This window comes from Quercus lobata, chromosome 5 (assembly GCF_001633185.2).
Source record: "Quercus lobata isolate SW786 chromosome 5, ValleyOak3.0 Primary Assembly, whole genome shotgun sequence".
Lineage (NCBI taxonomy): Eukaryota > Viridiplantae > Streptophyta > Magnoliopsida > Fagales > Fagaceae > Quercus > Quercus lobata.
In genome coordinates, this window is record NC_044908.1 from 47,338,385 (window position 1) to 47,406,830 (window position 68,446).

A 68,446-nucleotide genomic window follows, 5' to 3' on the forward strand; every position below is an offset into this window, starting at 1 on the left:
TTTGTTAAAAAGAATCAGATATGTTTTGAAAAGTTTAAAAAAATGAGATTTGATTTGTAAAAGTCATATCTGTTTTTGAAAGTAAATAAAAAAGACTTTTAAAAGAGGATTCACATTCATGAGACAAACTTACTATGCATGCATCACATATTAAAAAGAAAGACTTTAACTTAACTCTTAATTCCTTCTTTGAAATATCAAAATTTGCAATTTTATAAAAAAGAAAATTTTTTCAGAAAAATTTTTAGATCTGTTTTTAATAAAAATACAGACCAGTTTTGTGACAAAAAAAAAAAAAAAAAAAACAGATCTGTATTTAATGAGAATATAGATCAGTTTTTAGGCCAAAAAAATTCAGATATGTATTTAATGAGAATACAGATCAGTTTTGAGACCAGAAAAAAATTCAAATCTGTATTTAATGAAAATACAGAATAATTTTGAGATCAAAAAAATTCAGATCTGTATTTAATGAAAATACAAATCAGTCTTGAGTTTAAAAAAAGTTTTGATGATCATTAGAAAATTTTGAAATCAAAGAAAAAAAAATTAAAACAAACAATCAACTAAAGAACATGTCAAAGAAAATTTCAACTAAGTATATAAGCATGGCAAATATGAATCAAGAACATGGCACAAAAAATATCAAACATATTAACCGCATTCATGCAACAAACAATCACAACATATTAACTAATGGAAAAGAAAAAAAAAAAGAAGAAGAATATAACTAAATACCTCTTGCATGAGCGTGCTCTTCAGTAGAAGAATATTTTAGAAATTAAAGAAGTTTTCACTTCTTTGAGGTCTAAAATACTTTACTTACAAAAAAGAAGTTCTTCAAGCAAAAGCCTCGAGAACGTCTTTAACATAAGGGAAGCTGAGAAGTCAAAAAAGAAGAGCCCTTAATTCTGATCTTTTTCTTCTATTTATGGAGGTTGGGATGCTTAAAAAATAAGCTAAATGAGATCAGATACGAATTGGAACACGTCCTTATCTCTAAAAAGCCAAAAAAGATAGGCTTTATCTCAATCAAAACCCTCCTGTGTCGGGCCGAGCATTTGGGCCAATTGGCACTTGGGAAGTGCTGATCGGCACTCCAAGAGTGCTAACAAGCCCTCTTGGGTGACAAGCCCGCGTTTGAGTTTTGGTTCGATTTGGACTCCTTTTTTGAGGATTTTTTAGCTGGAAATTGCACCTAGATGCGTTTTTGATTCGTATTCTAAAAATTAATTCCTTTTTCTTGATATTTAGGTCGTTAAAGTGATAATTATCTTATAGATAAATATTCCAAAAAGATTTGATTATCCATAACTTCTTTGTTATCTGATTATCCACTTTATTCTCATGCAAGCAAGCCTATTTTTGACACTAACCAACAACCAATCACGGAATTATTTAATTAATTTTAATTGTTTAACTAGATAGAATTAATTTAAATTAATCATGCGTGATAGGTTTCACCCAAACAAAATGCATGCAGACCATGAAAACTTGATCTTGTGATATCTTTCAATCCGATGGTTCGATTTAGGAATCAGACATACTGTCGCGATCGTTAGAATCTCAATATCATTTTTATGATATGCAATGAATGAATTAATACGTGTAATGCAACCCTAAATTTTGGGTATATGAATGGTCACTCTAGCCATCTTCCAAGATTAAATTATGGATGCAAAATCAAGTGTTTACACATGATGGCCTAATCCTTCTGCCAAGGAGGTACATAGGCAACCATACATTGGTCCAGTCACAACAACCCCAAACCCACCATTTACCCATAAAGCACAAAAAAGAAAAAAATTGTTGCCCAAAATTTAACCATTCAATTAAACCATGCCATTACACAAACTTCAAAACCTAAACCCTAAAATACACTCTAAAAAAAATTTAAAAAAACCCAAACCCTAAACAGAACCATAAACCCGAATGTGCTAAATAATTCCTAAACCTAAGAGTTTCACATCAACTTTTAAAATAAACATATTCAAAGCCAAAAAATAAGAGTCATTTTTTCTTCAATCTTTTCTCCTTTGGTTTTTCGTTGGTTCCATCTATGGTAGGTACTTTGTCATTTTTGTCTCTCCTTTTAAACTCATAGTTGTTGTCCTCATGTTTGTCTTGATTATCTTTAAGAAATTGCTTTCTCATAAAGGACATGTCAGCTTCCTTTTCTGCAATTTTATTCACCAGCTAGTTAGAATATTCCATGGTCATCATGTGAAAGTGAACCTTAACAAAAGTTTGATCCACTCAATCAACCAAGTCCAAGCCCAACAGCATATTCCCAACTTGATGACTTGGCCCAATCCAATTGGGTTTGGTTGGTTTTAAGATTGGGTTGAGTATTTCTAAACTTAAAGGTTAGGTTGGGGAAGGGATTGGGGCAAAACAAATTTTCTGCAAAATGAAAAGGATGGATCATATGAGAGCTTGTAATGGAGAATCAAAAACATCATTAAGACTGGTATATCCTTCCATCTAAAATCATTTGAGAATAAAACAAAAGGTTATCTATCACCTTCACATGGGCTAGTCATTTTGAGAATATTATGAAACGTCCACATCAGTTATGGGCAATCAAATGTGATGCATTTAAAGAAGTAAGGGACCCATTGTAGGGAATTTAATCAAAATCCCAACCTGTGAGAAACAAAACAAATAGAGAAAACACATGCAAAAGAAAACAATCACACGCACAAGACAATATTTACGTGGTTCGGCAATTTTCCTACATCCACGGAGTTGCAGGGATTTCACTATTATCAAAGAAAATACAATAGTGCACAAGAACACTCTCAAGAAACCCAAATCCCAATTACACCCTAGCACTCTCTCACAGAAAAAATAAGAATAGAAGCTGGCTGCCTCTCTTTTCTCTATTTTCTCTCATGCGACTGCTCATTAGGTTAATTGGAATTTTTATTAAATCAATTCTCTTCTTTTTTAGCCACATATAATAAAGCACATATATATATATATATATATTACTTTATAAAGTCGGCTGAGTGGGATTCCTAATACAACTTGTATTAGGTCAATTTTATGGCCGGATTGGGCTTGGTTGGGCCTTATGGGCTTGTGGCAAAATTCAAGCCACACTAACAAATCTCCACCTTGGCTTGAATTGATCAAGCTACACTAGCAAACTCCTCCATCAGCTCCACCTTAGCCCTTAAGGGCTCACAAGCTGCAAACATCAGCCACAATCCTCCATAACACAATCCCTCATCCCTGCAACTCATGCTCCTGTCCTCAAGCTAGAAGACCAATTGAAGTTGCGCACAGCTTCAACTTCTCAATAGTGACACCCTTAGTCAACATGTCTGCTGGGTTCTTAGATCCACAAATCTTCTCAAGCATTACTAGCTTATCTTCAACAAGGTAACGGATAAAGTGGTATTTTGTCTGTATGTGCTTCGATTTTGAATGAAAAGCCGAATTTTTGGCAAGAAAGATTGCACTCTGACTGTCACTGTGTAGAATGCCCATCTCCTGCTTCTTACCCAATTCATCTAAGAAACCATGTAGCCAAATCATCTCCTTTCCAGCTTCAATTGCTGCAACATACTCAGCTTCTATAGTAGACAAAGTGACAATCTTTTGCAGATTTGAAGCCCATGATATAGCTGTACCACCCAGAGTAAAAACAAACCCAGTAGTACTTTTTCTACTATCAATATCACCAGCAAAATCAGCATCTACATAACCCTGCAGTTTCAAACTTGCACCTGTGAAGCAAAGACATGTATTTGATGAACCCTTCAGATATCTCAGAATCCACTTGACTACCTCCCAATGCTGCTTTCCAGGCCTACTCATGAATCTGCTCACAACTCCCACTGCATGTGCAATGTCTGGCCTTGTACACACCATAGCATACATCAAGCTGCCAATAGCTGAGGCATAGGGCACCTTGCTCATATGGTCCCTTTCTACTTCTGTCTTCGGTGACTGTTCTTTGCTTAGTTTGAAATGTACCCAAGGGTGTGCTCACTGGTTTAGCTTCATTCATGTTGAACCTGCTGAGAACTTTCTTCACATACTCTGACTGTGAAAGCTTCAATGTACCATTAGCCTTGTCTCTAATGATTCTCATACCAAGGATTTGCTTTGCAGCTCCCAAATCCTTCATTGCAAACTGTTTGGACAATTGCTTCTTCAGATTATTAATCTCCTCAATGCTAGACCCTACAATAAGCATATCATCCACATACAACGTAATATGATGTAAGAATTGTCAAAAAACTTAACATAGCAACAGTGATCAGCTTCACATCTCTTGAACCCAATTCTATACATAAAACTATCAAATTTCTTGTACCACTATCTAGGAGCTTGTTTTAGGCCATACAAGCTCTTTCTTAATTTGCAAACTAAATTCTCTTGTCCTTGAGCAATGAACCCTTCTGGCTGAATCATGTAAAGGTCTTCCTGCAAGTCATCATGAAGGAATGTTGTCTTCACATCTAACTGCTCAAGATGTAAGTTTTCTGTAGCCACCATTCCCAGTACTAGTCTGATTGTTGACATCTTCACAACTGGAGAAAATATCTCTATGTAGTCAATGTCTTCCTTCTGCTGGAACCCTTTAACAACTAATCTGGTCTTGTAACGTTTGCTACCATCATGCTCAATCTTTATTATGTATACCCTCTTGTTGTGCAAAGCCTTCTTTCCTATTGGCAATTCAGTCAGTTCCCATGTCTGATTCCCCAACAAGGAATCCATCTCATCCTTCATGGCTAACTCCCACTTGCTTGAGTTTTCATCTTGCAAGGCTTCATCATAACACTCTGACTCACCACCATCAGTCAACAGGAGATAATTTAGAGTGGGTGAATAACGCTGTGGAGGTCTAATGTTTCTGGAAGATCTGCGGACTTCAGCTATAGGTGTACTCAGATCTACCTGTGAATTTACATTCTCCTTATCTTCTTCACCCCTTTTCTGGATAGTACCTTCAGTCAATTCATCTAAGTTGACAAACTCAGATTTCTTTTGATCTATCTCTGTAACATCTTACACTACAGTTGACCTGTCCTTGTACATAACCTGTTCATTAAATATCACATTTCTACTTCTGATGATTTTCCTGTTTTGTTCATCCCAAAACCTATAGTCAAATTTCTCATCACCATAGCCAATGAAAAAACATATTTTAGACTTTGCATCAAGTTTACTACTAGCATCAGAATCAATATGAACATAAGAAACACAACCAAAAACTTTTAAGTGTGAAAACTTTACCTCTTTACCGTTCCAAACCTCCTCAGGAAGTCTGAACTCCATAGGAACTGATGGTCCTCGGTTTATCAGGTAAGTTGCAGTGCTAACAGCATCAGCCCAAAAAAATTTTGGTAGTCCAGCATGCAACCTCATACTCCTAGCACGCTCATTGAGAGTTCTGTTCATGCGCTCAGCCACACCATTCTGCTGTGGTGTCCCAGGAATGGTCTTTTCCATCCTAATTCCCTGTGCAGCACAATACTTACTGAACCCTCCATCTATGTACTCTCCTCCATTATTTGACCTCAAACATTTTACTTTCAAACCTGTTTCTATTTCAACCATGGCCTTCTACTTCTTAAAGGTTTCAAATATATCTGATTTATTTTTCAGAAAATAAACCCATACCTTTCTGCTTGAGTCATCAATGAAATTGATGTAGTACCTTGAACCTCCAAGGGATGCAACCGGAGAAGGCCCCCACAAATCAGTGTGTACTAACTCCAATTTTTCAGCCTTCGGTGTCCTGCCAGTTTTCAAGAAGCTCACCTTTTTCTGCTTTCCTAAGATGCAATTTCACACATATCAAAATCAATGGACTTCAATTCTGGTAGTTTTCCTTTTAACAGCAGCATCTTCATCCCTTTCTCACTCATATAACCAAGTCTGCAGTGCCATAGGCTTGTATCAGTACTTGCATCAGCAACTGCAATTGTGTCTCTTGGACTTGAGGTCATGTACAGAGTACCAATCTTCTTTCCACGAGCCAATACCCTAACTCCCTTTATAACCTTCCAAGTACCACCAACAAATAGTATTGCATGTCCTTCATCATCAAGTTCTCCAACAAAAATCAGATTCCTCCTCAAGTCAGGAATATGTCGAATCTTCTCCAGTAACCAAACAGACCCATTGGGCAACAATATTCGAACATCTCCCATACCCACAACATCCAAGGCTGAACCATCAGCCAAATACACCTTACCAAAATCACCTGTAACATAATTCTGTATGATTTCTCGGTGTGGAGTGGTATGAAACGAAACTCCTAAATCCAAAACCCAATCATCAAGTGGACTGTCTACTGCAAGAAGTAATGCATCTTGTACCTCTTCTGTTACAGCATTAGCAGAATCATCTTCATTCTTCTTCTTAGGACTTTTGCATTGATTCCTAAAGTGACCTGTTTTCCCACAATTCCAGCATTGTACTTGTTGACCTGATCCAAATTTACTTCTGTTCCGATTAGAATTTCTGGATTTTGATCTGCCCCGATTTGAATTTCTGTTATTACCTCTGCCTCTTGTCTCAAGGTTTAGGGCAGAACTAGATCCTGAGGTTTCGCCTGCATTTCTTCGGCGAATCTCCTTAACCAGAATTAAATCTTGTATATCATTGTACTTGAGCTTTTCCTTTCCTGTAGAATTGCTTACTGCCATCCTCATTGCCTCTCAATTGTTTGGCAAAGAAGCCAAAACGATCAGTGCACGGATCTCATCATCAAAATCAATTTCTATAGACGATAATTGATTTGTGATAGTGTTAAATTCATTCAGATGTTGTGCTACTGATGCATTCTCTGCCATCTTCAGATTGAACAATTTCTTCATCAAGTGCACTTTAGTATTTGCTGACGGCTTTTTATACATACCAGACAAAGCCTTCATCCGATCTGTTGTGGTCTTCTCCTTTACAACATTGTGTGCAACAGACCTAGACAGAGTTAACCTGATAACTCCTAGTACCTGTCTGTCAAGAAGAGCCCATTCCTCAGCCTTCATAGCCTCAGGTTTTGTCCCTAAAAAAGGCAGATGCAATTTCCTCCCATAGAGATAATCTTCAATCTGCATCCTCCAATACGCGAAGTCTGTGCCATCAAACTTTTCTATTCCAGACGCCTTTCCTGCTTCCTCTGCCATTGCTCCCACTCAAACCTAACCCTAGGCTCTGATACCAGTTGTAGGGAATTTAATCAAAATCCCAACTTGTGAGAAACAAAACAAATAGAGAAAACACACGCCAAAGAAAACAATCACACGCATAAGACAATATTTACGTGGTTCGGCAATTTGCCTACGTCCACAGAGTTGCAGGGATTTCACTATTATCAGGGAAAATACAATAGTGCACAAGAACACTCTCAAGAAACCCAAATCCCAATTACACCTTAGCACTCTCTCACAGAAAAAATAAGAATAGAAGCTGGCTGCCTCTCTTTTCTCTATTTCTCTCATGCGACTGCTCATTAGGTTAATTGGAATTTTTATTAGATCAATTCTCTTCTTTTTTAGCCGCATATAATAAAGCACATTTATATATATATATATATATATATATATATATATATATATTACTTTATAAAGTCGGCTGAGTGGGATTCCTAATACAACTTGTATTAGGTCAATTTTATGGCCGGATTGGGCTTGGTTGGGCCTTATGGGCCTGTGGCAAAATTCAAGCCACACTAACACCCATAAATCCAACCCATATTTTCTGAGTACGAGGGAGAAAAAAAAATTGGCATTATCAAATGTGGCTCATCTCAATCTTCAAATGCAAATGGGCAGAGCTCATTTTGCTGCACTTCTTTTCAAACAGTAGTGGGATTCGGCATTTTTGGATTCTACATCTCCTAGTCAAAACATTAAAAAAAAAAATGTTGCAATAACAAGTTCTTTTATTCTATGTTAGCCACAAAACTACAATGCATAGTTGCATACGCATATAGCATGGTCCAATAAGTTAATAAGAAAACTTGACTTTGCATATATTGGCCATACACACAACACATACTGGAAGGAAGGGAAACAGTATCTGAGATAAAATCAAATATAGTTTTATTACAAACAAGGCAAATGGAAGGGAAACTAATCAGCAAAACACATAATTATAGTTTTAATACAACAAGGCAAATGAAAACAATTTCTGAGATGGGAAATGTTGTATATATGGTGAGGGATAAAATCAAGCTGTTCCCTTGAGTTTCTTTGAAATGCCAGCAAAATACTTTCCCTGGTGGAAAGCCAAGTCCAACTCTAGCTCAGAAGGCTGTCTTGATCCGTCCCCGGCATAAGTTCCTGCACCATATGGGGAGCCACCTCTCACCTTCTCCATCTCAAACATGCCAGCTCCAAATGTGTACCCAATAGGCACAAAAATCATTCCATGGTGAACAAGCTGAGTAATGGCTGTCAAGCTGCATAGTTTTCCAATAAAAAGCAATAGGACAACAATATGTTAACTTCTTAGTTAAGAGGTATTTTTCACAAAGTTTTTACACAATTGTTGATATGGTCAATTGTGATTGGTACATATTAACAATACTTAAAAATTAATATATGTGAAACTTGTGAATTAAAACTCACGGGGTAGTCTCTTGTCCACCTCCTTGTGATCCAGTGCTATAGAAAAGTCCTGCAGGCTTGCCTGCAAGCTCTTGAGTTCTCCATTGCGATCCAGTTGAATCTATAAAGGCTTTAAATTGTGCAGCCATCGTTCCATATCTAGTTGGGAAACCGAAAAGTAAACCATCAGCCTCAGCAAGCTCACCAGGAGTAATGACAGGTACATCACTCTTTGGTGGTGCTCCCAACTTCCCAAGAACTTCTTCAGACAATGTCTCGGGTACCTGCAAGAGGGCCAGACATATTTCATCAAGTTAAGACATTCTAACTTTTGCAGAAGACAATACCGATTTCATATTCTAATTTTTTCTGTTTTTCCCCTAGCCAATGTTTCTTGGTAGGCAAGCTACAGTGCAGAAACGTTGTTGAATAAGACAGTCCAGTTCAATTTTTAGATGCCTTATAGAATTCATGCTAAAGAATTAAAACATATATATATATATAGGAGAGAGAGAGAGAGAGAGAGAGAGAGAATCAAATATATGTGCAGATGCCCTTGCCAAATTAGGTACCGGTCAATAGCTATGTATATTCATTCAAATTGCAACAATTCTATGAACTGTAGTAGCCAATGTTCTCACTAAGAAATACTATTGAATTACACATCTTAACCTTTTAGAGTTCAAAAAAGCTAATGACTAAAGAGACAGTCACACACCTGCCACAGTTTTGCCTCTACTCCTTCCACGGATTGAGCTCCTTTCTTTATCTGTTCAGCCAGCTTCTCAACATGTCCATAAGTAGAATAGTAACTGCACCATTCATGAGGAAAGTTTCAATTACATCACTCAGATTTATACTAGTGCAATACACTTCGAAAATTAATACAGTTATTTCCTAAGTCGTGGTCTTCAAACATTAACAACCAAGCCTTGGTCTCAAAATTTTAGAGTCAGCTACAAAGAAAGCCAAATTTAAATTTACCTAGTTTTCCGATGGTGATGAATTCATCTTGAAGCATAACAAGACACGAAATAAAAACCATTCCTATAATGCATTTGGGAGTTGTTAAAACGGAGGATTAAATTGCTGTTCTCATAAGGGAACAGGTGAAGGAAAGGATTGAGAGCAAAGGACTCATATGTGGCAAGAACTAATCTCAATAATGATGAGTACAATTGAGATATGGGACCTCAAGCTCTAAAAAAGGCATGGTCCTCCAATTTTCTTTCAGACATGATTTCAAAAGGTAGTTCAGGTTTCACAGTCACAATTTTTTTATTCATGTGTGGCTACTTCATAGCATAATGTAGTCATTTCACTTTAGGCAACCATCTCTAGGAAATTATATGCAACATGAAGCACAAAAAATATTTGGGCCGTGTACTATAAATCTGTTTCTTTCGGTATTATTTTTATTCTACCATATTAGTATTTTTTTTTTACAATTTTTTTTTTCATAATCAATAAAGAATCTTATTTAAAAGCACGCTGACCTCATCAAAATTTACAACCAAGGCTAACAAGGTGCAGGTACTTATGGTTGATTTCTTGTTAATTGCATTCTGATTTTCAATATATTTCTTTTGTCACTGGATATGATATGATACAGTTTTTTTTTTGTATTACTTTTTTAGTAAACATTGGATATGATGCATTAAAGCTAAAGAAGAACAGCACGGCATCTGCATGTCTTGGTTACACAAAACAGTATCTTAGCCTGTTGATGTAATTAATAGAATTGAATTTGGCATTGTACATGTTAAATTATGAATTGTGCTAAAAAATTAAGTTGGAAAATTGTGAATTTTTAATCATTTAATCATAATTCTAATATCCTTCTTCACATATGGGTCTAAACTCTTCTCTATATAAATGAGGCCCAGTACGTGAGATTTTTAACATTTTAAATGAGAAGTAAAATTGAAGATAATGATTGAACTTAAGATCTTTCATTCTGATATCATGTTAAATTACCAATTCTTTCAAAATTTTGGTAATTTAACTTTTGAAACAATAAATAATATAACATTGTAAATTTACCATTTTTTAATAGTTTATACTTTTGGAAGAATCGACAATTTAACATAACAAACTTCAAAGAAGTTGTAAATTGATTATTTAATTTGGCTTCTTCGATTCTAAGCGCCCCCCCCCCCCCCCCCCCCCCAACCAAAAAAAATAAAAATAAAAATCAGGAATTCCTTTAACATCTTACAGATTTCTACCAAGCCAAGCAAAGCCTTAAAAGCCCTTTCTCATGAAACCAAACAGACCTTTAGTATATGAAAATAACATTCACAAAACTTGGACAAGATACAACATACAAATTATGCCAATATCAAGAAAACCAGTCCGTTCTAATACAAAAATCCAATCTGTTCGGTTATTTTTTCAAATCCAACTCATCATTTGAGCGTCGAGAGTTTTTATTTTCATTACATGAACTTTATTAGAGGGGTACTAATTAGTGAGGAACTAAAAAAATTATTGGTTTCTTCTAAAAAAACGAAATTATATATATAACCCAAAACGAAATTATATATATAACCCAAATTTAGAAGCAGAACAACCAAAGCAGAGAATGACATATGTACGTGTACAAGACAAACGAAACAAGTGAGAGAGAGAGAGAGAGGTTCTTACACTATATAAACTTTAGTAGCCATTAATCAATCAATGGAGTCTTTTATCTGTCTCTGTGTATGTGTTTCTGTCTGTGTGAAAATTTGTAACGAAAGTTGCGAAGAATGAATGAATAGTTGACAAGGTAGAAGAACGTGTAAGGCTTTTTATATATATAGATGCACTAAAAGTTTTGCCAATTTAATTAGTCGTAGTCAATGACTCTATGACATATAAATATAGGATTGTAAATTGCTGATGACTTGATGTCATGCATGATCCACCCAAATCATCATCATTTGAGTAACGTAATTGTTGATGGCTTGATGTCATGCAGGATCATGTACCCATCATCATTTCCTAGGAGCTACAGTATTCTGGAAGTTGAAATTTTGAGGAGTAACGTAATTGATGATGGCTTGATGTCATGCAGGATCATGTACCCATCAGCATTTCCTAGGAGCTACAGTATTCTGGAAGTTGAAAGTTTCTAGGGCCAAAATTTTCAATAGCTTCCATTTACAGAGAAAATTAATTAATGGTCATTAATATAAAGTTTGTCAGTTTCTACAACCACTCTCCTGAATTTAAAATCAAATAGATTCTCAAAAAAAAAAAAAAAAAAAAATTTTAAATCAAATAAAAACTATAAACTAAATGAAAAAAGTATAGACTTATAAACGGTTGGCAAATTTTTGTTGACCATTCCATCTAGACTAATCCACTTAATGAACGAAATGGATTTCTAAGTAATAAATACTGAACAATTGTTTTAAAGTTTAAATTAATAGGAAATAGTAAATTTAATCGTTCCATTATTAAAAGAGATTTGCAACAAACACCTTCCTAGTATAGATGACAGATTTGCATTTAGTACCCTTCCTTGTAGGTGAGTATTGGATTTGCATGATCCCCTTACTGTAAATATGCTTTTTCCCAATTTCCTCACATAGACATCCATTGGAAAGTTGAATCTGATTTTTTTTTTTTTTTTTTTTTTAAGAAAAGTTGAATCTGATTTTGGCGTTAATTTCCAGATGTATATAATTTTATGCACCATTAATCATTATTTTAATACTCCACTTGCACGTTAGCCCAAACTCTCCTCTAAATTAGTGGGGTCAAATGATTGAGATTCTTAATATTTTAAATTAGTCGCAAATCCATGCACTGCATGGAAAATCTATTAATAACTTCCCTAATATGAAAAAAAAAATATCAATATCATGATATAATTTTTATACCAAACCAATAAAATCTATCACTTACAAAGTAATAAAATCTATCACATGTATTGAGATATTGTGATAACCAAGAGCTTTAGATCATATTTAAAAAAATATATAACTGAAATAAGTTCACTCCAATACAATTATACACAAATATAGTTAACTTCATATTCATTCATTCAAATATCTTTCATATATTATATTAATCATTCTTGATGTCCAAGATGTATCTAAATTCTAACATTGCCAGTAAACAAATATGCTAGACCTTAATGGGATTGAAAAGGTAACATAATACCAATTTACACAATTGCTAAAATCATCACTTTCCACTATTGAGAGAGAGAGAGAGAGAGAGAGAGAGAGAGAGAGAGAGAGAGGTGGCTATTGTGATGCATCTCTTAAGAAGAATCTACCTTTACATTTCTTTTGATGTAAGCGACCCATAACAAAATAGATGTACCACGTTCAGAGCATGCAAAGGAGGCCACCTACCATTATTCGGGTCTCTTTCAAAGACAGAAATCAGTCAAGAGCATTTATGAATATAATAAGTCTAGAGGATAATTCAATGATATAACAATAGGGGAAGTGGCAGCATGAATAATATCTAAATGCATCTTATAGGGAGTAACAATTAGCATAGTTGCTTCTTTTGGAATTTGGATCAAACATATCTTTGCAACTCTCCAAACCATTTTAAATCATAACCATATCATTGAAAAAATTATAACACTATAGTTCATTGCTTTGTTAAATCTCTACCTAAAAAAATATCAACCAAAACCTATAAAGTAATCCACAATTGACAAATTAACAAATCAAAACTCACTCTTTTTTTGAATAGATAATCAAAGATTTATTGCAGAAAAAAGGATATCATGTTCACAACAATGAACACTTTGAACATTAACAAAGCAAAACTCACAGTTTGCCAACGTATCTAAAAAACCACTTCACAATGTTATCAAATATAAATCTAATGTCTATGCCCAAATGGAGTGTATAAAAATTAGGGAGATGTTGTGGCAAAGGTAATCCCAGCCTATAAAGACTGTTAGTATCAGAAAGAAACAAAATGTTGTAAGCCTTCTTTAAACTTGCCAAGGATCTTTGGTCTTAGGAGCTTTTTGTTATAAATTTTTACTTGTAGTTTGGTATTAACATCATCCACTTAAGATCCCTTGATGTGATTGTATGTAATCATGGCAGGCATAAAATTGGCATCATTGTATTGTTAACAATTTCGTGTTGAAACTAATCCACAGCAAGATTGAGCAAATGAAGAATTCAGAGGACAGAATCTTATGTGAGTAGACTTTAGCTAAAAGTTCCTGTTTCATGTTAGTTTGTACATCCATGAGATAAATTTGTTATCATGCACAAAGCAGATGAAGAGAGAAGACATTCTATCAAGGTTTCTGCAAGTGACAGAAACTGATCCAACATACTTATGAGATATAATTCTTAACTTCATCATAGCTGGAAAAGACACAACAACAACCACAATTGCTTGGTTTATTTACATGGTCTGCAATCATCCTGCTGTGCAGTCGAAAATTGCAAAAGAAGTGAAGGAACCTACTGCATGTCTTTTCTTCATTATTTCCTCTTTAAGACCAACATGTGCCATGTGTGTGGTTCCAGAGTAATGGTTCACCAAAATTTTTCAATACCTAGAATCATAATATTCTTCCTTTTACTGCAAAGTAACACTACATATTCATTGGTTGTTAACTAATAAGGACATGTACATTGCCACCATTAGTTTCCCAAATGTCTGAGAGCAGCTTCCTAGTAGGTTCCCCCACTTATTTGACATGATTCCCCCAAATGTAATTCTAAACCTTAAATTTCCTTGCTTACAGGATGCAAAGATATACTTTTCTAATGATACTCTACCAGATGGATACAGTGTGAACAAAGGAGATATGGTGGCTTACCAACCTTATGCAATGGGTAGGATGAAATTCATATGGGGTGATGACACTGAGGAATTCAGACCAGAGAGATGGCTCAATGAAGAGGGAATATTCCAGCCCGAGAGCCCTTTCAAGTTCACAGCCTTCCAGGTTAGTGTTGGGACATATTGCATTTCTACTTTTTCATGCTTTAGGCTTTAATTTTTGTGGCTAACATTGAATTGTCTTTGAAGTAACGTAAACATGTAGCTGTACAAATTTATTGCAAAATTACATATATACAATTTTCCTTTGATGCAAAGTCACCTCTAGTGTAGAAAGTTAAAGTCTGTTGTCTTCTTGTTGGAGAAACCAAATTAAATTTCTACTGGTTTACAGGCGGGGCCACAAATTTGTGTAGGAAAGGAGCTTGCCTATAGGCAAATGAAGATCTTCTTGGCTATCCTGTTAGGCTGTTTCGAGTTCAAAATGCCTAACGAAAATAGAACTGTCAATTACAGGACAATGATTAATCTTCACATAGATGGAGGTCTCGAAATTGGAGCCTTCCACAGGCGTGGAAAGTAGCATGGTATCTTATGAGTGTCGAAATAAATACCATCTGACAGATATATAGATTCTATTTATTCAAAATATTTATTGTTTAATGGCAATTCTCTATTGCCAAAGTCCCTAAAAGGGAAAAGGTGTATTGTAATGTACAAAGAATGATGTAAGACTTTTTATGTGATTATGAGTCTGTTTGGATAGAACTTATTTTGCTAAAATTAAAAACTGAAAACTGAAAACACTGTAGCAAAATAATTTTTAAATATGTAAATAGTACCGTGGGACCCATTTTTAATGAAAAAGTTGCTGAAAAGTGTAATTTGTGAGTCTGTGAACAGTGCATACCTGCATTGTTCACTGCTGAAAGTCAACATTTGCGAACAGTAACCGCAATACTCCAAAACGCATGAAAACAAAACAAAACAAAACAAAACAAAAAAAAAAAAAAAAAAAAAAAAACGCAGGAACAAAACGCAACGCAGCTTATAAGTGAACCCAAACACACACTATATATCCTATGATCAATGAGTCTAAGCTTGCCATTATAAATAAAGAATTGTACAAATTATCAAGGCGCACTATTTCTAGAACAATTAGGTAAACAACCATTTCACTATATTCTAGCCCCAATTAACCGGTTGAGTGAAAATAATAAACATAGAGGTAACATCTCTTTTTGAATTAAATACCTTAGAAACAAAGATCTACCAGGCAGCTATCTAAATTTGAATGCTTGAAATAGCTGAAACTAAAACTCTTTTCAATTCTCAATGCATCTGTTTAGCTGCATTGAACTAAAACAGAATAACACTAAATCATTGGCTTCAAATAATTGTTCAACATCTATAGTTTTGCATGTAACTACAAATAATAATAAAAATCTTTTTATTGAAATCTTGCTTGATTATAATCTTATATTTCTCAATAAGTGGTTACCCATTGAACGGTGTGGATTTGAAAGAGTTAGACTAAGGTATGACATTAGTCTTTATAGGCTGGGATTACCTTTGCCACAACGTCAACAAAAACACACAAAAACCAGAATTTTTGTAGGCTGGGATTCCAAGACTAAGACTTAAAATCCAGAATTCCAACAACAAAAACACACAAAAACCTCTCTATCTAACAGATCAAAAAATAGAAAATCAAAATTTTTGTATATAAAATCAGAATTTTTGTTTTTTTTCAAAGGCTTCGGTTATATATATATATATATATATATAGATAAGAGGTAGAAGAGAGATAAGGTTTGGACTCATGATAATCTACTTAAAGTACCATGATAAACTAGGCAATAACCCACACATTGTAAAGGATACGTTATTTAGACAATATTTGTTTCAAATTTTTGGAAAATGGAAGAAGGAAAATGGAGAGGAAGAGGAAAAATGAGATTTTTCAATTGTTTGGTTGGAGTGAAAAGAGATAGAGGAAAGAAATGAGGGTGGATAGAGTTTTTCCCCTGAGCCAACAATTATTTTTCCTCACAAATTCAAATCGAAAAATGATTTAGATCAAAATGAGAAGGTGAATAAGTTTTTTTTCTAAATTGTATGTATTGTTTGCAAGTTTAACGAGAACATTCCATGAGGAAAAAATAGAAGAAAAAAAAAAAGATTTCATTTGAAATGAGCTGGCATTTAACAGGCAGCTTACTGACAAATATGAATGGAAGGGGTTTTTTTGAATGTTTCATAATGTTAGGAGTACATATCAAAATTTTGATACTTTAGGGGACAGATACTTACCTCAAATTTAATGGTGTAATCTACAAATTTTTCATTTCCTAATTAATATTATTGGCAAAATTAAAAATTTTCTTTTATGAATTAAAACTTGTAAGGACACGATTCGTAACGAACCGTAACAGTGTTGGGTTTGCACGTAAAAAGGCCCAAACAATATCATTTGTAGAGCGTGGGTTTGAAAGGCTAGGCCTTGGTCGCCAAACGGTGGGTTTTACGTGATATCCATACATGGTTAAGTCGTCTTCGCCTTAGGAATCTTTCTCCTAGAGGCGGGCTGGAAGGCTCTGGTTTTTGGCCATTTTTTCCAGCCCTTTTTGGTGCACTAACTTTTACATTATATAGTCCTTCTTGGTTGATCCTAGCCCTCCACTTGTTGGTCAGGCAGGTGCTTACTTCTGTACCTGTCCCATCAGCTGTCCCCTCTTACTTTTCTGTTTAGTCGCGAGGATCGAAGTTACATCGTCCAAACGTCTTTTCTCATTAACATGATCAGGACGTTGGCCGGTGCATTTAATGCGGAGGGGACGTATTTTCCTTGAACTTATTTTGCACCGGCCCTCCATGTGGGCCCTATTCCACTCACATCCCCTTCAGGGGATTATTTGGGGATGGCCTTCACTAAGGCGTTGCTCTTTTCATCAAAGTCTTAGAGTGCCGAGGACAGAGTCGTCCTCCGTTGTTCCCCTTAACCCCTCGGCCTTTGATCACTCGTCCTCGGCATACTACCTCCTCAGCACGGGCCCTGAGCCCGGATAGAGCGTGGGCCGGATCATAAGTTTCCCGGCCCTACAATAGCCCCTCAAAATCCTGCTATCCGACTCCTCGGACGAATAGGAGGCTTTTGATGACATCACATATCTGCCAATGCCTGTCCATCCTTGTCACCTATTGGTTCCCGAGACTTTTTATCTGCCCTAGATACGTTCCTAGAGCCCTTGGAAGGCGAAACGTGGCCTCATTAAATACGGGCGGTTTTGTGTTTCCCACGTTCTACGGTATGATGAAGATCGAACGGTCGTGATCCCTTGGTCTTTATGGGCGGGAAAATTTGTGCAGTTACCCTAGAAAGTATAAGAGATTTTTTGGAACGGATCTGTCTCTTCAGTTTTGCACCTAAGAGTCCTAGCGCGTATATTCTGGGTTCATCTGAATTTTCATCCAAATTTAAGTCTATCTCCAGCACAAAAAGCCTATCTGAAGCGCCTTTCCTCTTTTATGTAAGTTCCCTACCTCCATTAACTCGTGCTTTTTCTTTTCTGGGTTTGTTTTTCGTTGATTCCCTTTCTTCTCTCGTCACGGGTTGGTTTTGTTTAGTAAATTGTAGAGATGGCTAAATTGAGACTGAGGAAATTAGTAGATACTGAAGAGGCGATGAATAAGTTCATCGTCGATTATAGGATTCCTCCCAACGTAAGTTTGAAGCATTGTAAGATGGGGGAGTGACATTATAAGAGGGAAACGCGCACGGTGGTAATTCCCGTCCTCGCCTTTGTAGAGGGGGGTATGAGAATCCCTATGGGGCCGGTAACAAGGGGTTACCTTAGGCACTTCCGATTAGCCCCCACCCAGTGCGCCGGCAACGTTTTTAGGATTCTGGGTTGCGTGGACACTTTAAACGAGAAGATTGGGTCAAGACTGACCCACCATGATGTGAACTGGTGCTATAATCTCCAAAAGTTAAAGGGGAAAATCTTTTACATGAAATCAAGGGACGAAAGGGTTCGATTAATCCAATGCCTCCCTAACTCCAACAAGGGATTAAATAAGGATTTTCTTATCGTCTCTGGTGAATGGCACGATGGCAATCCGTGCCCCATAGTAGAAGGAGAACCAGGTGGGGTATTGGGAACGGAAGGGCGATGAGCCTTAACGCCATTTTAATCTGATGTTGTTTGGTAACTAACCATGCATGCGTGTTTTTCTTTTTGTAGATCAACACGCTCACCAACGGCATTTTCACTTAGTCAACCGGGCGGACTTGGAAACTGTTTTACAAGCGGCAGTTTTTGTAAATGACGGAGATGGTCAAGTCCGAGCAGCTCACAAAATACTAGGGTACCCTCCTGTTCAGAAGTCATTTGCGGACGCAAGGCACGTGATCAGCGCCAGCCGCCCTTGGCTTCCAAAAATTACCGTAGTCGAGACAGAATTTTTTATCTCCTAGGAACCATCTGTCCCCGAGAACCTCCCACTGGTGGGCCCCTCCTCGTCTCATCAAGTAGCAGAGGATGAAGGCGAGCTAGATCGGCCCGAGGAAGGTTTTGGGGTATTTGACCTAGCCCTCCAATCCGAGGATCCTTCTGGTGACCTAGGTGACCCAGCCTTATCCGAGGCGGAATTGTCGTCAGTAGGCACCTCTTCTCAAGCCGATATGGGACTCAAGAGAAAGCCCCTGACCCCCCTTCTCGAACTCCTCGAGGGCCAACCTGGAAAGGATACGCAGGGAACGCCACAACCTAATGCTCCTTCCCCACCACCTCGGCCTCAGATTATCCAAACCAGGTCATCTTCCACCAAGTCACAGCCATAATCCCCCCACCCCGAACTTCCTGCTTCCTCCCAACTAGCTTGGCCTCCTCGACCTGAAGGCACTGATTCAAAGAGAAAGAGGAGCCCCAAGGGCAAGGAAGTCATGGACGGGGGAAAATCCCAACCTTCTAAGGAGAAGGAGGAGGCCCCGCGCACTAAACAACTGAAGATTGGACACCAGAGCAAGGGCAAAGAAACTGAAGCTCAATCCTCTCAAGGCAAGGGAAAGGGGATAAAGGCCCAGTCCTCGCCGAGTGCCTGGCTTCCTGCCCCAATACTTCATGGGGGTCCGCTATTGGAAACTGCATCCATGAGGGACCCTGGAGACGGCGAGGTGGCTACGTGGCAAATACACTAGGGAGAACCATGCTACTCCCTACTGACATGGATGGTCTGAGAAAAATGAGGATGCAGGAGGTCTTCCTCAGTACTAAGAGGTACTTGGGCATGGTAAGGTTTCTTGAAACCTAAAATCTTATTAATTCTCGCTCCTGGTTCGTTATTAACTATGTGTTTATTTCCCTTGTCAGGCTCTCCAGGCCACCTATAGGATGGAGGAAGAGGTGAACAATAAGAGTAAGGCGGCCGAGAATGAATGCACCAAGCGTATAACGGCCTCAAAGACCCTCCAAGCCTCTGAGGATGAACTTACCAAGGCCAAGGCTGACCTAACAGCTGCTATTCGCGAAAGGGATAGCGCCTCGGCGGGCCTGGCTAGCGCTCAAAAATAGGCCGAGGACTAAACAAAGCGTCTACTTGAAGCCGAGGATCAGTTGAAAATAGCCAAAGATCTGATCGAGGGTTTAAATAAGAAGCTGGCCGCGGCCGAGCATGACAAAGGGGTGGCGGAATATGCCCGTGATGAAGCCCTAAGGGCCACGCGGGAGGTCGAATTTGCCAGAAATGAGGCAGAGGTTGCCAAGGAAACGGCCGAGGATGATGGTTATAATGTTGGGGTGGCTGAAACCCAAGCCATCCTTAAAACCCAGATCCCTGGAGTATGTAGATTTTATTGCTCCCAGGTTTGGGAAGAGGCATTGAAGCGAGCTGGGATGGATGTTTCATCTGATTTGTGGAAGGCGGAGAACATATTCTATCCTACAGCCATCCGCGAGGCCACTTCCTCCAGCTCCGTGGCTATGGGTGACCAACCCGAGGAAGGGGTCACTCAGCCGGAAGACTTACAGGTCAGTGGCTCTCCTGGCAAGATGCTCAAAAAAGGGGAACTTCAGGATGTGATAGAAATATCTCAGCATACGGATCCTGGGGCACCTAAGGAGGTTACTGAGCCCGTGGTTGGCACTCAGGCGTCTAGTGCTGAGGAACCAGCCACACTTGCCCAGCCCCCACAGGCAATTCCCCTTGCTGTGGTCCCCAAGAGTACTGATACTGACCCTGTTCAGCCTTCCCCAGAAGGGGCTATCCTCCAGGGCACCAAAGCTGATTCCATTCCACCTTCCCAGGACGTGGCCGATGCAAAACTAAAGAAATAGAAACCCTGGCTAGGTTCCGTATTTGTTTTCGGTTTAACAATTAACTTGTTTCTTATTCATTTTGAAAACTTCGTAATCTACTAGTAGTTTGAACCTGTTGAATATGTATATATGAAATCTTTTTCTTCCTTTTTCCCTTTAGTTACTTGTTAGTTGCCCTTGTCGATACTTACTATTGTTTATGAATTCTGAACTAATTTATCTTAACATGTTTGAATATTTGCGCATGCGATACGTTTTAACATCATGTTTCAAAACCCTAGCTTATCTGCACCCGCAGAGCCTCGGACTCATTTCTAACCCCTATTCAACGAAGATATAGGCACCATTTTAGATGTCATGTGTAGTAGCTAAGTCCTGCTTAGAGCCTAGGTTTCTTTAAAGTAATTGGTTTCCCCATAGGTTTGAGTCCGAGGACCATACAATACCTTGGTTTTGTCCAAAACTCAGTTTTCTCATCCAAGTAGTTGGTTTCCCCCATAGGTTTGAGTCCGAGGACCATACAATACCTTGATTCTGTCCAAAACTCAGTTTTCTCCCATAGGGTTGAGTCCGAGGACCATACAATACGTTGGTTCTATCCAAAACTCAGTTTTCTCATCCAAGTAGTTGGTTTCCCCATAGGTTTGAGTCCGAGGACCATACAATACCTTGGTTCTGTCCAGAACTCAGTTTTCTCATACAAGTAGTTGGTTTCCCCATAGGTTTGAGTCCGAGGACCATACAATACCTTGGTTCTGTCCAAAACTCAGTTTTCTCATCCAAGTAGTTGGTTTCCCCATAGGTTTGAGTCCGAGGACCATACAATACCTTGGTTCTGTCCAAAACTCAGTTTTCTCATCCAAGTAGTTGGTTTCCCCATAGGTTTGAGTCCCAGGACCATACAATACCTTGGTTCTGTCCAAAACTCAGTTTTCTCATCCAAGTAGTTGGTTTCCCCATAGGTTTGAGTCCCAGGACCATACAATACCTTGGTTCTGTCCAAAACTCAGTTTTCTCATCCAAGTAGTTAGTTTCCCCATAGGTTTGAGTTCGAGGACCATACAATACCTTGGTTCTGTCCAAAACTCAGTTTTTGGCGTGGGACCTTGGCTCTAGGGGAATTAGCCCCTCGGCCAAGCCCCTAGAACCATCTATGCGATTAACGCTACCAAGCGTAGCCCCTAGTCAAGAATCATAGCCCCTAGCGGAACTTTACACTAGAACTCTATAACCAGCTGTTAGAAATGACAAGGGAACTCTCTCGACCTACCGCCTAGGCCAACACACAAGCCTTTCCCATAGACGGCGCCAATTGTAAGGACACGATTCGTAACGAATCGTAACAGTGTTGGGTTCGCACGTAAAAAGGCCCAAACAATATCATTTGTAGAGCGTGGGTTTGAAAGGTTAGGCCTTGGTCGCCAAACGGTGGGTTTTACGTGATATCCATACATGGTTAAGTCGTCTTCGCCTTAGGAATCTTTCTCCTAGAGGCGGGTTGGGAGGCTCTGGTTTTTGGCCATTTTTTCCAGCCCTTTTTGGTGCACTAACTTTTACATTATATAGTCCTTCTTGGTTGATCCTAGCCCTCCACTTGTTGGTCAGACAGGTGCTTACTTCTGTACCTATCCCATCAGCTGTCCCCTCTTACTTTTCTGTTTAGTCGCGAGGATCGAAGTTACACCGTCCAAACGTCTTTTCTCATTAACATGATCAGGACGTTGGCCGGTGCATTTAATGCGGAGGGGACGTATTTTCCTTGAACCTATTTTGCACCGGCCCTCCATGTGGGCCCTATTCCATTCACATCCCCTTCAGGGGATTATTTAGGGATGGCCTTCACTAAGGCGTTGCTCTTCTCATCAAAGTCTTGGAGTGCCGAGGACAGAGTCGTCCTCCGTTGTTCCCCTTAACCCCTCGGCCTTTGATCACTCGTCCTCGGCACACTACCTCCTCGGCACGGGCCCTAAGCCCGGATAGAGCGTGGGCTGGATCATAAGTTTCCCGGCCCTACAAAACTCTAACAACCATTGTTTCTTGCACACATGGTGTTTGCACAAATATTAATTTTCTCGAGAAAAAATAATCCATAATTGATTCAAAAATAATAATTAATTAATTTGAACACTTTTAAGATTATAATTTCAGTTTTTTTTTTTTTTTTAAATTAACTATCCATCATAAATTGTATATTAACCAATGAAGAATTTAATAAACTTGGTAATTCTTAAATTAACATGACACTAGATTAAACTTTATAAGAGTTATATAGTAATTAAAATTATGGTGTTTATGACATCATAAAGAGCACATTCTCCCAAAAAAAAAGCGCTCACACACACATATACACATTTTTCTTCTTTTAGCTAACTCCAAATGATAATCCACAAAAGTATTGTTCAAAAAGAGGCATGATAATAGCTTAATTTTGCATATTTTATATTGAAGGGCCCTTGGGCCCAGAAGTTCATTATTTATCCATATATTGGGCCTGTGGCCCAAGCCGAGAACGAGGATCTGCCCGAGGAGGAGAAGTCTTCGTCAAAGGAGATTGCGCTGATAAATAAAAGGTGGGGTTTAGTCATAATAGCTCCGGAGAGTGTGCCGAGGATGAAAACTTCCTCAACTGGACTTGGCCGAGGTCTTGGAAAGATGGTTTGACAGCAAGGATGACAACCCCTGAGATTCAGTTGGGGCAGACAAGCATTGCAAAGATATAAGATAAGGATGAGCCCCAAAATATCTGGGGAGAAAGCTGCTACCTCCGCATTAAATACACTGTAGCTAATCCCTTAGCTGCATTAATGTAGAAGTAATACCTGAACAGTGTATTTCAGCCTTACAGCTACTACATGAGGACTTATGGGAATGGCTAATGGGACAAGTATCAACCCTAACCATCTAGCATATAGGTGGAAGGTGGAGATGAAAAGGAGGAGTATAAAAGAAGAAGGAGAAAACAAGTTGAAGGATCAAAAAATTGAGAGAAGAGATACTGGAGCAATCCATAATCAAACTTGTAACTTTATCTAAGAGCATTATACAAGAACCATTGTCTCTTGGGAATTAATTATTCTGGGGTGGGTTGGCCATTTATTTTGCCCTTTTTTCATTTGGCAATAGGAAATGAAGGAAGAAAACTGGAAAAAGGAGAGTAAAATATGTTTTTGGACGTTGTTGGGGAGTGAGGTGGGGGTCAAATAAGAATTCATGTTTCTTTAGTCTAGGCGTGCAAATGAGTAGGTCATCTTGTTACTTTGTTGTATGTAGCTATTGTACACGATTCAATGATAAACGATATTTTCCCTTTCACATATGACATGATTGTTTTAGTTATGGTCCTGGTAGTGGTGATGTCACTATAACCTGGTAAGAAATTGAGCGACGGTGCTAGGCCATAATACACCATGTGTTCTTAAATCTCATATGCAGTTTTTTCATTGTGAACAATTCGTTAACAATGTCATAGCCTTAGTTGTATTTTTCAGATGAATAACATTTTGTGATTAAGTTTTGTTTGGTTCATGATTTATGCAAGTTACTTGGTAATTGGTATCTGGACTGATTGGTTTTCTTTCATGATATTTCTTTTTATTTTATTTGTAAATGGTTGTCTTTCATGATTTGTTTGTTCATTTGTGTGGTTTGTTATTTTGGAATGACCCAACTGTGGCAAACATATATTTAGGTAATTGGTTATGAGTGTTAGAGATAATGTGCAAATGGTGAAGACAGAGCACAAGGAATCTTTGAAATCTGAGAATAAAGAGGAAGACGAAGTCTAACAGCTACTTCTCCAACGGTAACTTAAATGGACTCAAAACGGTGTCGTGTGGTTTAATGATTGTTAGTAAAATGGTGCGTTCCAGTAAAGAAGGAAACACATGTTAGTGAAACGGTGCGTTTTCATTAAACACAAACATCACCGTTTTGACACTATCTTCCTCACAGATTCAAGCTTCAAGGTTCAAGACTCACTCTGTTCTTCCCATAACTCAAGGTAGAGGGAAGTTACAGACTTGATTATAACTACCTTCCTTGATTATCGGAGATGGTTATTTGGGTTGTTACAATATAGTTAGGATTGATCTTCTAGAAGATTTAGTCTTGTATGTATTCTCAGGCTCTATAAATAAGAGCTTTGTGTTATGTATTGCTCTCTGAGCTTGGATAATCAATTTTACTCATTTCCAGAAACTTTCTTTTACCTTCTCTCTCTCTTTCTCTCACATTTTCTGTTATTGATTCTTCGCCATTGTTAAACACTTCTAAGCTCAAAATCTTTCATGGTATCAGAGCTCTAGATCCATGGCTTCAATTGCACCTACAGAATCTTCTCAATCTACTTCGATTCCATCATCCTCTACTCACACAACTCCATCTCCATCTCCGTTACTGTTACTCTCCAACATGTCAAACCTAATGTCTATCAAGTTGGATTACACCAACTACATACCATGGAAACACCAGCTGATCACGATACTGGAAGCATACTTGTTGATTGAGCACATTGATGGTACAACTCTAAAACCATCTCCTTTTGTACTTGATGCTACAGGAAATCCAACTTCAGTTGTGAATCCTGAATTTCAATCTTGGAATATCAAAGATAAGGCCTTGCTCTCTTTGATCAATTCCACTCTCACTCCTCAAGTTTTCTCACTTGTTGTTGGGATCACAAACTCATGGGAGGTTTGGAATACTCTTGAACAGAGGTTCACCTCCATATCAAGGGCAAACATACTGAATCTTAAACTTGAGCTTCAAAGCCTCAAGAAAGGAAATGATTCAATGAATAGCTTTCTATAGAAGATTAAAGTTGCTCATGACAAGCTTCTTGCAGTTGGAATGGTTGTTGACAATGAAGAATTGATTTGCATTGTTCTCAGAGGACTCCCTAGGGATTTTGCTCACTTCTGTTCTGTAATCCGCACTAGAAGTGATCCTATCTCCTATGAGCAACTAGCTATAATGTTGCAAAGTGAAGAACAAGCAATCATGGAGCACATGGATTCAATTCCTCACTCTTTGGCCATGTTTGCATCTAATAGCAAATCAAATGGCAATTCTCAGAATCCATCTCAGAATCATGGATCTGGAAGAGGAAGGGGTAGAAACTACTCTAATAGAGGAAGAAGTGGAGGTAGATTCAACTCCAATGGAGGTCAACAATTCATATCTCAAACACCTTAAGGTTTTTCCCCTCATAATAATCAAAATTCAATATATCAGAGTCATACACCTACTCAGGTTCTTAAGGCTGATCGACCTACATGTCAAATCTGTTGGAAATTTGGACATTCTGCCTTGGACTGTTACCACAGAATGAATTTTGCTTATCAGGGAAAGAATCCCCCAACTAAACTAGCTGCCATGGCTAGTGCTACTAATGTTGCTATTGCTAATAATCAAGATCCTTGGCTAGCTAACTCTGGCACATCAGATCATCTTACTGCCAATCTTAGCAACCTTGCAACTCAATCTCAATACAAAGGACCTAAACAAGTCACTGTGGGCAATGGTCAGGCTCTACCAATCAACTATATAGGTAATACTTCCCTTCCCACTAAATATCACAATTTCATTCTTAAAGATGTTTTACATGTCCCTAGGATAGCCATGAATCTCCTTTCTGTTCACAAATTTTGCCTTCACAATAATTGCTCTTGTCACTTTGATGCAAATGAACTGAAAATTCAGGATATACCTACGGGGAGACTCCTCTACAAGGGCTTGAGTAAAAATGGAGTCTATTCAATTTACTCAAGGAACTTCCTCAAGCCAATTGCCTTCCACTCTACTTCAGTCTCACCATCTCCTCAGTCTGCTCAATCTTCTTGTTTTCCTACTGCTTTACATGTAAATAAGGTTAATAATTGGCTGTTGTGGCATCATAGGCTAGGGCACCCCAATAATAAAGTGCTTACCACAACACTTTATTCAGTTGATGCATCTTGTATCTTACCAATCACTGATTCTGTTACACATTGTAAACATTGTCTCAATGGCAAAATGCATCAATTATCTTTTGATAAATCTGGTTTTAAAGCTTCTAAAGCTCTTGAATTGATTCACTCTGATGTTTGGGGTCCAGCGCTCACCACCTCTATTAATGATTTTCAATATTATGTTCTATCTGTTGATGATTACTCCAAATTTACCTAGCTTTTCCTTTTAAAATTCAAGTCTGTTGTGTTTGAAGTTTTTGAATACTTTAAAGCTACAGTAGAAAATCAACTTGACTCCAAAATAAAAATTTTGAGAACTGATAGAGGTGGTGAATTTACTTCAAATGTGTTTAAAAGATTTTGTTCCTCAAATGGTATTATCCAGCATCTTACTTGTCCTCAGACACCTCAGCAAAATGGGGTAGCTGAGAGGAAACACAAGCATTTGGTTGAATGTGCTCTAACTATGTTATCACATTCTCAACTACCACCCTTATACTGGTCCTATGCCATATCCACAGCAGTTCATATTATTAACAGACTTCCTACACCCAATCTTAACAATCAAACTCCTTGGGAATTGTTATTCCTCACCAAACCTGACATTTCCCATCTAAAGACCTTTGGCTGTGTTTGTTTTCCTTTACTTAAACCATACAATTCCAACAAACTTCAACCCCATACCACTTCTTGCATCTTTCTTGGTTATCCTCCTTATACTAATGGCTACATTTGTTTAAACCCTATTACCTCCCATATTTATATCTCCAAGCATGTCTTATTCAATGAACATGACTTTTTTCCCTCATTGACTTTATCTTCTAATCCCACTGCACTACATACTGCACAATCTTCTACATCTTCTTTTCTGTTTCCTGTGTCAAATACCACTGTTACACCCTCCTCCATCCCATCTCAACCTCCCTTTCCTACACCTGCATCTATCACTGTTACTCCTATTCCTACTGAACCTGTGTCTACACCAGTACCTGCATCAGTTCCTGACCCAATTATTGCACAAGTTACTGCATCAGTCTCTAACCCAGTCCCTACACCAGTCACTACCCCAGTTATTGGACCTGGCCCTAATCCCTCTATATCACAACCTACTCCCTCCCTATTCATTCCTACACCTATTCCTCCTGTCTACCCTTTTGCTCCACAAGTGGCTTCTATGTTTCAAGTTCCTTCTGTTACCAACACACATTCTATGGTTACAAGGTCTAAGGTTGGTACTTTTAAGCCAAAGGCACTTGTTGCTTAGGCAATTACTGATGAGCCTCAGTCAGTGGTCAAGCCTGCAAAGCTCTCCAAGCTTTCTTCTAAGGCCCTCAAGCCTGACTATACCTTGACTGAACCTCCCTCCTATAAGGTTGCAATCCAATTTCCTCAGTGTTGTGTTACCATGGATGAGGAGTTTGCTGCCTTACAAAGACAAGGGACTTGGTCTTTAGTCCCTCCTTCTCCTTCTCAGAATGTTGTTGGTTGCAAGTGGGTCTTCAAACTTAAACTCAACAGTGATGGCAGCATCAATAGGTATAAGGCTAGATTGGTTGCCAAGGGCTTTCATCAACAATATGGTGTGGATTTTGAGGAAACCTTCAGCCCTGTCATTAAACCTCCCATAGTTAGAATCATTCTTTCACTTGTTGTTCAATTTGATTGGCCTTTAAGACAATTGGATGTTAGGAATGCCTTTCTTCATGGTCATTTGAGGGAAGAGGTGTATATGGTGTAGCCTCCTGGGTATGTTAACCCTTCTTATCCTAAATATGTATGCAGACTTTGGAAGTCTCTCTATGGGCTTAAACAAGCACCTAGGGCCTGGTTTGAGAGGTTTTCAACCCAACTATTACACATGGGGTTTCAAGCTTCTCTTGCTGATTCCTCCCTATTCATCCTTCATCATGGCAGTCTTGTGGTTTATCTCTTGGTCTATGTGGATGACATTGTCATCACTGGCAACAATCCCAAGTTCTTGGACTCTTTGGTAGCTCAGCTTAGTCAGGCTTTTGAGCTTAAAGATTTGGGTCCCCTTCACTATTTTCTTGGCCTCCGAATCACCAGATCATCCAAGGGTTTATACCTTACTCAAAAAAAATATGCTCAAAACTTACTTCTCAAACTCCAAATGCAGTCTTCTAAACCTGCAAGATCTCCTTGTGCTCCTCATCTCAGATTGGTGCCCAATGAGGGCTCTCTGCTCTCTAATCCACATGAATATCGAAGTCTGGTTGGTTCACTCCATTATTTGACTTTCACCAGACCTGATTTGAGTTTTGCTGTACATCAAGTTTGTCAGTTTATGTCCTTTCCTATGGATGTTCATCTTACTGCTGCAAAACGCATCCTTAGATACATCACTGGCACTCTCAATTTTGGTATTCTCCTTCAACCTGGTCCTATCTCTCTCTCTGCCTTCTCTGACTCAGACTGGGCAGGTAATCCTTTTGATAGATGATCTACCACTGGCTTCATTGCCTATCTTTTGTACAACCCTATTACCTGGAGTGCTAAGAAGCAAGACACAGTGTCCAGATCTTCTACTGAATCTGAGTACCATGCCTTGGCTTATGCAACTGCTGAACTATGCTGGCTTTGACAAGTGTTCAAAGATCTGGGCATTTTTCTTCCCACTGCTCCGAAGCTTTGGTGTGATAATGTATCTGCCTTGGCAATTGCATCTAATCCTATCTTCCACGCCCGCACCAAACATTTGGAGGTTGATTACCATTTTGTTCGTGAGAGGGTTTTGCGCAGGGATCTTCAAGTGAAATATATTGCTACAGGGGATCAACTCGCTGACATTTTCACTAAAAGTCTCTCTACCTCTCAATTTGTTTATCTCAGGTCCAAAATCATGGTGTCTGTTGACCCCATGGTTTTAAGGGGGGGATGTTAGAGATAATGTGCAAATGGTGAAGACAGAGCACAAGGAATCTTTGAAATCTGAGAATAAAGAGGAAGACGAAGTCTAACGGCTACTTCTCCAACGGTAACTTAAATGGACTCAAAATGGTGTCGTGTGGTTTAATGATTGTTAGTAAAACGGTGCGTTCCAGTAAAGAAGGAAACACAAGTTAGTGAAACGGTGCGTTTTCAGTAAACACAAATGTCACCGTTTTGACACTATCTTCCTCACAAATTCAAGCTTCTAGGTTCAAGGCTTACTCTGTTCTTCCCAGAACTCAAGGTAGAGGGAAGTTACAGACTTGATCATAACTGCCTTCCTTGATTATTGGAGATGGTTATTTGGGTTGTTACAATATAGTTAGGATTGATCTTCTAGAAGATTTAGTCTTGTATGTATTCTCGGGCTCTATAAATAAGAGCTCTGTGTTATGTATTGCTCTCTGAGCTTGGATAATCAATTTTACTCATTTCTAGAAACACTCTTTTACCTTTTTTCTCTCTCTCTCTCTCATTTTCTGTTATTGATTCTTCGCCATTGTTAAACACTTCTAAGCTCAAAATCTCTCAATGAGATCAAGATTCTAAGGTTTATAAATTCACGATTTTACATAGATGTTTATGATTGTAGGACGCCTGGATATATAGCGGTGGGCTACATGTGATGAAAAGCATATGGCGATGTGGTTAAGGGTGTTTTTGGGGCCTTTATTAGCCAACTGTATATAGGGCGTCAAACGACGCTGCATTGGCAGGTTTTCTCACTTTGCCGCAGTCATATTTGTTAGTGGGGGCAAAATTTACGCAGAATAGTTTAGTTGCGTTATATTAGGTTTCTTAATTAAATAAAACATAAATAGTATCTTATTTTCCTAAGACAATTAAATTCAATACAATTGTGATTGAATTTAATTGGGAGTTTTAATGAATACTTAAGTTTTATTATTTTTAGGGAAATACTTGTTTTATACAAGTCTCTCTAAATATAAAAATAAAAAATAAAAAAAATAAAAAGTTGCAATTTTGAGCTTGGAAATCGTGACTCAAGTCATTATTTTTGTGCAACTTTCTCGACTGTAAAAGTGTATACAGCAAGTGTGTAATAAATACTATACCCTATGGAAGTGTTGTTAAAATCACACTTAACTAGAGTTAGTAAATGAACAAAACTATTTATAAATAACTCGAGCTCAATTTAAGAAAAAAACTTGTTTGTGTTCATTTGTTTAGTTCAAGCCCAACTTTAAGCTTGATTATAAAATGAGTTAAGCTCAAACATAATTATGTGTATTTGTGGACAAGCCAGTGAACATAAGGGCAAGGGCTTGAATTAATTATATATTAAAATATATATTTATATATATACTTGTCTACAAATATATTTATATAGACTTGAAATAAGATTGTATAAAGTTGTAAATTGGTTCATATGATATAAAATCATTATTTGTAGTTTATTCATAGCATAAACAATCTATTTGTAGTAAAACTTTATAGATTTGTGAAAGGGTAAAATATTTTAGTCGTGGTTTTACTTAATGTATGAAAATAAATAAATTAATCATGTAACTTGTGAACAAGTTCGAACTTGCTCAACAAGTAAATGAACCAAACTTGAACATATAATCTAATTTGGTGATGAGCTCGAGCTCGGCTTGTGTTTGAAATTAAATTAAATTAACAAGTCTGAACTTTTAATACTTGAATCTACTTGTTTACAATCCTATACTCAACTCAAAAGATTAGGCTTAAAGTAAACCTCCATTTAATGAAGCATGGTTTATGATCTCTTTTCAAGTGTTTCTTTTTTGGTTTAGTTAATGGGTGCTCTTAAGACATTTGTTAATAAACCATTTTAAAAAAGTTTTAATACCAATTTTATGAAAAATATATAATAAAAAAATGTCAAAAAATTTAGTTGCTTTTCTATTTTCCTATGAAAAATTTCTAAAAATATTTCACAAATTAGTACCTTGAGAATTTGTTAACTTTCCCCCCTTTTTTTTTGGTGTTTTTTTTTTTTTCAAAGAAGCACAACAAGTGTTAAGTTGCATAAAAAATATTAAATTTTTGTTAGTGGATTGTAGTACTTTTTCTCCCTAAAGTATTTCTATTTGGAGAGATTATTTGTAGCATAAAATTTTCCATACTACATATATGGTATTAATGGAATTTAAAAATGGCATGATTTAAATTGATAGGAATTTTAGTCCATCCAGTATAAATTTATATTTTTAAGAATTAAGATGTTAGATACCATAGAGGTAAAGGAACTAAAACAACTATGGTATTATTGAGGTAATGATATAGTGATGATGGTGGTGGTGGTGAAAAAGGTGGATGGTAGTGGTGATGATAGTGTACCATGGTAATGGTGATGGCAATGGGTGGCTATGAAATTTGGAGTGGTAGCACTGTTATGGTGTTGGTTGTGGCAAAGATTAGAAACTATAGTAATGGTAGGTGGTATGAGAATGATAATGTTATAATTTAGAAAGTGACATATTCCCATGAAATTCGAGTTTGGAATTTGGATACTTGGGATTTTTAAAGTAACTCTTAAAATTACAACTTTAGCAAAGTGACACTTCAAAATTTTTAATTGAAACAAAATATTAATATTTATCACTCATTATTAAATAATTTAATCATTTGTAGAAAATGACCTCATTTCTAAACTTTTTTTTAGATAACCTCTCTCTCTCTCTCTCTCTCTCTCTCTCTCTCTCTCTCTCCCTCCTAGGTGATTCTACATGTTAAAGTGAACTTTTGTAGAGATAGATAAAAACTTCATCAAGATTATACCTTAATTTTCCCATCTCTTTTGAAACTTAAACCCTAATTTTATTCATTCCACTTAGGAGGGATTACACTTTTCTACCATAAATTATATTATATTTTACACTTTTTCCCTTAAACAATCAAAATGCACAATTGGCTTCCTAAGTTATAATTTTGTAACACTTCACCCCATGCTGTCTATTTTAGTATAAGTCTGACGAAATTTAGTATTAAACAAACCAATTTACCTCTCACTCCAAAACAAATGAGTAAGTTGGACTTTTAATACTTCAATCCATTAGACTATTAACACCAAAATAGATGGTAGAGAGTTAAGTAGTATAATAACTTTGGGAGATGAATCATGCATTTTAGTAATTCATTGGGTATGTAAAATGAGATATTGTTTAGAGTAGAAGAATGTAATTTCTACTCATGGATTCTCTATGTGTCAAACATTTACTGAAATCATAGACTTATTGAATTTAAGATTTGAACTTTATTTTTCTTTTAATTTTAATTTTCATAAAAGACAATTCATTATTGGTACAACAACATTTGAGATAATCCATTCTCCATCAAACACAAAAATTAGTTGAAAACCAAAGACATAGGAATAGTAATTTGCTCTTAGAATCTAGAGACGACACTAAAAATGGGTGGCAGTAGGAGGTTCGACTTTCAAAATAGTAACGAGTTAACCAAAGGTAAAGAGTCTTAGGTCTTCGTCGCCTGGTTTCTACTTTAGGATAAGCCAAAGTCTTTTTCCCCTTGTCTTGCGAGTTAAAAAGCCTTTGAATGATAAGGTTCCAATTCAATGTTCTAAATGGGTTTTTGAGACCCATATTGTCCAACAAGAGTGTCTTGTTGCTGTTGCTTTTTATGCCTAGTCTTTGCAAATACATATAGTATGCTTTTTTGTTTATCGAAAAACTTACATTGATAAACTCTATCTAGTTATTTGAGATTAGAAAGTTTAGGAGTGCAACATTTCAATAACATTCTTATTTTGAGTTATAATTTTATTATAATTATTATTATTGTGGGTGCCCGAGAACCGAGGAGGAAGCTGAGGAGTTGCACCATTGACTCGAGGACTGAGGATGAAGTCGAAAGGTCGCAACATTGACTTGGTGATATTGCAAGCCACGGGCCTAAGGGAGGAAGCCACTCGAGGAGAAGAAGAAATGAGTCTTGGTACTCTATGGTACTCTAGTGGAAGCTAGAATTTGAAGAGAGTGGAAGTCCGTAGGCAGTAGGGAAGCTGTTGGCCTGATGTAGCTTGTTGCATCTGCATTAAATGGTAGACAATAGCTTTATCAGCTACATTAATGGGGAAGTGACCTGAACATTGTAAGCTATAGCTAGGCAGATCTTTTCCACCACCTGCTTCAGATGTGAAAGGTAACAAGTGTCATAAAAGGAAGGAGGTGAAGTAGAAATGGAGGGTGAAGATGCAATGAAGGTAGATGTATATAAGAAAGGGAGTGAGAGCATTATAGGGGGGATCGAAAAAAGGAAGGAGAGAGAAAAGAAACAGAAGAAAAGACACTAGGAAGAAGAAAGTGAACATGACCAATTGTATAATATAGTCTCCTCGGGAGCACCTGGAGAGAACCTTGTATTTATTTGTTTCTAAACAATAAAAAACGAGATTCCTCCTTGTACATGTCCTCGTGCAGAGCCCATTGTTGTTGTTCTTTCTCACCTCTTACAAATTTTATTAACTTAGGCCAGGTTTGAGAAGCATAACCCATTACTCCTAGTGGGCTTGGGCTCCAAATCTTCGGGCTCCTACAATTATTATTATTATTTTGACCTACGATAATTTAACATCTTAGCTGCTTGTGAGATTTTATTGTGCATGTAAAAGAACAAATATGAGATAAATGTTTAAGATTTAATAACTTTACATTTTAGAATTATTTATTTATTTAAGAGAAATTAAGAAATTTATCAAGCTTATTTACAGCTTTAACTTAAGAAGTTTATTTAGCTTATTTACAATATTTTAAGTATACTTTTGCCGAATGTATTTTATAAATACAATATAAACTTATGAAAATAAACTCTTCTAGACTGCCATTGCTATTAGCCAAACTATACTTTATGATGACATAATAGCTTATACTAGAGCATTTGCATCATGAGGAAGCATATAATAGAAAAATGTGTTAAATAACTAAATTTTCACATTCAAATCCTAAAATCACCCACATCAATCAAGATAAAAAATGTATAAATTAGCAAAATTACTAATGTAAACTTGTAAATATACACAATTATTGTAGAATTGTAATTATTATTATTTTTTCTCTCACCTCTTGTCTCATCAAATTCCTCTCTCTTTCTCTCCTTCTCTTTATGAAGATAATAATAAATAAAGAATGCATAATGATTATTTAAATAAAATAAAATGTATAATAGATAATTTGATGTAAGTGCTTTTGAAAAGTGGTCATATGAAAAAAAAAAAAGGGTATTTATGCAAAAATAAACATAAATTTTTGCTAAAACTGATGCGTACCCAAACTCTTTAAAATGTATATAGTAATAATAAAAACTAGCCTCATCACACACGCTCCGCATGTGTGATGAGGCTCTTTTTTATTTTGAGATTAATCTGATTTTTTAATTTAAATTTATCTATTGTTAACAAGATTACACAGGAAGAAATTTTTAAGAAACTAAAATTTAGAATTTGAAAAGAAGAAAACTGGGTTTAGTGCTTACTAGTTTTTAGGAAAAAGTATATCAAACGTACGTGAGATATATTTAAATAGAGAATGTGTGCTAATTTTTAGAAAAATTTTCTCAGGTATTTTTATTTTTATTTTGTAGATTACAATTTTAACCCTATTTTTTATTTTTTAAAAACAAAGATTATCTAATTAAATTATGGATATTTTTAACTTTTTTTTTTTTTTTTGAAACCATAACTAACATCCTGAATCTTTTTAATATATGAAGATTACGCAATCCATCCAACTTTTTTCTAAAAGCAAATGTTACACATATATATATATATATATATATATTTTGGGTAGATATATGTTACTCAATTTCGTACAATGCAAACGTCCTGGGCATAAAAAAAAAAAAAAAGAATAATTAATAAATAAAATAAAAATATTCTAAGAACACTAGTGAAGAGTAAAGATAGATAAAAAAGCTCGATAAGGTGCCTGTCATCTTTCCTAAAAACGAAATCCTAGGGAAGCTAACTTCATCATCATTCATCAATCATCATAATTCAAACCCTCAGAGCTCCACAAATCAATCAAACCCCCCATAAAAATAAAAAAAAAATCCAATCCTCAACCGCAACAACCATGCCCGTTTTCAAAACCCCATTCAACGGATACTCCGTAAAATTCAGCCCATTCTACGAGTCCCGCCTCGCCGTAGCCACCGCCCAAAACTTCGGCATCCTCGGCAACGGCCGCGTCCACATCCTCGACCTCCCTCCCACTCCTTCCTCCCCTTTCGTTGAGCTCGCCTCCTTCGACACCGCCGACGGCGTCTACGACGTCGCCTGGTCCGAGTCCCACGACTCCCTCCTCGTCGCCGCCGTAGCCGACGGCTCTCTCAAGATCTACGACCTCTCTCTTCCCCCGACCTCCAACCCTATCCGATCCCTCCACGAACACTCTCGCGAGGTCCAGTCCGTCGACTACAACCCCGTCCGCCGCGACTCCTTCATCTCCTCCTCCTGGGACGACTCGATCAAGCTCTGGACTCTCGATCGGCCAACCTCGATTCGTAGCTTCCAAGAACACGCGTACTGCGTTTACGCCGCCGTGTGGAACCCTCGCCACGCCGACGTCTTCGCCTCGGCCTCCGGCGACTGCACGCTGCGCGTGTGGGACGTGCGCGAGCCCGGTTCGACAATGGTGGTGGCCGCTCACGAGTTTGAGATTCTGTCTTGCGATTGGAACAAGTACGACGACTGTGTTATTGCCACAGCCTCTGTTGACAAGTCTGTTAGGGTTTGGGACATTCGGACTTACAGGACCCCGTTGGCGGTGCTTAACGGCCATGGCTACGCCGTCAGGAAGGTGAAATTCTCGCCTCACAATCGGAGCTTCTTGATGTCGTGCTCTTACGACATGACCGTGTGCGCGTGGGATTACATGGTGGAGGACGCGCGCATTGGGCAGTACGGTCACCACACGGAGTTCGCGGTCGGGGTCGACATGAGCGTGCTCGTCGAAGGCTTGATCGCCAGTACCGGTTGGGACGAGCTTGTTTATGTTTGGCAGTATGGAACTGACCCCAGAGCTCCCTAATACAAGGGTAGTCTTTTTTTTCTTTCTTTGTTTTTTCTTCTTTTCATACGAATTTGTTATATTCTTCATGATTTTTAGATGAGAGTAGCTATTTATGTCACTATGTTGTTGTGTCTGTTGCGGTGTAATTGTTAGGAAAAAAAAAAAAAAAAAAAAAATCTGTGGGTGTTCTTCATGAATAACTTACTGAGTGAATAATCCCTGTTTGTATATCAGTTGCTCTGAATAAAACAAAAGGTTCAAGAACTTTGGTGCTTCCATGAATTCCATGTTATGTCTATATTTTGTACATCGTATGCAAGTGTGAGACTGATATATTTGGATTTTTTAAATTTTTTATGTTTGATTCTTAGACAATCTACACTGCATTGCATTGCTTGGTTAAGTGTCTTAAGTGTTACTACCATACTTTTTTTGGTGGCTTGTTAGGGTACAGCGTGCTAAAGGTTGCAATATGTGAAGATTCTCCTTGTAGACCCTTTGTTCACTATCTTGTTTTCTATTCAGAAAGAACCAAATTTAATTAATGTTAAGTGATATGAGACTGTTTTTGATGTGATTTTTTAAGGAAGATTGTCTTTGGATGTTGAAAATTTACATGAGGGGTTCCTCATTTAATTATGTAGAGCTGTTCTTGTCCTTGTGTGAGTGCAATGGTTGTAAATTTTAGGAACTTTCCTGATGTACATTCTTACTATGGAAAACTCATTTAGGCCTATATTATATGAAATTCTATGCCTTTCTTCTGTAAGATGAAAGTAAATTGCATTTATGGGGGTGTAGCATAAAAGTTTCTAGTGAGTTGTTGAAATTGGTACTCATGGACTCATGGTGCAGGCAACAACCATGGGTGACAAATTTTATTTTTATTTTATTGGAGTTGTGTCCTTGATAGAATTGCAATATTACGGATATCAGCTGATTGCAGAAGTCCTACCCTTTTTATGAACTATTTAAAAATCAATCTGCGTTCTCTATAATGATTTGCTTTAGAGACAGCTAAGCATTGTGTTTAGTATTATCTCACTTGAGGTTCTTGCAACAAATCATTTGTCACTTGAACTGCAATACTTTTTGGGTTTGTGTCTCTTCTAGTTCTAGGGTTTCATTGGTGGATTGTGTGTGTGTTTGTGAGAGAGAGAGAGAGAGAGAGAGAGACTTGTAGTGCTAGGAAACATAACTAAAAACTTCTGTAGGTTTGGTGTGTTTCACACCAAAATGCAATTACTGCAAAATTTTCAATTGTCACTCTGCAGATCTCCCTATTTCTTTTGATCTCTTGAACGTGAAGTCAGAAAAGTGGGGGAAAAGAATTAGGAAACTTAGGAAAGTCATTTGATTTGATCCCCATGACCCAAACCTATTATTGGATCTTAGGTTCTCTTCTCTCAAGTTTTGTTTCAAAGCTCCTGGCACATGTTCTGTTTAGCTGTTATGTTTTATTCCTTCTCTGTAGTATAGGTTATCAGGTGTATTTATTCATGTCATGGTGTTCCACTATATTATAGCTGTCAAACCATCTCTATTGTGTCATCCCTCTTCCAGTCCCTGCAAAGCTGGTAGTCTATAAGCTTTCTGACGTTTTGCCAGAGGAGATGCACAAATCCTTAAAGGACATCTGATCTCTACACTCTACAGTGCAGAAGCTCTACTCTATCATTGTGAGACAATCATAACCATTTCCAAAATTTTAGTTTGATTGGGATGCTTTGGAAATAAAACTGGAAACTGGAGAGAAGGAATGGTCTGTCTTTTGGGTTTATCTTGAGGTTAGTGGACATCTTTGCCCAATATCTCACACAATGGACTGCAGGATGAAGTTGATTTTTTGCTTATACTTAAATGTAAATTTCAAAAGGTTGCAATATTGATCAAACCTATTATTTTACTTCTTAGGTTTTGGCTCCTGGTTCACAATCTCTCGACCCATGGTCTCTTAGGAAGTCCTTGGAATATCAACTAAGCTACATGTTGGTAAGGCTCACATTCATGATCCATTCAATTGAATGAAAGCTTTTACGATTAACAATTTATTACTTAATGATATTTGGAGAGATTCCTCATGACCCTAGCTTGTTGGTTGAGAGTCAATGCCTGCTGAAGTATAATATTCTAGTTGTTCCTAAAGAAATGTTGCTGTATCTTCTTTTGAGTACCCTAGAAATAAAAAAGAAAAGGAAAGGGAAGATCTTACATGCTGTTACTTGGACTGGTTATGATAGATTGAGGTGTAATTGTGGCGGGTTAAGGTTTACTAGGATTTGTGGATCCAGGATTCAGAGTAGTACAATTTAGGGCTCAAAATTGGCTCTAGAGAGTATTTAGAGTTTTATGGTCTTGACAGGTAAGAGTAAAGGCTTGACACGGGATCGTAAGAAAAAAGGAAAAGAGGGAAGTTTATAGTATTTGAGTTGTATGAACAATACCCATGGCTATAAATAGTACCACGAGATAGGAAATAATAAAAGAGAAAAAAAAATAAAAAACCTAATGTGTCTCAATGCTAAAAAGTGAAAACACTCCATTTATATTATTGGTAAATTGTATTTATTTTAAGTTTTAGTAGTTAAGTAGGTTAATAACTTAATATATCAATTTCCTGGAGTCAATGTTTTTTTAATCAATAATCAGGATTTTTTTAAAGTCAATTAAAATTAGGGTTTCTTAAGTCAACTAGAATTAAGGTAAGTCAGAGTCTATATAAGAACAATATTAAGTACAATATTAGTCCTATCTCCTATGGAAACTGCTTACAAGTTTACAATTTGATTGATTAATAAAATCTCTTTTAATTTTTTTTTAAATTTTAATTGATTAATAAAATTTCTCCTCTTCTTTTTTTATTTTTTATTTTTAATACGGTGTTGAATTGGTGCTTTGTTCAAAACTAAGTAAATAAATGACCAATAATTGGAATCACCAAAACCTCCACATATGATTTTCTTATTTTTAGGCTTCCGCATCTTATTAGAGCATTCCCTTCAAAACCCATTAAAAATGTAAAATGCATTCTCAAATACACAAAATCAAACCAGCGTCCGGGAATGCAAAATACAAAAAAAATTACAACTTGCTATACCATAGTATTCCTATTGTAGCAACTTCTATTTCATTTTTATTTATTTTTTACTCTCTTTCTCTCTCTCTCTCTCTCTCTCAAAGATGGGGTGGGTTGGTGTTGTGTCACGGTGGAAAACAACTTATGGTGGTAGTGTTTTGGTCAAAGGTGGTGGCAGCGGTGGGTTTAGTCGTGGGGTGAGGCTTCTCTCCAGTTTAACAACCTCCTATTTTCTACCGTTTTAAATAGGATGGATGACATGTGGCATATGGTCAATCAAACGGTTATAAATAAAAGAAAATCACACACAAATTTTCTCACTTTCTTTGTCTCATTCTTTCTCTCATATTTTCTTCACTTCAACAACTCCCAGTTCGACAGTCCCAACTCCCAAATTAGAAAAATTAAGTCTTCCTTTCTCTCTTCTGCAGTTCTATACCTACATAGATTTCCCCTCATAATTTTCTCTCTCCATCACTTTCTCATTCCTCCTTTTATTTGCCTCTCTCAGCACTTTGCCTACAAAACCTAAATGGCTTGGCCCATAGATTTAAGGTATCAGATACTCAACCAAATCGATTAAATGGAACTATAATCATTTGATTATGCTAGTAGGAATCCATGTTTGGATTATGGTCTGAAGGGGGCTAAAATTCCAATAGCTTATCGTTTTTACTCTTAAAAATTTTAATTGTCTTGTTCTTGAGGAAAAGATACAATCAATTCTTTTCTTATATTTTTCAATTTTTCTCGGCCACCAAACAGATTAAGGAATGGGAAAAAAACAATTGTTGGGGTTATTGTTGAACAATTGAGCAAATGGGTATTTGAAAAAGTGTAGGAAAAGAGTCAAATAGACAAAGATGGAATCAGTTCAAAGAAAAAAAAGAAAAAGAAAAAAAAGGAAACAATGAAGGGTGCACAAGAGAAAAAGATGAGAAAGAATAAAATGGGATCTCACCAACAAATATCATGATTGTGCTGCAAAACCTCTTATTGTTCTTATAGAAAAATAAGGAAGACTTGATTTTCAGAGTTGGGAATTGGGACTGTCAAACTAGGAGGGGTTGAACCTTTGAAGAGAGAGAGAGAGAGAGAGAGATCTTTTTTTTTTTTTTTTTTTTTTTTTTTTTAACCATTGATTTGCCTTTATACCACATGTCACTCATCCTATTTAAAATAGGAGAAAATAGGAGATTGATAAACTGAAGAGGAGCCTCACTCTTAGTCGTGGGTTGTTGCTGGTGTTAGTATTGTTGATGTGGTTAGAAAATGGATTATTTTAATGGGATAGATTGTAAAATAAAGAATGAAATGCATGATGTATTATGAAGTGAGAATGTAAAATAGATAAAATGGTATTTTGAGAAAACAAAATGGTATTTTGGGGAGACAAAATGCATATTGTTTGCATTTCCTATATGGGAATACTTTTAGTGTGTACTGACTAGTAAGGGTGTGCACTGGTCGGATTGGACGGGTGGAGGGCAATATTTTTAACCAAACTGTTAATGGTGGGTTGAGAAAATTCCAATCCGTCACTAACCCACCAATCTATAAATCCAGCGGGTCGGTTACAAATCTTAATGGTTTCAACTCAGTGGATTAAACGAGTTAGATAGGTTGACAAATTCAATTAACTAAATGAAATTATGTTAATTAAATTGGATAATTTTTTTCTCCCACAAATAAGAAAAAAGAAGAAAGAATTGCAAAACAATTACAAATACTACATTATTTTTTATTAAAATGACTAAAAACTTTATCACATTGAAAATAAAAACATCTTAGAATATGAAATTAGACATGTACATAGAGTAAGAATAATAACAAAATCTTAGAGAGAGTGGCTAGAGTTTATTAAGGGGGAGAAATGTGAAAATAAAAAAATAAAAAGAAAGGGCAAGAGATAAGAGAAATAAAGTAGATGAATATGTAAGGGAGAGTTTTGTAACATGACAAAGCGTGTATATATATATAGGCAAGCGGGTTGGGTTATGGTGGGTTAGAAATATCTCAACTCATTACTCAACTCAACCCACTAAATTATCTATCTAACCCACCCAACCCGACCCATCTCACTTAATGAACCCACATGAATTGGTCGAGTTGGTTCAAGTCAGGCGGGTTGGCAAGTCAAATGGGTTTTTTTGCATAGCCCTACTAACTAGTAGTGCTTCCACCTTTGAGAAGTTTTTATTTTTTATTTATTTATTTATTTTTATATTTAACCAAACCAATTAAAAAAGAAAACATATGAGTAATATTACATGGCCAAGTCATGGAGAAATAATTTAATTTGAAGAATTCTTTTGTAAATGTGTAGAGCAAAACATCAGCCCAAGGAGAAACATATATATTCTAATTGGAAAAAATAGAAGTTGATTATCATGCTTATGAGTAGATATTTCATGAAACCCCTCTCACAACAACTAAGACCCATATTTGTGAGACCCGCATGTAGTGTTAGGGAGATGTCTCCTAAGATAATCTTTCCATGTTAATAGCTTTATTTTATGGTTTAGAATCATCTGTCCCTGTAAAATATGATAAAACATTTCTTATGCCCGATTTATAAAGTGGACCTTTCATAGCCATGTGGGTTTTATGTTTGTGGGGCCTATAATCTTGTATGGATTGTATAAGATAATTTTCAGTATCATGATTTATGAGGATGTGAATGGATTGGGTTTAGGTTAGGTTGGTTTGAGATTTTTTTTCAGCCCAATGCATCTTTCTCAAATTCCATAAATTGAGAAATTTCCAATCTAAATGAACCCATGGTACTAAAAACCAACCAAACTTAATCCACATTAATCAGGCTGAAATGAGTTGAGTTGGATTTCTTAGACTTTATAAAAATATTTGATTTCATTTAATAGTTTAAATCCATCATTCAATAATAGAATTGGGCTTGGTACTTCAACTTAGTTGAAACTAAGTTTTAAAACATCAAAATAAATCAAGCTAATAAATTTAAACTAAGACCCAAAATATATATATATATATATATTAATTATTAATTGCATAGGTTGTGTGTATTTAAGTTGAAATCTTTCTATCCCAACTTGGACGTCAAAAAAAAAAAAACTTGTTAAGACCCAACCCACCCCAATCTATCAATCCACCACGAAGAATTGACCTAAGAAGTTGGGTTAGGTTGGGTTGGAACGAGTTTATCAAGTTGGTGAGTTGAATGTGTAAAAGCTAGAAGTCAATTATCAGTTATCGCATTCCTGAAAGGGGTAAATGGAGAGAAAAAAAAAAAAAAAAAAAAAAAAGCGTTGATCATGACTAGCTTGAGAACCTCTTTCGGCAGGTGGCAGCAGCGGCACCACTTCTAGTACTTCCTAGCATATCTTTATCTATTACCTTGCATGCGGTGCCATTCTCGCTCCTTGAATTGCCTCTCTCCTCTCTGGCCACCAGTTCCCACTAACTGTTATCTTTTTCTTCACCTCCACAGGCCCGAACAGATTCTCTCTCTCTCTCTCTCTCTCAGTAAGCAACCACTTTTTCCTACTATGAATCTTTATCTTCAACCTCTTAGGTACTGACAGATAAACCCCATACCCCATACTCTATTTATGAGAATGCAAGCCGGTCTTTTGTCCTCATCTTAGCCTAATTAGGATAGTACAAAGATACGGGTTGAGTACTAGTTTAGAAAATATTAACTTGATGAACAATATGACCTATAGGACTTTTAAAGGTTTAAGTTGTATTAACAACGTAAAGTTACATTATGGACTCACAAAATATGTATAAATATAAGTTTACGTTGCTAATACAATGTAAACTAAGAATTTTCCTAACCGACAATATATTAACAATACATCCCAAATAGATTTAGCTAGGCAAATTCTTTATACAACAGTGAGATGACTTAAAAGGAGAAGCAAATTTAGCCATGGCATGGGCTAAAGCATTTGCTTCTCTTTTAACCCAGCAAAATCTACAAGAAACAGACTTCTACCAACAACAATGTTACTAATCAAGTTTGAGATGATCCAAGGACAAACAGTAGCCCCATAAAACAGGTCTTAGCATCTCTCTCTCTCTCTCTCTCTCTATATATATATATATCTATATATAATTTTTTTACAGCCAAAACAATTTTCTTGCCTTGCCTCTTCCCCAGCCACATGGGGGATATAGGTAGTACGATGCCAATGAAAAAATTATAGTACCAGACTACCAGGTGAAAAAAGCCTATATAGCACATTGAGTTGGTGTGTGGTTCTAACTAAAGCTAAGTGTGCTTAAAATGGTCAAATTTGAAGAATGTTATTCCTTAATTTGTTTAGAACAGTGTGTATATGGTGACATAATTGGTCAAATTTTTAATCTACTTGAATCTATATTCACATATCATATAAAGAATTGGTTGCACATATAATACTTGTATTACATATAAGAAGTGGAACCATAGATTACACATACCATAAAATTTAACACACACGGCTAACATGAGTTTCCTACATCGTGCTCCTAAGTCCAATCATGAAGTGAAAGAACTTTATAAGAAAATTCCTTAGCCTAAGCATTTCTTTGGCTGGAATAAAGTATTTCAAAGCGGACTTGCCTGGGGTCCAGTGCACCGCACTGAATTGTTCCGTTGGAATGCTGTAACCAGACACTGGACCAACTTTTGTTCTTCCAGAACATAGTACCGGAAACAGCAGCCAAGTTCTGGACAGAAGAAATGGAGGTGGATCCATCACAAAAAGGTTCATGAAAAAACAAAAATATGGGTCAATATCAACATGAGCTCCCCTCCTGACAACTGGCAGATCATTGTACCTTGATTTGGTGTATGAATCTTTATCTTCTACCTTACAGGTTCCTCCTCCTGCAGTCTTCCTGATCTCTCTGAGGCCACCAGTTCCCACTAACTGTATCCTTTTCTCCATCTCCATAGGTTCGCGCATATTCTCTCTCCCAATTTTTTTTTGGTAAGTGATGTCTCTCTGAATAAGCCACCACTTATGTAGATAATGAATCTTCTAGCATGGGTATACTCCTCTCTTGCTCTATGCCTCTACCTATGAGAATGCTGGTTTTTATTTTTCCATCCTTGTCTTCAGTCCTACACCACATAATAAAAGATATATTCATCATCCCCACCAGTTGGCGTTTTTGAATGGTTGAATCTTTTCTTTTCATCCGCAAAACTTTGCCATTTGTAGGTACAACCTATTTTCCCACTGTATATAAGACAATAGTTGAGGTTTCTTTCACCACCCCAAAACCATTCTTTCTCTCTTACAGGCAAAGTCCATGTCAAAATGGCTGCACTTAACCATGTCCATTTCCACGACTTACCAGATTTAATTCTCTTCAATATATTCTCCTTAGTTACTGACACTCGTACCCGCAATGCCATTTCTCTTGTATGCCTCAAATGGCACCTGCTAGAGCGATCAACTCGCACTTCCCTTGCTCTCCGGGGCAACATTCGCGACCTCTTCCTTCTGCCAACTTGTTTCCAAGCTGTAACCAATCTTGACCTCTCTTTGCTCTCCCCTTGGGGCCTTCCACTCTTGGATTACTCATCCCCTAACTCAATACTATTTGCTCAACTTTTTCGCCAAGCCTTCCCTTCCATTGTTTCTCTTACAATATATGCTCGAAACCCTTCAATTCTCTATCTTTTTGCTCCTCAATGGCCTAATCTACGCCATGTTAAGCTCATACGTTGGCATCAACGTTTGTCTATTCCTCTTGGTTTTGATTTCCTCCCACTGTTTGAGCATTGCCTTTCACTTTCTTCTCTTGATCTCTCTCATTTCTATTGCTGGACAGAAGATCTCCCTCCTGCACTTAAAACCTACCCTAAAGTTGCAGCTTCTATCTCCTATCTCAATATCCTTATTACCTATTCTTACGCTGAGGGATACAAGTCCCATGAGCTCCTTGCCATTACATCTGCCTGCCCGAATCTCCGTCAGTTTCTGGCAACTTGTTTATTTGACCACAGACTCGTTGGGTTTGTTGGGGATGAAACTTTGCTATGTCTTGCTTCGAATTGTCCTCTTCTTTCTCTTCTTCACCTTGTAGATGCTACTTCGTTGTCAAACGCCAGGGAGAACCCTGACGATGAGGGTTACGCCACTGAAGACGCTGGAATCAGCCATGCAACGCTCGCGGGCCTTTGTGCTGGATTACCACTGCTTGAGGAGTTGATTCTTGATGTTTGTCACAATGTTAGAGATACCGGATCAGCATTGGAAGTACTTAATTCCAAGTGCCCGCGGCTTAAATCTTTGAAGCTGGGACATTTCCATGGGATTTGCAGGGGACTAGATTCACAGCTAAATGGGATTGCACTATGTTCCAGGTTGGAATCCCTGTCTATCAAGAACTCTGCTGATTTAACCGATTCTAGCTTGATAGCTATCTCACTTGGCTGCCCGAGACTGACCAAGTTTGTGGTGCATGGTTGCAAAAGGATCACAGAGATAGGATTCAGAAAGTTTTCTTCCATCCTTAAGAGAACTTTAATTGATGTGAAAATCTCTTGCTGTAAGCATCTCAATGCTGTGTGTTCCTTACGTGCACTAGAACCAATTCGAGGCCAAATACAACAATTGCACATAGATTGTGTATGGGAAAGTGTCCAACGATTAGAAGGGGATCTGAATCAAATTGCTGGAAACAAATCTATCCAACCAGAAAAGCATCTGGACAATAAGTTCTCTTCAAGGACATGGGCAAAGTTGCATTATCTTTCGCTTTGGATTTCTGTTGGGGAGCTTCTGAGTCCATTGACTTCATCAGTGGGCTTAAATGACTGTCCTGTACTAGAAGAGATACAAATACGAATCGAAGGTGACTGCAGGCAGCAATCATGGCCTTCCATGCATGCATTTGAACTGAGCTCCCTTGAGTGTTATCCTAGGCTCTCAAAGATGAAACTGGATTGTGGAGGTACTATTGGTTATGCTCTTACTGCTCCTTATGGGTATGCGGATTTGAGCCTGTGGGAGCGATTTTATCTTAAGGGGGTTGGGAATTTGAACCTCACTGAGCTTGATTATTGGCCTCCACAGGACAGAGAGATTAATCATAGAGCTCTCTCTCTCCCAGCAGCAGGATTGCTTGCACAATGTGGGACACTCAGAAAGCTTTTTATTCATGGAACGGCTAGCGAACACTTGATGATGTTTCTCTTGAAAATACCAACTCTCAGGGATGTACAGCTAAGAGAAGATTACTATCCTGCTTCAGAAAATGATTTCAGCACCGAAATGCGAGTGAGCTCATGTTGTCGATTTGAGGACGCCCTCAATAGGCGTAAGATCCCTGACTGAAAATTGGGAGTCAAAGCTTCTCATAGCGTAGACATACATTCATAAAAAATAGCTAACTAAATAGAAATAGTTATTCCATTTCAGTGAACCAATGTACCTTAATAGTTTAGAAATTACGAACATGTAAAAATTTAACTTTATATGTCCAAATATATACAAGTCAAATAAGGATCTTTTAACTCTCAAGCCCAGCTACCAAATTTGCGCTTTCTTTTCTTCTTAAAATAAAAATATAGTGCATATACTTTCTAAATGCAAAATTTAAATTAAAAAAAAAAAAAAAAAAAAAAAAAAAAAAAAAAAAAAAAAAAAAAAAACACAAAAAGAAGGTTTTGTTTTTGGAAAAATTAAAAAAGCTTCTACTAAAGAGGCTTAATTATCTATTTCTAAAAACAAGTATCTTAAATATGGATTAGTTTAATACGAGTAATAAGAAAATAATAATAATAATAATAATAATACATCAGTCACATAAATGTAATACAATTTTAATTAATAAAAAATTCTAGGGGCAAGTAAAAATTTATAAATAAATTCTTGTTTTTATTATTAAAAAAAAAAAATAGTAGTGAATTTTTAAAATCTAGGAGGTGGCTCCCTTCCCTTTGCCCCTGATTGTATATCTTGGTACCCTTTGTGGACAAGCAAGCAGATATATTTACACCCTTAGAGCAGGCAAGAAGTATTTTTTATTTATTTGTAGGAAAGTACTTATTTTTTTAATAGAGAGAAAGAGTATGAAATATTAATTACGTAAAATGAATTTTATATCTCAAATCCTTTCATTCTCAACTATCCATATATCAAAAAAAAAAAAAAAAAAAAAAAAAAAACTTAATGTCCTGAGCCTGGTGAACGAACCAAGCAAGGAATATACCTACTATTCACAGTGCAATATCTACTTGGTTTTCCGGCGAAGTATAAACAGATAGGCTTAATCTTATATCATTCCAAGTTGTAGTATAAAAATATTTCGCAGTAAGGAAGCCAAGTTACTTTATATCTTTCACTGCAAATCGCTGCTCGATCCAAAAGCTTAAAAACTAAAGAGTGCCATTAAAGTGTATCAATTGTCATGCCAAAGAATTGAGTCCCATTGTCCCACATTACTCTGTCACAGGCAAGGAATCTTCCTTCATCCTCATGTACTTTCTTGGAGAGCTGTTATCACTTATCACCCCAAGCTTTTTTGTAGATATTGTTCCACCCATCCAATCCAAATGTAATTTGTGTAAGATTCTAAACATATATAGCTCATGTACTGCGGCTTTATTCCATTTCTTCACTTTCAGTCCTATCTAACCCTTCCTTTTGTGAATTGTGACCACAAAAAGCATCCCAAAGCTACTTTAGTGTCCTTAACTTTATCATATGTGCCCAGTAGCTTTATCAGCCACATATCTAGCTTCTTAGTCATGAATCAAATATGAGCCTTGCAACAGGACGCGTACACGAGACCGCAATAGTTGCATGATTGGGCATGAGGACACACGAATGCAGGGGATAGATGGATTATTATTTATCTGATCAGTTTGCATATACTTAGGAGGTGGAAATAAAGTACAAGACCAGTGTCTATTATACACACCGTACACACATGCCATTTTTGCACAAAATGTTTTAAAAAGTGTGTGCATAGTATGTGTAAGAGACATTTTTCAAAATTGAATAGGTTATTTGAAGATTTTTTTTTCTTATGTAGACATTATATTTTGTACCCATCTATAACATAGATTCTCGACTCCAACTACAAAGCAATATAGAGTATCGTGATCATGATATCCTAAACAGTTGCGGCTAAAAAGGATAGAACAATGAGGCTTCAAGGAAACTATGTGTGCATCTGTACATAATTGTTGGGTCATATGCATGGTCGTTTCATGCATATGCACCCAGCAATTATAAACTCTAAAAGCCAATTTTTAAAATAAAAAAAATCTATCATTACAGAAGATAATTGAAGGATAATAATGTCATTTTCTCCCTGAAGTCAAAGAATATTTAATGTTGGTTTCCTAGAAAATATTTAGTCATTATGTTTTAATTCTCCCCAGCAGACAAATTATTTATTTTGTTTATAGTTCCTTCGAGTCAAAGTCTTGAAAATGTAATGTTTTTAATTGCTAACTTCATTCTTCTATGCTTAGAGGGTTGTTCTAAGCTTTATAGAGTGTTTTTCTATATATATATATATATATATATAAAAGATTATAGAGTATTTTCAGAATTACACTTTTTGCTTTTTAGAAGATGAGTTTCTTCTAAATTAACTCTTATCCCGTTGGTGGATTCCTTTGGGTGGTGAATATTGGTTTCTGTATCTCTTTGGTCGATGGTGATAATCTGTATCCTATTGAGTAGTGAGTCAATTCAATTATGTATCCTTAGCTAAATTCCTTTGGGTGGTTATATTTATATCCCTTTGGGTTTGCTTTGGTGGTGAGCTTTTATTTATCCATTTAATTCTCGAGTGCTTTTCTTATTCTATATAACCCAGAAAATATAAAAATATATACATCCACCATTCCCTTATTTATCATATCGGATAAGTTTGGGTTGCCTCATACAATTCTGGTATCACTAGCATTAAGAAGATGTAGATGTTTTCTTTCAACTATAGAGTTCTATTGTGGAGTTGAACCTTCCTTATACTTGAGGTCGAGAACACTCTTAAAATTATTAGGAAAATGAAATTAAGCTCAATTAAAATCCAAAATTGTTTAAATAAAAATGATGTGAGTGTGTCAAATCATCATTCAAAACTAATTTATCTTAATAGTTTGTAAGGTGATAATGTACTCATTCCTCTCACATTTATAGTGAATTTCATTAATTAAATTTATGGTGAAATTTAGCATAAATGTGAGGAGGAAACACCACATTACTGTACTCTAAAAGTATCTATTAATTTTTCTCAAAATTCATATACATGTATTAATACTCATTTTAAGTACAAAATTAATGTTGATACAAAATTATATATAAGATATATACATGAAATAACACAAAATAAGTATGGATGTACAATAATATTCTCTTATAATAATATAAATTTGCAAAATTAAGCTCGTAGGTAAGTATTTTATTATTATTATTATTATTATTGACAATAAACATGACAATTCGTTAAAAATTCAATTGAACTAACTAATAGATAATCATTGTTAAGTCCATGTTTTCCATGTTAATGTGGGATTAATTCAGTGACAAAGTTTTATGTATTTTTCTCTCATTTTAATATGTTTTTTTGGGGAAAAATTGTATGCGAGTAGAAAGTACACGAGTCTAGTCAAACAACGGTCAAAGCTGCCTGTGCTACCTACATGCAACTTGCATATGACCTACATAGCTCGCGAGTGACATGTGGCAGAAAATCTAGGTGGCAGTATGACAAGACACGTCGTTACCTTTAGCGACTTACTAGGACGTGACCTAGTTACAACTAGCATGCAGGCATAATGTCCTATTTTATCCTAAGAGCATTTGCAGCAGTGGAGCTAAAAAGCTATAATGCTATTTTAGCTCCACCAATATACCAAAAAATGCATGCAACAGTAGAGGCAAAGCTAAAATTTTTAGCTGATTTGCTACAGTGCACATCTAAAGATAGATGTGCACTGTAGCACTCATCTAAAAAAAAAATATAATTTTTTAATCCAACTCCTATTAAAATAATAAAACTAATTCTATTTTTCTTCATTCTTTTATTCAATCTCCATGTCATCTCTCTCAAAGCTCTCATCTCAGTTCTCTCAGAGCTCTCATCTCTCTCACTCATTCTCAGTTCTCTCAAGTTCTCATCTCTCTCACTCATCAAGCTCTCCACGCCATCGCCGTCCCGTCGCCGTCCCAGCCCAGCCCACGTCGTCGGCATCCACGTCGTCCTGTCGCCGTCCCAGCCGTTCCAGCCCACGCCGTCACCGTCCCACGCCGTCGCCAAACTCATCCTTAACCCTAAAAATATCCGCGACGAGGCCTGTTCGATACGACACTCGGTGTTTAGGTACCATTTGTTGCCGCCGTCGATGATGGAGTCGCCTGGCTCCATGAAAGAGGAGAGGGCGGCGATGGTTTGATCGACCGGGGAGCCGGCCTTGATGAGGATGATGATGGATCTGGGCGTTGGATTGAGAGGACGATGTCGCGAGGAGTGTACTGCTGGTGGATTGAGGATTTGGGTTTTTTTTTTTTTTTTTTTCTTCTCTGTTGTGTACTGCTGGTGGTGGTGGTGTGGTGGAGGATGTTTGTGCTGGTGGTGGAGGATGTTTGTGCCGTGTGGTTGGGTTTTTTTTTTTTTTTTTTTCTTCTCTGTTGTGTACTGGTGGTGGTGGTGGTGGTGGATGTATGGGCTGTGTGGTGGTGGTGGTGGTGATATATTATTTTATTTTAGTAAAAATATTATTATTTTATTGTAGTAGAAATATTATTTTATTGTGATGGATATATTATTTTATTGTGTTAAAAGCTAAAATAGATCCACTGCTGTAGGATGTGTGTAGGTAAAATAGATAAAGTAACTTTTAGTGGAGCTAAATTGCTAAAAATTTAGCTCTACTGCTGTGAATGCTCTAATATGCTCTTTTAGCCTTTTCAAATGGTCCAACACTCATGCTCTGTGCATGCTGAACGTAGCTGCCAGTGAATGGGATTTGAGAAAAAGCCTATTGAGAGAATTCATTTCATCCCATCCACCTAGTAGAGAAAGAGAGAGCCTTTGCCTTAGTGCAGAAAACATTTCCAACCTCTTCTCTCCATTTCTTTCACCATTATTACATCATTGAGATAAATATTTGTTACCTTTAAAATCTTCACAATACCTTTAAGTGTTGTGAGTATATGTTGAAGGTTAGGAAACCATAGGAGCTATTACAAATCCAAACCTGTTGGTGGATTTTTGTTGGTGGCTCAACAGTGGTGTCTCCGACAAGCTAGTTGAGTTGAAGAAAGGACTTTGTGAAATTGGTAGCTAGCTAGAGCTTGGAGTGCTCAACTACATATGAGGATATGGGCTTGGAGGGTTCATAGTCTTATTTGTACTACAACCACTCATCTAGTGGTAATTTTCCAACGGTGTGGTTAAGGGAGAGGTTTTTTCGCTTGGGTGCTCAAGTTTTTCTCTTCCTAAACATTTCCTTGTGTTTAGTTTGGTTTACTTTATTTTCCACATTTTCATATTGTCATTTAAATGCTTTAGTTCATATTTGTTTTTGTTTGCAATATGAAATTCGGTTAATAACTCACATTGGACTAATTGTTAGTTTAATTAGATTAGTAGTGATTATGCCGTAATTAAAGTTATGGGAGTTCTAAATTAATGCTAGGTTATGATTAGAATTTCACAATTATTAAATTAAAAAAAAAAATTACTACACGTAACAATATCAACAGAATTGCTAATGATTCTAACCAAAACCAGTTGTTTAGGTACAATTGTGGAAATTTAATTTTATAGAACTCTACAAGCAATGCTTTCCATCTTGTATAGTTAGAGATTTTTCCTGACACAAGTACATTTATTATTATTATTATTATTATTAAATTTTCAGTGGATTATCTCATTTTGTTTTCTTTGTCATCTTTGTTTCTCTCAAATTAAAATTATCTTATTGTAAATTTTATCCTTATTGCTCGGGTGTAGTATAATTCTTGTAGATTTATTTTACATAATCAATGACTTTGCTAATGCTATAAACGAAAAATGACTCCAAAATAGCATAATACCAATTGCAATTATAGCTGCAATTTTAGGGATTATCATTGGAGTGTCGACAAGTGGTAAGAATGGATAGATTATATCACTTCAGATTGCAAATATCTAATATCTATTACATCTCTAGAACCATAGCTATGGTTCTAGCTAGGTTTCCATGAATAATAGTCTTTGCTGGAATTCTCAAGGGTTTAGGAGTGAGAATGATGACATTGATATCCCTATTCTACATTTTTCAAGTTTCTTATTGGAATTCTAGGGATCACGTTATCTCCTACTTTGTAAATGGTAGACGATAGTTGTTGTTTAGCAGCTTTCTAGGACCATTTCCTAGAAGATAATTAAGAAATCATTTAAGAATAATTCATTGAATATGCCTATAGAACGCATCTTGAAAGTTCTTCCATTGCCTAAGATTCTTAGGTAATGGTTATGTGGGTTGTCATTTTACTTCTATTTTAAATGAAAGGCCAATGTCAAAGGTAGAGCTCATCTGTATATTAGATACAAACATGCAAGCCTACACATAAATATAAACATTAACATATGCATATGCATAAACTCTGGGCCGGCTCAACAGTAGATGCAAGAGATGCAATCGCCTAAGGCCCCCAAATAAAAGAAGGCCCCACTTATAAAAAAAAAATTATATATAATATATTTATTTATATATTTTAGTTAAAAAAAATTTAAGCATTTTTTTTGGTCAATAGAATGTATTAAAAAGGTCCCATTGTATCCTAAAATGCAAAAGATTAAAAAGGGAAAAAAAAAAAAAAAAAGTCAAAGTTCAGCTAACACAATTAAATTTTAGGAGACAAATGTATTAACCCATTCTTGAAATATGCTAAAATTAAAATTAATAGCAGACAAATTCATTAATAATATAACGTAATTGTCTTGAAATATGCTAAAATAGAGATTATAAATGTCAAAAACAAAAGAAAAACCTCTCATCTCTCTATCTCTCTGCCTCTCCATCTATATTCTTACGGTCTTACCTTTCTTTTCTTCATCTTCATCTTGATTTTTGATCTTTTTCCATCAACTCAGTCAGCCCCTCTAGTTTGAAATTTTTCTTTGTTGATTCCAGCATACCAGTCTACCAACTGGCAGTCACAAAAGGTATTCTTCTGCTTCAGTTCTTCCCCTCTTTCTCTTTGTCTTTCCGAAAATAAATACTCAAGAGTCTTCTATTTCTTTAACTTAAATTATATATATTTTTAGTTTGTTTCACACTTTCACTGCATTGCACAACTGTTTGATGGGATGAGACACGTATTTTGTTATGATGCTTTTCTAATTCTGCCCCTCTCTCTCTCTAGACCTTTTTCTGCTTTAAAACTTAGCCATAGAAATATAGGATCTAGTGGAGAAAAGGCTGGAGTACAAAGAACTTCTCACCTTTTTTTTTTTTTTAGGAGTACAGGTTTGTCACATCTGTGGGTTGTACAGTGCAGCCCAGAGACGTGACAGACCACTGACCACAGTTATTTGGTCTGTCGGTTTCTCACCTTTTTTTTTTGTTTAATCTGACACTTTATCTATCATTATAAATTATTATGCCAATTAATAATTTGATGTGTATCATATCAACTCATTTGTATTATAGTAACACTAATTTATTAAACCATGTATTAAATTAATTTTTATTTGTGCAGGTTTAAACTTTCAAGTGGTCACGGCTTTAGAAAAATTGCAATAACCAGGTTCTATTGTTCTATACTTTAAATTTTATTTTTAGTTAAATTATCATTTTTAATTATAAATTGTGTTTTATTTATCTAGAAATATTTTCTCATTATAAATGTTTACTAGAAAATATTTATCCAGATATGAAAAACTTCTTAAAAAGAGAAAATTTGAAAAACAAATTGAATCTCAAAAAGTTTTTTAGAATTAAAATTAATAAAATCTTATTTAAGGTCTACAATGTCACAAGAAAGATTAAGTGGATTAGCTATATTATCAATTGAAAACGAAATCTTAGAGGAACTTAAATACAAAAACTTAATTAGTAATTTTGCATCTCAAAAAGCAAGAAAAATAGATTTTAAATAATAAAAATTCAATATATAAATATATTTTATTTTATTAATATTTAATTATAAAAAGACCCCATTTAAAATTTTCGCCTAAGGTCCCAAAACTTGTTGAGCCGGCCCTGCATAAACTTAGACACTAATAATGTATTTTCTAATTTTGATTTAGGTTGTGGCCCTCTCTAGTTTGTTACTGTTATCAGGGCTGAGGCTTGCGGGTCTCTTTTGTAATCCTTTTTGTTTTTTTAAAGATCTTTTCAGTTCATCCAAAAAAAAAAAAAACTTAAGACACTAAATTCAACAATTAATAATTTATAGAAACAAAAAATAGCTAAATGAGTAAATATGTATGTTAATAACTTGAATTTAAAAGTTTATATACCAAATTCACAAACAAAGTTAATGAGTTTTAAAAAGCAATTCTAAAGTTATTTTATTTTTCATTTTTTATGCGTGCTTAAGTCCTATTTTTTTTCATTTACCATTTTTCCTACCATATAAGTATAAATTTTAATGGTGTAATGATGTGGAAAGTTGATACTTTAGTTGATAAATAGAATGACAAAATACACTAAAGAGGAGAAGTAATTAACCCAATGAAGAGATGATTTGACCTATTTTGTATGAATTCAGTAACCTGTACACTGGTCTACAAAGAACAACGATTCATATAATGATTTAGTAATTTGAAGCTTGATCAATAAAGGTGATTTAGTAATTCGAAGCTTGGTCAATAGAGGTCGTTGTTGAGTTGATTTGTAGGACCATTGTCAAGTAGATAACTAGGAGATCCTTTTCGAAAAATGAACACTACAACAAAATGTATTTTTAATAACAAAAATTAGTGAGGAAATATTTTTCGTCGCTAAAAATACAGCTTTAGTAACGAAATATGAATTTCGTCACTAATAATGAAAAAAATTATAACATTTAGCGACGAAAAATAAATTTCTTTGCTATTGTGATCTGAAAAATGGGCGCCAATGGAGGGAAACTTTGGCGCGAGTTTAATTAATCTATAGTGACGAAATATTTTGTCGCTAAAAGTTGAAATTTTTAGTGACGAAATATTTCTTCACTGTAGGTATTGTTGTGGATAGTATTAGTGACGAAAATCCTTTCATCGCTATAAGGAAGAATTAGCAACGAAAAAAATTCGTCACTAAAAATAATAATAGTGTTGCACTTATATGTTTTTCGTGATGAAATCACAATTCGTCACTAAAAGTATGATGTAGCGACAAAATATGAATTTCGTCTCTCAAAATCTTAATAAAGCCTGGGTCTTTAGTGATGAAAGTGAAATTCGTCGCTAAAAACGGAAAAGCCTAATTTCAATACAATACCCAACTACCTCAAAACATTTCAACCCAAGCATTTCGGTCAAAAAAAAAAAAAAAAAAAAAAACCAAGCTAGACCAAAAAAACCCATCGCTGTCGATAAGCTCCGTTGAGCTTCATCAGTGAGCTGAAGCATCGCCGTTGAGCTTCATCTCAGCTCGCTGATCGCGACTCTCAGCTCGCCGATTGTGACGCTTCAACTTGCCGATGATGTTCAGTTCGCGACTCTTCATCCTTCAGTTCGCGACGCTTCCAGCGACCCTTCGCCTCCCACCTAGCTGGCGACCCTTTGCCTCCCCCAAACATGTAATGGGTATTTTTTTTTTCCTTTTGAGTTAATTTTTTTGTTAATTTTTCTTTAATGATTCTAGTTCCTTTGGGTATTTTTGTTTAATGATTCTAAATGCTTGATGTTAATTTTTTTGTTTAATGATTCTAGTTCCTTTGGGTATTTTTTGTTTGATACAGTAATGGGTATATGCATTTTTGTTTAGTTTGGGTATTTGATATTTACTGTGTAATGGTTGTGAAGAAAGTTTCTTATATATGTACTTGACAATTGCTGTAATTCTTTTTGATTTCTAGGTTCTTATTGTTTGAATGATTCTAGTTTTGGATCCTTACTCTCTTGGTTTGGTTTCCACATTGATACCGGTGTTAGATATATGTAGTGTACAAGTTCATATACATTAGGTGTAATGTATGAACTCAAAATGAGATTACCCATCTTCTAAATTTTCTTGTGTTGATTATTGCTCAGGTAATGATACTCTGATTTCACAATGGGATTGTGTCCTTTGATTGTTATTTTACTTGATTTAATGGGGGATTGTTCTTTAGATTATGTTTTAGATACATTGTGCTACTCTATTCATATTTCTTGCAAGACAAAAGATGAGATTTGTTTTCCCTAATTGCTAGTTTTTTCTATCATCCATTTTGATGACAAAAATGAGTGTTCAATCTGAGAAAGGAATATTAGGATGGCATTGTCTCTAAAACCAGGTTGATGAAGGTTGTTTTTTTTGGGGGGTGGGGTCCTTTGTTATATATATTATCTTTTGGGATTAGCATAGAATGAGGATATAGACTATAGAGATATATGAATGACATTACAGGTGAAGTGAATGGTTTTGTGGAATTAGAATTTAACACTAGTATTGATGAGGATCATGATGGCACTGATTAGTTTAAACAGAAGCACTTTAATGTTACTTAAAATACTGCCAATGCACTTTAAGGTAGAAGTTTAAAGATTTGGGTATATATGTACTTAACATAAAAGTTTAAAATTGATGCATAATAGGTGTAATTTGAGCTTTCCATCTTGATTGAAAGGTATTGTGAGATTTGGTTACGGTCTAATATTTAATGAGCTTTTACAAGCTTTTTTTTTAAACTTTTGTACTTATAAATTTAATTTTTCTTTTGTAGGCTAAATACACATTGTTTGCAGTAACTTTGGATTTTTTCTAAAAGTTGTAAACTTAGCTTGAGCAAAGTAAGTAAATTCTAGTAAAAAATTTACAAAACTGTATACTTGTGATGTTGGAAATTGGATTTGTGGTGGTATGTTGTGTTGGAGCAAGCGGGTGGCTTGCATGGTGTTATAAGGTGGTTTAAACTAATATTGAGAGTGTTTTCATTTCTTGCAAATGTGAATGAGTATTATTAATTAGATGTGAAAAATAGTATTTTCTTTGATTTAAATACTTGTAAAACCATATGTGTAACACTTCATGTAGCTTCCTATTTGAGCTATTTATTTGATGAGCACTGTTGGTTATACACGTGTGTGTATACATGTGTTTTATAACTAAAACCCATGATTTCATGTTTGAAATCATGGTTTAAACCCATGTTTTTAGTTACAAAACACATGTGTATACACACCTGTGTAATAAGATTTAGCTTTATTTAATATGGTTGAAATTTTTGATTGATCTCTAACTCAATTATGTTAATTAAGGTTTGGAAGTTGGTTTAACTTGCATTCATTGGTTTGCTACTTGCATACAATTTTCTTTTTCATTGACAATCTCAATGAAACACCATAAATGTGGTGGATAGATATTGTATTTAGTTAGGGCATCAATCAATTGAATTAAGTTCTTATTTTCTTTTTCCATTTTGGTGCCTTTGGTAAACTTTTAATGCTATCTGGTTTGTGATGTCTGAGGTTGTAAGGCTGAATTTTCTTTTAGATCTTACAGTATACCTCTATTTTATAAATTATTTACTATTAGTTTCCTTCTCTTGTTTACTCATATAGTTCTTCCATAAACATATAAATTCTTATATTCTGGTTCAAGAAAGAATTTTAAAGTCTGACACAAACTTATGATCTAGAACATGGCTTGCTAACTACTTAAAAACTGGTAATTTATTGCCAGTAAACCAGCAAGGCGGACTCCACCAAGTTTATTTTCCCTGGTTTACTTTTTTTAGTTGTCTTGTAATAGCAGCTTAAGCAAATACAGTTAAGGTTATCTACACTTTTGTCTTTAGAACATCCAATGCATTGTCAGAAATGTGACTACTCTTAATGCATTGTTAGAAATGTTTCTTATAACATAGTTAATGTTTTTACTTTACGATTTTAATGTAGTATTGTTTTTATATTTGTGCAAATTTCTTATTGGTGGCTTTTATGAGATTTACTTTTGGCATTACTTGAAGACATATGAGGACATCTTCCGTTAATTCTAATTATATTATACTACACTTTTTGTATTGTTATAAAACATCTTGAGTTATTGTATATGTTGCAAACAATTATTGCATGGAAGGAGTTTGAATTGGATACTTGTTTTATTTTTTACTTGTGGAATGTATGGATCTTCTTTTATAAATATGTTGTTGAAATAAATGTGTTATTCAAATGTGAGGTTTTAATAATGTAATGACAGGTTACAGGTTAATATCAAAGCCATGAAAAAATAAAAACAAAAAATAAGTTTTAGTGATGAATTTTTTCGTCACAAATATAACAACAAAAAATTGTTTTAGTGATGAAATATTTCGTCGCTAAATGTAGCAATATTTTGTAAGAAATGGTTTTAGTGATGAAAATTTTCATCGCTCTATGTGCCTGGACTTTCTTAAAAGTAGTTTTAGTGACGAACTTTTTCGTCACTATATATACCCGAACATAGTTTTAATGATGAAATTATTCGTCACTAAATATGATTTAATAAACTAAGGTGTTTTTAGTGACAAAATATTTCGTCACTGAATAATGTTTTTAGCGAGGAAAACATTTAGTGACAAAACGTTTTCATCGCTAAAAGTTTTTTTTTTTTTAAACAAATCGGACTTTTAGTGACGAAATTTTTCGTCGTCAGGACTTTTAGTGACGAATTTTTTCGTCACTAAAAATACATTTTGTTGTAGTGGAATTGAATATGCCTATTTTAATCACATCTTAAAAGTATTTACTTTGCCCAATATTCACAAGATGATGAATATATAGGTAGTTTTTCTTATTCCAGTTTAAATGAAAGACCACCAAAAAAGGTAGAACACATATTTATATATACAAATACACATATACATAAACATAAACATTAACATATGCATATACATAATTTAAGACAATACATTTAGAAATTTATTATTTATAGAAACCAAAAAAAGAAAAAAGAAAAAAGCTAAATGAATATATATATATATATATATATAAAACTTAAACTAAATGTTTATATTATAAATTTTTATGAGTTTTGAAAGGTAATTCTAAATTTATTATTATTTTTTTTTAATCTTTTATCTTCGATAATATGACTTATTTTCTCTTTTTCCCCCTACTAACTTACAATTATTAATGTTAGTTCTGTATCAATGTAAAAGGTCAATATTTTTTCTGGGAAACCCTTGATTTTATTTATATAGTGTGTTTTTAAGATAAATAATTTATCATATATTTTTGATAATTTTTCTCTATGTAAAATTAATCTTGGTTTGGTTGGAATTATTTCATTGAGTTTTGTGTTGAATCCATATTTTTTTGAGGTATATTTAGGGTATTGGGTGATTTTAATGTTAAGTGAAGTTGCAACAGTGCATTTGATAAATTGGATTCCATTGTTCTATGCTATAATTATATATTGTAGATAGCAATTAATTTATTTTCTAACTGTTTAATAAAATTATTTTTTTATTTTAATTATTTTTTAAAATTTTGAATGTCTATTAGAAAATATCAACTTGGACATGTTTTTTTTTTTAATTTTTTAAATAAGAATAATATAATTACTAGTTGAATATTATATAGGATAAGTTTGTTACTATTGATATAAAAAATCACACATTAATAAAAAATAGTTAGGATATAATGAAATAATACAACAAAATGTTAACAATGAAAATAATTGTAATGATATTTAAATATGTAATATACCAATTTTTTATTATATAAAAAAGACTAGATTTTTTTCCCCAAATGCATAAATTGCTCAAGGAGTTGTATTGGTAATACTTGTTTTAGTTGGTTTTGCAAAAAAATTATTTCAAGATTAGATTTGATAAAAGCTTACTTAGGATCGATTTGATTAGCCGTATTATCAATTGAAAATGAGATATTAACAAAACCTAAATACATAAACATAAATAGTAATTTCACATCTCACTAAGCGATAAACATTAAAATACTTTACTGAAATGAAAATTTTACTAATTAATATAAAATAGATCCCATTTAAGGCCATTGTCTTAGGCTTCAAAGTGTATTAAGCCAACTATTTGGATACAAAAATAAAATTTTTGTTTTGGGGGGTGGGGGGGGGGGATTTAAGTACTTTATATATTTTCTTAAGAAGTGTTGGTAATAAATATCATAATTTCTGAGAAATGAGTAAACTAACACCATAATATTCAATAAAAGATGAAGTGATAGCTTGAAAAGTTTTATATATTTGCTTAAAAGTTGAAAATTTTATTGAATTATCATAATTTGTGTTGAAGTGATAGATTACATCACTTCAAAAGGTTTTCTATTTCCTTTAGTATCCTTTTCCTAATCTGAGTTAGAGCCAAAGGTTTCATTCCAAATTATGGAAGGGACTAGTCATTAACCCAAGAATCTTCCAAGCCTTGTAGATCTCTATATTCTATCTATCATTTCTCTATGAATTCTCTTTTTTTGTTTCCTTTTTGATCTCAAGGTTTGCCTCTAAAGTGATTTGTAAAGTTGTGATTTACAACTATGTTTTATGTTGGTTTTATTCCCTGATAAAAAAAATGTTGTAATTGCATTAATTTTGTTCATTGTATTTTGTGGGATTTTATTGTATTAGGTTTAGTATTAAGTTGGTGAAGAATTGAGCATGAAATGAAGAATCAGTGCAATTACGCGACTAACTCACAAGAAGCTCGCGAGTAAAGGTTCTCGCGAAAAGGGCACATGAGAAGCACATGCTGGAAGCTGAAGAGTTGTGTCAGACTGTCAATTTCGCAATTGTCTCGTGAGAAGGGCCAACCCGCAAGGTACCCGTGAAACATTCTACCTAGAGGATTTTGAATGTGACCTTCTTACCCTTCACCCATACTATATATACTCTCATTGCTCACAAAATTAAGTGAGACCATTCAGAGAGAAAAACCCTAGATAGATTTTCTACAACACAACACACCCATCTTTTAGAAAGAAAGCTGCTCATCCTCAATGAGAAATCATTGTAGGCTCTTCTCCTTCCCTCTTCCATTGTCATACCTTAAGAGGAGATTTGTACCCAAACACAACTCATACATTTTCAGTGTGTAGAGAGTGTTTTGAAACTTGGGAAGCTTTAGGGATTTGCCAAAAGAAGCCAGTGAGGCTTGGTAGATGCAATCGGGCGTATTGTAGGATCTGGAAAGCTAGAGAAGACATGACTCCAAGAAGTTCGTTGGTAGCAAGAGTTTGGAGGGCTCAAGTACATTAGGTAGATTAGGATTGAAGGGTCTTTTTTTATTCATGTACTCCAACTTTATTCTTTAGTGGATCGATTTCGACTTGGAGGGTCACAGAGAGGTTTTTTGCCGAGTTCTTCAGTTTCCTCTTCTATAACACGTCTTGGTGTTATCTTGTATTTGCATCTCTCTTCCCTTACTCTTGTGCTTTACATTTATTGTTTGTTGTTCATATTTATGCACTAGAGTAGTATTGATTCATTGCGCACATTTACTCTTGTTCCGCATTTTGATTAAGTAAGAGTAAAAGCAATCTAGTCATAATCTAAAATTTGGGATCTAAACAAGCTCGTGTGTTTTTTTGGCACAAATCCGAGAGCTTTCACGATTGTATCATAATATGACGAACAATTAGAGTTCTAATAGAAGCGTGTTCGTACAAATGTTTAACATCTATGTATGAAATTTGAGACAATATGTGGCAATCCTCATATTACTAGAATAATACAAACTCTTCGTCTCAAGATAATAATAATAATTATTATCCTCATCGTTTGTGTGATGTGGCTCTTTCTTTTGTTTAGGTATGCATTTTTTTATAAATACTAAGCATTGACTCATGGCCTAATTTTTCATAGGAATTTCATCCTTTATGATATTCCCTATTTCCATGTCCTTCCATTATAGGACCTATCATTATGGACAAATCAATTGCAATAAAATAAAGTTAAAAAAAAAAATTACCCGAAATTATATAGTTCACTGTTACAAAATTACAAAAATAATGCCTAAAAAAAAAAGAGAAAAGAAAACAAAAAATATATTAACCCATGTAACTCATTCATATACAAAAAATAATAACTTTTAAGGAGAACTAAAAGGAAAAAAAGGGGAAAAAAGGAAAAAATAAATAAATAGGAGAAGAAAAAGATGTTATCTCTTGAACCTTTTTCATTCTCTGACTTCAATCTCATTTGGAACTCAATTATTTCTTTTGGCACCATAAAAGCATATATACAACAATTGAAATTGCTCTCATAACCCTACAAATAGTTATTATACAATGTTGATATGTTCAGCACCTGTTTCTTTATGGGAAACCAAGAGGCTAGGAACATGTTTGTAGCACAACGTCATCAAAAAGAGATCTAGCTGAAGTGGCTAGAGATGCAGTACCAAATGAACCCTCAGTTTCATTTCTGAAGGAAAGGGGATTGTCTCGATAGGGTTGCTAGGCTTGGTGTTGTAGTAATCAAATTTTCTTTATGTACCTATTGCACTTTTTTTTTCTTTTTTTATTGGCAAAAACAATGCTTACCATGGGTGTGTATGTAACTGTTTGATACTCTTTCTATTGTAGTAGTAATTAACAATGGGTAGTCATCCTCTTTCGTTTTGCTCACTGGTTATTAACCTATTCACATAAGCACATATTCAATTTCTCTGTGGCATGCTCCATATTTAAATGTTAAATATCATCATATCTTTTGGCTTTTCTGGATGTTTCACCAGTTTTACCTTTCAGTATTAGAATATAGATGTCAATCAAACATAGGAAACATTAGGCATTTGATGATTTCAGGTTTTGATAACATTAGGTATCTGAAATCCTCAAATATAGCTAAATATTGGATTTGACCCATCATTTGGTTTATCTTCATTCTTTGAATTTGATGTGGCTAGGCTTATGCTAATTTGCTGAACTAAATTGTGTATTGACTCATTAATTAAAAAAATAAAAAAAATAAAAAATCAACTCAAGTTGTATCATATGAATATATGATTTTTGATGAATAAACTTTGTTCCATGTGGTGGTACTAGATCTGAGTACTGGTTATACTCCCAGTTGGTACACAACACTACAATGGAAGAGAAAAACCATAGTTATACATAAAGGTTTTTCCACAAAAGGTTTCTAGATTATTCTGAGACCACTAGGTTATTATTCTAATTTTATTGTCTTTAATGTTTTATTTTGTATTATAATTTTTTTTTTTTTTTGCAAATTTGAAATTTCCTTTTTTTACCCCACGATGTTGGTCTCAGATTTTCATTGCATATCCATTTGAACATGTTGCCTCCATACTTGTAAACATATCAAAGCAGGAAGCAGTAAAGATACCTTTACTGGACCCTAACTGAGGGCTTCTGAAGCAGATTATTAGACAGTTTAATTCAAGTAGTCCATTGAGAAAGAAAGGGGTATGTTCCTTAGAAATGACTAAATTTTTCATAGACAACTTTTGAAATGGAATGTGTTTTTTTCTTTTTTTTTAGCATGCATATTAGGAAGTATATATTCTCCTTTTGATTAGTTATAGTTAACAATGGAAGAAGCAGGAACTAGAAAATGAATATCCTCTCTTTTTGCAAAGTGCCAAGTAGCATTTAAATTTCTCTAAGCATATAATAGTTACAAAAAATCATGACCCCCTGAAACTCTTGGATTCTGTATAAGCAAACTTTTTTTTTTTTTTTAATAATCTTGTACTTTGAAGTTGTGCATGATCCCACGGATGCTACACTTTGGTGGTTGTCTTCTTCTATAATGGTAAAGTCTTTGTGGTAATTTCCACAATTCCTTGTGTCTCTTGTAATTCCTTCCTTGAATGTCACAAAATCTACTAAGAACCTTCAGAATTCAGCTAGCTGGGGATTTTGATTTGATTTCCTTTTGTTTTGATCAAGTTACCTCCTTGAAGAACTTTGTTTGGCCAAGCATATTAGAATCAACTGGTGCATATGTTATTACAACAAAAAATGATTTTAACCCTAAGAGACTTTAATACCTAATCATGCAAATAAATTATATCAAATTAGCATTTATTTATGTAAAGTTGAAAATTTATTAACATTGAGTCTAATGATTGATGAAACGTTATATTAGACATAAGATGAAAATGATGGCTTCCAAGAAAAAAGAAGAGGAAAGGAAAAACCCCATTATTGGTGCCAATTAAATGATGAAAATTATATCCTCTCCAAAGATGCGAGCAAAACTGATGAGATGTGAATTAAGCATCAAGTGAGACAATCTTTAACTTGGTAATTGAAGAAGGATGAATTACCAGGATATGTGCAAGTGTAAATCTTGATATGTTATCAACTAAATGTGTCCAGGCATTAATGTGTGTATAGTAAGTTATCAACTGAATTTCTTGAATAGGTAAACTTCAACACCAATCCTTTCACACTTTTTTTTTCACGAGTTAGATTAGAGTTTAAAATTAAAAGAAATGGCCTTGGAGTCCACTTTATACCTTTGGCCTTGCATTCTTGAAAACAGTTGGACAGTATTCTGTGGCTTATAAGCTCTACAAATGCCCAAATATATGCATCTATGACATGCAAAGAAAGAGTTGCGCCACAATAAAATAATTAGTCCTAAGAGTGTTTTATGTTAGATATTCAAATAAATCCTCTAGCAGGTTGACTTTTTAATAAGGCAATACCTTATTTCCAGAATTACTGTTTGATCTTATCTGAGCAGTATCATTAGAATACATGTTTTGAATTAGAGTATAAATATTATGTAATTATGAAATAATCCAAGGATAATATTCTTAGGTATGATCCCTCTTGAAGGGAATTTTACAGGATTGCAATAAGTGACTATTTAAGTGCTTAAGAATGCTCTCTAGATTGATTTGGAGGAAAATTAATCCTTTATATGCATCTTGTTCATAAAAAATATACATTGGTTGCAGGAAGACAACTAGCACACTTTTTATGGGTCCATCTAAGTTGTACTATGTGATATAATGCATGTTTAGTTGGTTGAAAATTATTTTATGACTGTTTGATGTCCCGAGTATTATGTTGTTCAAAATAATTTCTTATGATGCCATTTGTCTTTGACAACCACTGGGAATGTACCAATTGCTTATGATCTTTACAATTGCTATATTTTGTGGAAATCACAACAATAATGGAATTGAATGGATATATTATAAAGGAATGGAATGGAATATGGTGAATTGTTTATAGGGGCTCTTTAGATGTAACAAGATTGGCTGATTAAGTTGTACTATGCCTGCTTTGGCTTTTGATGAGGTGTATCTCCAACCTTTGAAATTATCACCTTAGCTAATCTGTTAGAAAGTCTATAATAAAAAATATTCCACATTTTGAAATGCTTGAAATTTTTATCTCCAAATATATTTTAGATATGAAGATGGTTGTTGGTCTGTGCAGCTCGAACTATATCTGCATGACATGCAGATTGACATAAAGCGCCATTCCAAAATGATTATACCCCTCTACCATAGATTATCCTTTGTCAAAATCCTTTTTAGAGCTGCACACCATAGTTTTCCCTTCATGGGTACTGTTCACGGGTACTATTCACACAGCCCCTAAACAACCCTAGCTTCTCTCTAATTCTTCTTCTTTCCTACCCTAAACCCACCACAACTAAACATAGACAAATCCCTAATTTGTCCTACATCAGTGTGTAACAAAGCTTTGTGTGGCCACATTTGAGCAACCAACATGAATGCCTATTCAACCAAATTAAGCTTAATAATCCTCTACTAAGCAACTTATGTGAAGTAAGATTTTTTTTAAAAATTTTTGCTTACAGGTTTCTGGAACTATTCACAATTGTTGTTTCAAAGCTGAGAGTCAATTATGAAATTTACTTATAATATCAGACTTTCTTTGGCCAACTTTGCTTCTACCAGTTGCTGGCAACAAGGTAATTTTTCTCTCTTTTCCTTCTTTTTTGCAATTGTTGGTGTGCTTTGTGATTTTTATGCATAGAGTAGCCTTTTGGTGTATGTATCATTCTTACTTATTAAAAAAAAAAAAAAAAGAGGTAATTTCTCGAAATTGCTGTGGTATTGCTTTATATCCAATTGATTGGTAAATACATGTGTATTGGTCACATAAGGCATTTCTAAATCTTCCAAAAGGTCTCAAATTAGGCCATTTCTACCAATGTCCTTGGCTTTCCACAGACAGAAAAAGAAAGAAGTCTCGAGGTATTATGACAATTTCAACTGTTTAAGCTGTTGATGTAAGTAAAGTTTGCATTTACAAAGATCTACCATGCTCTTGTATAATGTTCTAAAAAATGATACTATTTCTAGATCATCAAAAAAAGTATCAAATTCTAACTTGAATCCACATTGTTAATTGTATGAATTACTTGTCCATCAGCTGCTCTCTAGGAGGAGTTGGGGGAAGAACTCCATTGCACTTGCCTCTCCAATCAACTTGACCACCAGCATACTTGTTTAGCTAAATCTAATCACAGAGGCATCTGATTTTGTTGGCACAAAACAAGCTTTCTGCCAACTAGCAGGACCAACATCCATTATCTTATGCTCCTATAAAAAGAACTCAAGTGTGCGTGTCTTGCTGATGGGGGGTGCGTCTGTTGCTGATGGAGTGTGCATGTGTAGCTGATGAGGTGGGCTGTGTCAGTGCTACTAGAGTGTACAATGTAACTGTGCTATAGATGGTGTTGTAATTGCCTAGCAGGCATTGTGTACTTATACTTTAGTGTATATATACTTGTATTGGAGGTGTGCCTACATTAGTATTGTATTGTATTAGAATTAGTATAATGGAGTTAGTTAGTTAGGATGAGTTGGATGGCTTAGCTGGCAAGGTGGTTACACAGTTGGTTTGGGAAGACAGTAGGAAGTTGGGTATTGGACTGATGTGCTATTAGGGTATTAAACTAGGAAGGGTATTGTAGAATGAATGAACTTGATTGATAGTTCTTCTTATGCTCTAACAATGGTTGTTTCCCTTTCTTTGCTGCTTCTCTTTGTTTCTTCTTATGCTCAGCCAAAATTGTTACATTATGCTGAACTAATTCAAACTTCATTTGTGCAGGTAAAAGTTGAATGCACTAGTTCCCAGCCAACAAAATTTCAAAGCAAGTAACAAAAGGATGGATTTACTAAACGACTCATCTGATTCCCAGCACCAGTGAGTTTCTATACTTTCTACTCTAGATTTGAATATACAATTTTTAGTAATCTCGTGGTGCATCTAAAAGGTTTTGGATGCAAAAGACTCGAACTAACTGAGTCTTTCTGACATGGTCCTTGTGCTTCATTACTCTACCCTTTGTGACATTTGTTCTTTGGTTTTGTTTTTTGTTTTCTAGGATTTGCATTGCATAACATTCATGCATTTCATTCTAGGTGTTTTTTTTAATGAAAAAAAAAAAAAGGGAAGAAAAAGGAAGCAAATTGTGTTTTGTACTATTCTTGTTGGTTTTTGAAAAACAAGGTTGGTCAATTTATTTTCACATAACATGTCGTTTGTACCTTGTTTAGCTTTGATGAGCTTACTTATTGCACTTTACTAGTTGAAGCTTTGTAGTGCATGTTGTGTGGGAAAGATGTTTATGGTTTTTGATTACTCTGTCTTAATCTTGAAGTCACATGTTTTTGACAGTCGAACTTGAACTTTTAGAGAAATGCATAAATAACCATCTCACCACTGTTCACTAGCCAATCATGAACACCTTAGTGCATATCATAAGATTTTGTGC

General features: G+C 35.4%; 4 protein-coding genes across 5 annotated transcripts; 3 read left to right on the plus strand and 1 right to left on the minus strand.

Moving 5' to 3' along the window:
* Positions 1-8,047: 8,047 nt before the first annotated feature.
* On the minus strand, positions 8,048-11,388 carry LOC115992174 (probable NAD(P)H dehydrogenase (quinone) FQR1-like 1). The gene is made up of 4 exons (XM_031116259.1): positions 11,223-11,388; positions 9,295-9,388; positions 8,598-8,860; positions 8,048-8,428 (listed from the first exon to the last, which is right to left on the minus strand). The coding sequence occupies exons 1-4, from the start codon at positions 11,243-11,245 to the stop codon at positions 8,197-8,199; spliced, it is 612 nt and encodes a 203-aa protein (XP_030972119.1). The 5' UTR covers positions 11,246-11,388; the 3' UTR covers positions 8,048-8,196.
* A 2,724-nt stretch (positions 11,389-14,112) lies between these two features.
* Positions 14,113-14,932, plus strand: LOC115988977 (cytochrome P450 704C1-like). The gene is made up of 2 exons (XM_031112620.1): positions 14,113-14,502; positions 14,731-14,932. Exons 1-2 carry the CDS (start codon positions 14,251-14,253, stop codon positions 14,917-14,919), a joined length of 441 nt encoding a protein of 146 aa, XP_030968480.1. The 5' UTR covers positions 14,113-14,250; the 3' UTR covers positions 14,920-14,932.
* A 20,500-nt stretch (positions 14,933-35,432) lies between these two features.
* LOC115993024 (peroxisome biogenesis protein 7) lies at positions 35,433-39,045 on the plus strand. 2 transcript variants are annotated; one of them, XM_031117291.1, is made up of 2 exons: positions 35,433-36,588; positions 38,478-39,045. In XM_031117291.1, exon 1 carries the CDS (start codon positions 35,625-35,627, stop codon positions 36,579-36,581), a length of 957 nt encoding a protein of 318 aa, XP_030973151.1. In that variant the 5' UTR covers positions 35,433-35,624; the 3' UTR covers positions 36,582-36,588; positions 38,478-39,045. The 2 variants fall into 2 exon arrangements, with proteins under 2 accessions (XP_030973151.1, XP_030973152.1); XM_031117292.1 differs by lacking the exon at positions 38,478-39,045 and adding an exon at positions 37,011-37,478.
* A 5,863-nt stretch (positions 39,046-44,908) lies between these two features.
* On the plus strand, positions 44,909-47,035 carry LOC115993023 (F-box/LRR-repeat MAX2 homolog A-like). Its single transcript, XM_031117290.1, has one exon. The coding sequence runs from the start codon at positions 44,928-44,930 to the stop codon at positions 46,950-46,952; it is 2,025 nt and encodes a 674-aa protein (XP_030973150.1). The 5' UTR covers positions 44,909-44,927; the 3' UTR covers positions 46,953-47,035.
* Positions 47,036-68,446: the final 21,411 nt, after the last annotated feature.

Coding starts and splice junctions, on each gene's coding strand:
- LOC115992174 (XM_031116259.1), bottom strand. CDS start 11,245: ATGGCTACTAAAGTTTATATAGT. Junction 9,389..11,222: donor GCTACTAAAGTTTATATAGT/GTAAGAACCTCT, acceptor TGAATGGTGCAG/TTACTATTCTACTTATGGAC. Junction 8,861..9,294: donor TAGAGGCAAAACTGTGGCAG/GTGTGTGACTGT, acceptor GCCCTCTTGCAG/GTACCCGAGACATTGTCTGA.
- LOC115993024 (XM_031117291.1), top strand. CDS start 35,625: ATGCCCGTTTTCAAAACCCCATTCAACGGATACTCCGTAAAATTCAGC.
- LOC115988977 (XM_031112620.1), top strand. CDS start 14,251: ATGATTCCCCCAAATGTAATTCTAAACCTTAAATTTCCTTGCTTACAG. Junction 14,503..14,730: donor TCAAGTTCACAGCCTTCCAG/GTTAGTGTTGGG, acceptor ACTGGTTTACAG/GCGGGGCCACAAATTTGTGT.
- LOC115993023 (XM_031117290.1), top strand. CDS start 44,928: ATGGCTGCACTTAACCATGTCCATTTCCACGACTTACCAGATTTAATT.